The 71,791-nt window shown below is 43.4% G+C and overlaps 1 protein-coding gene and 1 long non-coding RNA gene across 4 annotated transcripts; both read left to right on the top strand.

Annotated features, from left to right (window-relative positions):
• The first annotated feature begins 12,060 nt into the window (after positions 1-12,060).
• Positions 12,061-41,767, top strand: Ly96 (lymphocyte antigen 96). Of its 3 annotated transcripts, none has more exon segments than NM_001024279.1 (5): positions 12,127-12,247; positions 17,745-17,834; positions 24,836-24,964; positions 38,020-38,072; positions 41,193-41,291. In NM_001024279.1, coding segments are annotated over 5 exon segments (483 nt in total). In that variant the 5' UTR covers positions 12,127-12,135.
• A 20,570-nt stretch (positions 41,768-62,337) lies between these two features.
• Positions 62,338-66,741, top strand: LOC148005611 (retrovirus-related Pol polyprotein-like). The gene is made up of 2 exons (XR_015620595.1): positions 62,338-62,692; positions 65,733-66,741. It is a non-coding gene; the product is annotated as a retrovirus-related Pol polyprotein-like (long non-coding RNA).
• Positions 66,742-71,791: the final 5,050 nt, after the last annotated feature.

Here is a 71,791-nt window from a genome sequence, read left to right as displayed (position 1 = left end):
TTCATTTTCATTAAATTCTAAAAAGTTTTTAATTTCTTTCTTTATTTCTTCCTTGACCAGGTTATCATTGAGTAGAGCATTGTTCATTTTCCACATATATGTGGGCATTCTTCCCTTATTGTTATTGAAGACCAATTTTAGGCTGTGGTGGTCTGATAGCACGCATGGTATTATTTCTATCTTTCTGTACCTGTTGAGGCCCGTTTTTTTGACCAATTATATGGTCAATTTTGGAGAAAGTACCATGAGGAGCTGAGAAGAAGGTATATCCTTTTGCTTTAGGATATAACGTTCTATAAATATCCGTTAAGTCAATTTGGCTCATGACTTCTCTTAGTCTGTCTACGTCTCTGTTTAATTTCTGTTTCCATGATCTGTCCATTGATGAGAGTGGGGTGTTGAAATCTCCTACTATTATTGTGTGAGGTGCAATGTGTGTTTTGAGCTTTAGTAAGGTTTCTTTTACGTATGTAGGTGCCCTTGTATTTGGGGCATAGATATTTAGGATTGAGAGTTCATCTTGGTGGATTTTTCCTTTGATGAATATGAAGTGTCCTTCCTTATCTTTTTTGATGACTTTTAGTTGGAAATTGATTTTATTTGATATTAGAATGGCTACTGCAGCTTGCTTCTTCTGACCATTTGCTTGGAAAGTTGTTTTCCAGCCTTTCACTCTGAGGTAGTGTCTGTCTTTGTCTCTGAGGTGTGTTTCCTGTAGGCAGCAGAATGCAGGGTCCTCATTGCGTATCCAGTTTGTTAATCTATGTCTTTTTATTGGGGAGTTGAGGCCATTGATATTGAGAGATATTAAGGAATAGTGATTATTGCTTCCCGTTATATTCATATTTAGATGTGAGGTTATGTTTGTGTGCTTTCATTCTCTTTGTTTTGTTGCCAAGACGATTAGTTTCTTGCTTCTTCTAGGGTATAGCTTGCCTCCTTATGTTGGGCTTTACCATTTATTATCCTTTGTAGTGCTGGATTTGTAGAAAGATATTGTGTAAATTTGGTTTTGTCATGAAATATCTTGGTTTCTCCATCAATGTTAATTGAGAGTTTTGCTGGATACAGTAACCTGGGCTGGCATTTGTGTTCTCTTAGGGTCTGTATGACATCAGTCCAGGATCTTCTGGCCTTCATAGTTCTGGCGACTAGTCTGGTGTGATTCTGATAGGTCTGCCTTTATATGTTACTTGACCTTTTTCCCTTACTGCTTTTAATATTCTTTCTTTATTTTGTGCGTTTGGTGTTTTGACAATTATGTGACGGCAGGTGTTTCTTTTCTGGTCCAATCTATTTGGAGTTCTGTAGGCTTCTTGTATGTCTATGGGTATCTCTTTTTTTAGGTTAGGGACGTTTTCTTCTATGATTTTGTTGAAGATATTTACTGGTCCTTTGAGCTGGGAGTCTTCACTCTCTTCTATACCTATTATCCTTAGGTTTGATCTTCTCATTGAGTCCTGGATTTCCTGTATGTTTTGGACCAGTAGCTTTTTCCGCTTTACATTATCTTTGACAGTTGAGTCAATGATTTCTATGGAATCTTCTGCTCCTGAGATTCTCTCTTCCATCTCTTGTATTCTGTTGGTGAAGCTTGTATCTACAGCTCCTTGTCTCTTCTTTTGGTTTTCTATATCCAGGGTCGTTTCCATGTGTTCTTTCTTGATTGCTTCTATTTCCATTTTTAATTCCTTCAACTGTTTGATTGTGTTTTCCTGGAATTCTTTCAGGGATTTTTGTGACTCCTCTCTATGGGCTTCTACTTGTTTATTTATGTTTTCCTGGAGTTCTTTCAGGGATTTTTGTGTTTCCTCTCTATGGGCTTCTACTTGTTTATTTATGTTTTCCTGGAATTCTTTCAGGCATTTTTGCGATTCCTCTCTGTAGGCTTCTACTTGTTCTCTAAAGGAGTTCTTCAAGTCTTTCTTGAAGTCCTCCAGATCATGATCAAAAATGATTTTGAAACTACATCTTGCTTTTCTGGTGTGTTTGGATATTCCATGTTTGTTTTGATGGGAGAATTGGGCTCAGATGGTGCCATGTAGTCTTGGTTTCTGTTGCTTGGGTTCCTGCGCTTGCCTCTCGCCATCAGATTATCTCTAGTGTTACTTTGTTCTGCTATTTCTGACAGTGGCTAGACTGTCCTATAAGCCTGTGTGTCAGGAGTGCTGTAGACCTGTTTTCCTCTCTTTCAGTCAGTTATGGGGACAGAGTGTTCTGCTTTCGGGCGTGTAGTTTTTCCTCTCTACAGGTCTTCAGCTGTTCCTTTGGGCCTGTGTCTTGAGTTCACCAGGCAGCTTTCTTGCAGCAGAAAAGTTGGTCTTACCTGTGGTCCCGAGGCTCAAGTTCGCTCGTGGGGTGCTGCCCACGGGCTCTCTGCAGCGGCAGCAACCAGGAAGACCTGTGCCGCCCCTTCCGGGAGCTTCAGTGCACCAGGGTTCCAGATGGTCTTTGGCTTTTTCCTCTGGCGTCCGAGATGTGTGTGCAGAGAGCAGTCTCTTCTGGTTTCCCAGGCTTGTCTGCCTCTCTGAAGGTTTAGCTCTCCCTCCCACGGGATTTGGGTGCAGAGAACTGTTTATCAGGTCTGTTTCCTTCAGGTTCCGGAGGTGTCTCAGGCAGGGGTCCTGCCGCTCCTGGGCCCTCCCCCACGGGAGCCCAGAGGCCTTATACAGTTTCCTCTTGGGCCAGGGATGTGGGCAGGGGTGGGCAGTGTTGGTGGTCTCTTCAGCTCTGCAGCCTCAGGAGTGCCCACCTGACCTGGCGGTTGGGTCTCTCTCTCCCGGGGTCTGGGAGCAGAGAGCTGCTACGGGCCGGGATCCGCGGGTGTGGGACTTCCGGTAAACACAGAACGTGCCCGGTCCTAGAGGAATTCTGCTTCCGTGTGTCCCAAGCTCACCAGGCAGCTTTCTTGCAGCAGAAAAGTTGGTCTTACCTGTGGTCCCGAGGCTCAAGTTCGCTCGTGGGGTGCTGCCCACGGGCTCTCTGCAGCGGCAGCAACCAGGAAGACCAATCCTGTTTTTCTTAAAGGGAATTATTTATGTCTTTCTTAAAGTAATGAAATGTGATTTTAAATCCAAATAAGCTTTTCCAGTGTGTTGGGATATCCAGTATTTGTCTTGGTGGGAGAACTGGGCTCTGATGATGCCAAGTCGTCTTGGTTTCTGTTGCTTATGTTCCTGCACTTGCCTCTTGCCACGTACTTATCTCTGGTGTTAGCTGGTCTTCCTGTCTCTGACAGTAGCTTGACCCTCCAGTAAGCCTGTGTGTCAGTACTTTTGGAGACTGACTTTCTTCCAGCAGGATCTGGGTACAGACAGCTGTGTTACAGGGTCAGCTCTTTGAGCAGAAAGAAACCAGTAGGACCCTGTCCCAGACTGCTCCTCCGTTCCTGTGTCCAGTGGTCTCTAGGCGTGTTCCTGGTCTCAGTTGTATCAATGCTCCTGATGACTGGCTTTCAGCTCTGGGCACAGACAGATGGAAGGGTCCTGCCCCAAACTACTCCTTGGTTCCTTTGTCCAGAGATTTTCAGGCAGGTTCTTCTTGGGCCAGGAATGTGAATAGAAGTGGTGGCCTCCCCTGAGCTCTAAGGATTGTCTGTACTTCTGAAAGTCCAGCTCTCTCCCCTATGATATTTGGGTACAGAGAGTTGTGGGACCGGGTCAGCTCCAGGTACAGTTATTTATTTATCTATTTGAACTCTGGTCTCATTTAGTCCAGACTATTTTTGAACTCACTATTACTTGAGACTAACCTTCAACCCCTAATCTTCTTCCCTCTGCCTCCCCAGTAGAGTTCAGTAGTGAACTGATATATCTAGCCTAATATAGTTTGTTTTCTTTTAGTTTTTCAAGACAGGGTTTCTCTGTGTAGCCCTGACTTTCCTGGAACTCAGTCTATAGACCAGGCTGGCCTCAAACTCACAGAGTTCCTCCTGTGCCTGCCTCGGGGCTTCCTGAGTGCTGGTATTAAAGGCATGTGTACGGCTAGTTTTAACATAGCCATGTGCTTTAAGTGTACTTTAAGTCTACAGGTGATACCTTTTTACTTTCAAGGTTTGGTTTTTCAATCTGTGCCTCTGGTTTGTACTAGACAGGTACACATATATATGCAACATGTGGTGTAGAGTCACTTTGCTCCATCAATGCAGAAAGGTGAGTCAAATGCTGCTGTGTAAACTGGAGTCACTAAGTCAAGGGATACCATGAAAGGCACCCTTTTGTATAATATGGAGCAAGTGGCACGGGGATAAGTTTGATCTTCACAGAAGCCTCATCAAAATAAATCAGGAGAAACAACTCATAATATCAGATGTATGTATGTGCCATCCCAAAACACGGGAGGCCTTGGAGTTCAGGGCCGACTAGGGCTACATAGCAACATTCAATTTCAAAAACCAAAACAAACTGAGGCCAAGGTAAAGAGGACAAGTATTCCATATACATCCTTCGTTCCCCTCCCTCTCCTCAGAGCAGGTTATCTATGAAGGAAAAGGAGGCAAATCTGTAAACAGATTAACAAAAGATACACCTCGACCTAGGGGCGAGAAGTGGAATGTTAAAGACAGGGTCTGTAGGCCGCCCTCGCTGGCCTGGACATGGCAGATCGACCTGCCTCTGCCTCCTGACACTAAAGGCATACATAGCCACCAGTCCATCTTACCTGAAGGCTCAGGTCTCACTGAACCTGGAGCTAGAATGTCTGGCCGCAGGCATCATCCCATCTTGGCCCACACTGTATCTGTGATTCTGGCTGCAAGCTGCACTCAGCTATTTTACTTTAGTGTTGGGAATTGAGTTCTGTTCCTCACACTAGGGGGACAAGAACTTTATGGACTGGGCCTTTCCTGCCAGCCCCAGTAGTCCTTTTATTTAATAATGGTTTCATTTTATTAAAGAACTTCATTTTCAGAAACAAAAATAACAAACTGGGAGCTGATGAGTTGGCTTAAAAGTTAAAATTAGGGGTTGGGGATTTAGCTCAGTGGGTTCGGTCCCCAGCTCCAAAAAAAAAGAAAAGAAAAAAAAAGATTAAAAAAAAAAAAGTTTGGTTTCCTGCATTCCAATAGCAGTACATAACTGTCACTCTGGTTCAGGGGATGTAGCATCGTCTTCTGGTGTCCAAGGACACCAGCCTCTAACACAGCTTAATGAACATGGTGTACAGACACACATGCAAGCAAAAAAACATAGAAAATAAAAATAAATAACTTTTTTAAAGATAACAAAATGGCCCTTAGGTACTGACAGCCTCAGCTTGAATAAACTGACTAAAAATACATCCATATTCTTTGGTTTGCTTGCTTTATTTTATTTATTATTATTATTATTACTATTACTATTTTTGTGATAGGATTTCACTATGTAACTTTGGCTGGGCCTGGAGTTACTATTAGACCAGGCTGGCCTGTAACTCACAAAGATCCTTCTGTCTCTGCTTTTGGTATGCTGGGGTTAAAGGTGTGAGCCATTTTTTTTTCATTGAGGGTTCACAGCCATAAAAGTAGAAGAATACAATGACCCTGCAGCCTCTGCTATTGATCACTTTTCGTTTGTTTGTTTAATATAAGCTCTCTCCTCAAATCTGTGGCTGTATTGGAACTCACTGTTTATACCAAGGTGACCTTGAGCCCACAGAGATCCACCTGCCTCAGGGATTAAAGGTGTGTAAACCACACCTCACTTAAGACAGAGAGTCTCACTAGCTCTAATTAGCCTGGAAGTCACATAGACTGGTCACCTCTGCCTCGATAGTCTGGGATTAAAGGCATGTGGCACGCCCATTTCTCCAGTGACAAATTTGTAGTTGATACTGTTTCTTCTAGTCTCAGGACACTTAGTCTATTTTATTTTAAAAGCAAAACCTAGAGTGCTTCTTAAATTTTTAATTTTGTAACTCTATTTAAGATACAGACTTATGGGTTGGAGAGATGGCTCAGTGGTTAAGAGCACTGACTACAGCACTGACTGCTCTTCCAGAGGTCCTAAGTGTTCAAATCCCAGTAACCACAGGGTGGCTCACAACCATCTGTAATGAGATCTGATGCCTCTTCTGGTGTGTCTGAAGACAGCTACAGTGTACTTATATATAATAAATAAATAAATCTTTAATTTAAAAAAAGATACAGACTTGTTTTTTGGTGTGTGTGTGTGTGTGTGTGTGTGTGTGTGTGTGTGTGTGTGTGTGTGTGAGTGTGTGTGTGTTAATGCAGTTTAGGCTGCCCTTGACCTTGTTATGTAGCAATTTCCCACCCTCTTGTTTCCAATTCCTAAGTGCTAAGATTACAGAAACATGCTATCATGTGGAGCAGTCTCTCTCTCTCTCTCTCTCTCTCTCTCTCTCTCTCTCTCTCTCTCTCTCTCTGTGTGTGTGTGTGTGTGTGTGTGTGTGTGTGTGAATGTGTGGGTGTGTTTGTATGTGTGTGAGAACCAGTCACATTCTTCTGGAGCTGGAGCTGTGAACCTTCTGATGTGGATGGGAGGTTTGGATTGGAATTCATGTCTTTGGTTTCAGACCCAGGACAAGGAACTGAGGTGCGTTTCTTTTCTTTTCTTTCCATTTTTATTAAATTGGGTATTTCTTATTTACATTTCAAATGTTATTCTCTTTCCCAGTTTCCAGGCCAACATCCCCCTAGCCTCTCCCTCTCCTCTTCTATATGGGTGTTCCCCTCCCCATTCTCCCCCCATTACCGCCCTCCCCCCAACAATCCTATTCACTGGAGGTCCAGCTTTGGCAGGACCAAAGGCTTCCCCTTCCACTGGTGCTCTTACTAGGATATTCATTGCTACCTATGAGGTCAGAGTCCATGTATAGTCTTTGGGTAGTGGCTTAGTCCCTGGAAGCTCTGGTTGGTTGGCATTGTTGTTCATATGGGGTCTCGAGCCCCTTCAAGCTCTTTCAGTCCTTTCTCTGATTCCTTCAACGGGGGTCCCGTTCTCAGTTCAGTCGTTTGCTGCTGGCATTCGCCTATGTATTTGCTGTATTCTGGCTGTGTCTCTCAGGAGTGATCTACGTCCAGCTCCTGTCAGCCTGCACTTCTTTGCTTCATCCATCTTGTCTAACTGGGTGTCTATATATGTATGGGCCACATGTGGGGCAGGCTCTGAATGGGTGTTCCTTCTGCCTCTGTTCTACACTTTGCCTCTCTATCCCCTCCTAAGGGTATTTTTGTTCCCCTTTTAAAGAAGGAGTGAAGCATCCACATTTTGGTCATCCTTCTTGAGTTTCATGTGGTCTGTGCATCTAGGGTAATTCAAGCATTTGGGCTAATAGCCACTTATCAATGAGTGCATACCATGTGTGTTTTTCTGTGATTGGGTTACCTCACTCAGGATGATATTTTCCAGATCCAACCATTTGCCTACAACTTTCATAAAGGCATTGTTTTTGATAGCTGAGTAATATTCCATTGTGTAGATGTACCACATTTTCTGTATCATTCCTCTGTTGAAGGGCATCTGGGTTCTTTCCAGCTTCTGGCTATTATAAATAAGGCTGCTATGAACATAGTGGAGTATGTGTCTTTGTTATATGTTGGGGCATCTTTTGGGTATGTGCCCAAGAGAGGTATAGCTGGATCCTCAGGCAGTTCAATGTCCAATTTTCTGAGGAACCTCCAGACTGATTTCTAGAATGGTTGTACCAGTCTGCAATCCCACCAACAATGGAGGAGTGTTCCTCTTTCTCCGCATCCTCGCCAGCATCTTCTGACTGGTGTGAGGTGGAATCTCAGGGTTGTTTTTTGTTTTTTTTTTTTTTTTTGGAGCTGGAGACTGAACCCAGGGCCTTGCGCTTGCTAGGCAAGCGTTCTACCACTGAGCTAAATCCTCAACCCCCTCAGGGTTGTTTTGATTTGCATTTTCCTTATGATTAAAGATGTTGAACATTTCTTTAGGTGTTTCTCAGCCATTCAACATTCCTCAGCTATGAATTCTTTGTTTAGCTCTGAACCCCAGTTTTTTAATAGGGTTATTTGTCTCCCTGCAGTCTAACTTTGTGAGTTCTTTGTATATTTTGGATATAAGCTCTCTATCAGTTGTAGGATTGGTAAAGATCTTTTCCCAATCTGTTGGTTGCCGTATTGTCCTAACAACTGTGTCCTTTGCCTTACAGAAGCTTTGCAGTTTTATGAGATCCCATTTGTCGATTCTTGATCTTAGAGCATAAGCCATTGGTGTTTTGTTCAGGAAATTTTCTCCAGTGCCCATGTGTTCGAGATTCTTCCCCACTTTCTGAGGTGCATTTCTTATCAAAGCAGATCTGGCCTCCAGGTTTTCTTGGTATCCCCAGTCTCTACCTGACATCCATACTCTGTCCCCAACCCTGAACTGTGCTGGCCTTCCCAAGAGGCTTTATATAATCCAGACATTTTGGTCTCCCAAATCCTGCTCTCTTTCTTTCCTTCTCCTATCTCTGCAAGCACACACAAGCCCTTTTTCTACCACCTCCTCACCTTGATGACTTCCCTGGTCTCAGTGTTTGGGCCAGTGAAACTCAGAGGAGAGCAGCTTCCCTTAATATCTGCCTTGAATTGACTCATTTCACCACTGAAGAAATAATTTATCAATGTCCCATCCAAGAGCAGTAACCTCTCTTAATCACAGAGACATTTCTTCAGTCTCTAGTAGTTAGGAACTAGTAGTAGTAATTAGTAGTATATTTTTAGAGTATATAATTTTTTATTTCTAGTTTTTATTATTTTTGAGATAATATAATTACATTTTTACCCTTTCCTTCTCCTCCCTCCAATCTCCTTATGACTCTTCCCAGCCATCCTTACTCTTATTTTACCCTCCTTTTTCTGTATTTATCTCCTTCCTCCTCCATAATTAGCACCTTCATTCCTTTCCCCCATTTCTTTGAGGAGATCATTTGCTCCCCGCTATTCCTTTATCTCTTGCTCCCCTACCAGCCACCCTGGCAATGCTCCCTTTTGACTTCCTGCTTTCTACAGCTGCTCTAGGACATGTATTCACATCAGCCTCAGAGGTAGGAGCTTCTGTTGGGAGAAAACATGTAATGTTGTACTTTCTGGGTCTGCATTACCTCATTCAATGCAGTCTTTCCTAGTTTCATCCATTTACCTTCAAAGTTCATGATGTCATTTTTCTTTACAGTTGTATTCCATAATTGAAATGACACTGGTGAGCATAGCACACATGGGTCCCTCTGCCTTGCTAAAATGTCATTGTCATCATCATTGTCATCATCATCAAAAACAACAACAGATTACATTCCTAAAACTAGCCATCACGGTCTATTCCCTTATTTGGCCACTTCCTCCTCCTGAGGCTGACCACCAAGGTCCTGCTATCTAAGTATTGAAGTCTAACAGTCAAAAGCCCCCTTTGGCTCATCTAATTAACATGCCCAATTAAAATCAAACACTTCATCCTGGGGTTGGGGATTTAGCTCAGTGGTAGAGTGCTTGCCTAGCAAGTGCAAGGGCCTGGGTTCGGTCCCCAGCTACGAGAAAAAGAAAAAAAAAAAAAAAAAACTTCATCCTAACACAGGTTTCCCCTTTTACTTTCATAAACTGCCATATTTCTGTGTGTCACATCTGTTTCCTGTATCCAGAGGCAGTCCTTTGTCCTCAGAAGCAAATACTCCCCTCCCTCTCCTTTGTCCCCTTCCCCTTCTCCCTCATCCTCTACCTCTTGTCATCTTTGTCTCTTATTTCCTGCCCTCTGTTAATCTGGGGCAAGCAAATCTCTTTTGTGCTGAGAACTTGGTCTTGTGGGACCTGAGCTGATAGTTTTTTCCTTTCAATAATGTATTTGTGTTTTTATTATCCATTCACCCTGCCTCCCAGGTACTGAGATTAAAGCCATGAGCTGCTACACCTGGCTGCTTCTCTCTTTTCACTCAATTTCAAGAGAGGGCACTCCGGTCCTCAGACTTGGCAGCCGGACCTTCTGCCTACTGAGCTACCACCTCAGCCCAAGATCTTTTTCTTCTTCAAAGTATAAAAAAAAGCGATGTGTGCCAAACTCAAGCATTCAAGAGGCAGAAGCAAGTGGATTCTGTGAATTCCAAATCAGTCTCATCTACATGGTGAGTTCTAGGCCAGCCAGAGCTATTCAGTGAGATCTTGTCTCAAAAACTGAACTAGAACAGTAGAAAAGGGACTGGACCTGTGAGATGGCTGAGTACACACGCTTGTTGCCAAGCCTGATGACTTGAATTCAGTGCCTGCAGCCCACGTGGTAGAAAAGGTCCAGCTCTTACAAGTTGTTCTCTGACCTCCACACATGTGCCACTCATCCTCAAGTATTAAAAGAACCAGTTAAAATAGGAAGATGTAGTTGTATTTAAATCCTTTCACCAATACAATATTTTCTTCTTCTGCCTTTAATGAGGCGGGCAAGCCTAGGGAATTCTTTAGTAACTTGCGGCTCTGTCTGCATTAGGTTATGCAGACTCCCACTGCCTGCTTTTCTAATAACAGTTGGCAGCCTAGCTCCTTTACCTGCATATACTATGCATCCCATCCCTACCCAAATAATGTACCTAGCAACTTGAACATCCACCTGTGTGAGGCTATACACACTCCTTCTCTGACCAGTGGAATAGGTATGCCCTCCCCTAACAACCGGCAGAATTAGTCACTTTCTCTTCTCATGTTCCGATGTATACAGAACGAAGAGTGGACAATCCCATCTGGCCTGATCTGGATTTGGGTACATGCTCAGTATGGTGAATCTTCCTATAAGTGAACTTTTAGGAAGAATCTCCTATTTACCATAGAATGCTAATGAATATTTTGGTATGTATATGATTAAAATCAGGTTCATTATGGGAATGGACATATATAGTAGGGAAAATATTATATGACATAATCTATCAATCAAAATGAAGAGCCATCAAAACTATGCCCTTAATTCAAGCACCTCCTTCCTTTAGGCCCAATGAAAAGAGGCCCCTGCAGTCACCAGGTGCCCTGGAGTATCACATCACCCATTGCTCTCACAGAATACTGTGTTCTTTTCTATTGCTTTGCTTTAAGTAAAGTTGCCTTGCTACCTTTACAGGTCTGTGTGAGCTGTTGAGTGTTACCACCAGAACAGGATTGTGGGCCACAATTCTAAGCCATTTGGCTGCTAATCCTAAACTAAGAGCCTATAAAGGATGTAACACAGCAATGTAGCCGAAGCAAGCGCATTTTCCTAAGATAGAGTAGGAACAAATCACTCACATTTTAGTACTGGGGCTCACACTTTTACCTCAAGATACTGCTCGGCTACTCAGTGGAAGAGCTCTAGAGGCTTGCACAGCACCAGCACCAATTCCCCACTACCCCTCCCCCAACTCAACACCACTGCCTCAAGCTCAGCCTTCCTTTTGAGTGTATTCTCAAGACTGGTGAGGTCCCAGCTGGAAGCTGCTGCTGACCCCGTGTGGAGGTCATCTAGCCTGTCTGTTTTGTGGTTGAACCTGTTTGTAGTTGAGTAGGGGAGCTTAGATAGCTAGATGTAGCTTTCTAGGTCAGGAGAAACCACTGTCTGAGGAGGAACTTGTGGGAGAGAGTAACATATATACAGAAAAGTAGTGTGTATCTTCTCGTTAAGTCCAAGAGGAGTCCAGCGGACTTCCTTTCTTGAGACAGGGTCCTTTAGCTCTGGCTGTCCTGGAACTCAGTATCTAGAGCAGGGTAACCTTGAACTCAGAGCTGCCTGTTAAGTGCTGGGTTTTAAAGGTGTGTGCACTATGGCTAGTGGACTTTCTTTTAAGTAAGGGTTTCCTGTAAAGCAGCTAGTTGGTCTCACTGAAAACTTGCTATGTTTTAAAGTGCTGAGGCGGGGAGGAGGTATGGGAGTGGGAGAAAGGGGATAATATTTGAAATATAAATACATAAAATATCCAATAAAAAAGACGTTAAAAATAAAAATGCTGAATACTTTAATTTACATTAAGTATTCAGAAACAATATATTCTAAGTCATTTTTTCCTTCTCTTGCCTTGCAGGAAGTGCTCAGATATTAAAACAAAGGCACAAACGATCACACATGCAAATAAAAAGAGGAAACAGTTGGATGGGAACTTCGAAATCACATGACTGGTGACTAAGTTAAATCTTCCTTACTGTTGAGTCGGATGATCTTCCTGGTGAGTTTAAAGTATCGGAGATATTAAATCATGTTGCCATTTTTTCTCTTTTCGACGCTGCTTTCTCCCATATTTACTGAATCTGAGAGGCAACAGTGGATCTGCAACTCCTCCGATGCAATTATTTCCTACAGTTACTGTGGTAAGTGGCCCAGCAACAAATAGCAGCGGAGCCAACTATTTTGAAAGTTTTTACTGACCCTGAAGCGGGAGGGCAAGCAGGAATGCCGCTCCAGCTGTGTTGCAGCTGCGGTCTGGGGTGGGGGTGGGGTGGGGTGGAGCAATGCCGATCACTTCCGGATGCGGATCTTCCTTCACCCCCGGTTGCCCCCAGATCTCTGAAGTGCTTTTACCTCTGTGGCTGTCTGGGGTTAAGCTCTCTCCACTCTGAGGCCAGTTTCAGGTTCGTCTGAGTTTTAGTAGAACTGTTTGCTTCCAGTCCCAGCCCGGACACAAACTGGTTCCTGCTGAGGAGGCTTCCTGGTGGGGTTTCAGCCCCAGCCTGTGGTCCTGTAGGGCTCTTGGAAGCATCTTTCTTCTTCATCAACCGTGTGACCATGAGCAAAGTGTTTAGACATTCTCTGCCTCCCCCCACACCCCCCCCTTTTTTTTTTTGCGAAATGAAAGTGATTCTAGAATTCACTGCATGAGTCACTTGACAAATGATTTTATTTGATTCTAAATAATGATTTTGGATTTATGCAGTAATTATTACTCTATATTGAAATCTGTTTTTAGTCTCTCTCTCTCTCTCTCTCTCTCTCTCTCTCTCTCTCTCTCTCTCTCTCTCTCTCGTTGGCCTGGAACTCACTACGTAAAGTAGGCTGGGCTGGAAATCAAAGAGATCTGCCTGTCTTTACCTCCTGGGATTAAAGGCATGCGTGCCATATGCAGTTTATTTTATTATTATTTTTTTCAGCCAGGGTATAAGTATATAGCATTGGCTGGTTGGGAACTCACAGAGATACATGTGCCTTTGCCTTTTGAGTTATGTGCTTTAATTTTTATTTATTTATTTATTTATTTATTTATTTATTTATTTATTTATTTATTTATTTATTTATTTGAGACAGAGCCTTATTCTGTAGCACAGGCTGCCTGGAACTGACTATATAGCCTACGCTGGCCTCAAACTCATGCTTCCTGTTGCCTCGACCTCCCTAGTGCTGGAGCTGCAGAGATTTTTCAGCTGAGCTAAACTCTGGTGCCATTGGATCATAGCTAATTGCCGCACTACAACGTCTCATCAAACGTTGGGATCAGAAGACGGCACAGGGCTTGAGAGTTGTTTCAGTTTCCTCTTTCTGTTGCTCACTTGGTTGGTTGTCCATTTTCTGCCCACTCTAGGAATGTGTGGATGGTTGGAAGGTGGTGCCTTCCAAAATGCCAGTTCTATGAAAAGCAATGGTCTGGAAGTGGAACAGGGAATTTATACACATACTTTGAGAACTCCTGCATTTTAAATTGGTTGTTTTGGGGGGACTTGTGAAATACTCTGACTAGGGCTAATACTCTCCATCTCTGAAGCATAAGGAGGGTCCTCAGTCTGCTTAGCTCTGTTGTCCTCTCCTTCTTGGCCCCTGCTTTGTATATATATATATATATATGTGTGTGTGTGTGTGTGTGTGTGTGTGTGTGTGTGTGTGTGTGTGTATGTGTGTGTGTGTGTGTGTGTATGTGTGTGTGTGTATGTGTGTGTGTATGTCTGTGTGTGTATGTCTGTGTGTGTGTATTGTGTGTGTGTGTGTCTGTGTGTGTGTCTGTGTGTGTGTATGTCTGTGTGTGTATGTGTGTGTGTATGTGTGTATGTGTGTGTGTGTATGTCTGTGTGTGTATGTCTGTGTGTGTGTATTGTGTGTGTGTGTGTCTGTGTGTGTGTCTGTGTGTGTGTATGTCTGTGTGTGTGTATGTGTGTGTATGTGTGTGTGTATATGTGTGTATGTGTGTGTGTATGTGTGTGTATGTGTGTGTATGTGTGTGTGCATGTGTGGATATTGTGTCTGTGTGTGCATGTGTGTATATTGTGTGTGTATGTGTGTGTTTGTGTAAGTGTGTGTGTGTATGTGTGTGTATGTGTGTGTGTATGTGTGTGTGTATGTGTGTGTATGTGTGTGTGTATGTGTGTGTATATTGTGTGTGTGTATGTGTGTGTGTATATGTGTGTGTATATGTGTGTGTGTATGTGTGTGTGCATGTGTGTGTGTGTGTGTGTGTGTGTGTGTGTGTGTGTGTTTGGGTGTATATATGTATATATGCTCATACCCTCAGAAGCCAGAAAGCCCTCCGATTCCCTGGAACTGCAATTATAGGCTTACTTTGAGCTGCCTGATGTGGGTGGTAGGAGTGGAATCTGGTCCTCTGCCAGTGCTCTTAACTACTGAGGCCCCTGTGTAGTCCCTAGCCTACCTCTTTAGGTACTACATGGTGATTATTATATGATTAATTAGTAATGCACAATAAGTATTATTCTACTTTACTCTTTTTTAAAAAAAAGAATTATTTTATGTATATAAGGACACTATAGTAGCCATGGCTGCTGGGAATTGAACTTCCGACCTCTGCAACAGCAGCCAGGGCTTTCAGCTGGTGAGCCATCTCTCCTGCCTTTGGCTTTACTCTTTTATTACACCTTAGCTGCCTTTCTTTAGGCCTAGGCAACTGTTACCTGGCTAGCCTGGCATTTTGTTACTCATATGCTGTTATTGTTGTTACTAGGCTGTTTAGTGTTCTTGGAAATCAGTCACAACTGGTTACAACTGTTTTGTATTATTAGCCACAATAAACCTGGACCAGAACCAACCACCCAGCAGCACTTCCTGTACCAGTGTTTAAGCTTTTCTAGTATTTGCCTTTTTAGGCTGCCCCTGGGATGGATCCTAACATGAGAGACACTGGCACCTATTTCCATTTTGAATAAGGATCCAATAAAGTTTAAGTTCTCAAGACCTCCCGGGACCTGATATATACTTGGCAGAAGGAGATGTGTATGTGGGTTACCGACATCCTGGTTGGCAAGTTAAGACATGAATGTTAGACAAGGCAATTCCCCTGCCACAGAATACCCCCAAGAAAGAGGAACAGGAAAAGTGTACAATAAAAACATCTTCCTAAGGAAATCCCACTGCATCCTGATTGATGGAACAGTGTGGCAGAGATGACTGTGGAGCTCAGCCCTATAGGCTCTTTACCACATGTTGCAGTAGGCTCCCAAGGCTGATCTATGGCCTTAATTGATCAGTCCTGAGTCATATGCTCAATAAACTGTTTCCATCTGACTGAAATCAGTGTTCATGTGGTTTGTGAGGTAACTCTTGGAGCCCAACATTTGTCATTGTTTGGTTGGTTATTTTTTGAGACAGATTCTCTCTATGTAGCCCTGGAATTTGGTATGTAGACTAGGCTTGCCTCAAACACACAGAGACCTGTCTGTCCCTGCCTCCTGAGTTCTGGGACAAGAGACACGGGATACCACACCTGGCATATATCTGGCTTCCTTTGTCTTTTGAAGAGACTTTCAGAGGTAGAACCTGACCCTTAACTCTGTAACATCGGGGGCTGGAGAGATGGCTCAGCAGTTAAGAGCACCGACTGCTCTTCCAGAGGTCCTGAGTTCAAATCCCAGCAACCACATGGTGGCTCACAACCATCTGTAAAGAGATCTGATGCCCTCTTCTGGTGTGTCTGTAGACAAGTACAGTGTACTTATATATTATAATAAATGAATAAATCTTAAAAAACAAAACAAAACTCTGTAACATCAATAAATCCTGTGGACCTTCCCCAGAGTCCCCTGACACCATGTTAGAAGAAATCAACAAGGGATCTCTACCCTATGACCCTGCATGTGGCCCTAACGGAGTGTTACCATCCCTCTGCATGGGAAAGCATTAATTTCTGTAGAATTAGTACTCTAGTGTTGGTGCTGATATCTAGATCAGTCCTGACTGTAAGGATGATTTCCAAAATGAAGACTAGAGAGTTCTTTAGGCAGCCATAGTTATTTTGGCTTGCTTTTACAAATCATTGGCTTGGGACCTTGGGGGACTTAAACGTGAAGCAATTGTTTTGAACTTACCTGGAATTCTGTTTTTTTTAAAAGATTTATTTATTTATTATATATAAGTACACTGTAGCTGTCTTCAGACACACCAGGAGAGGGCATCAGATCCCATTACAGATAGTTGTGAGCCACCATGTGGTTGCTGGGAATTGAACTCAGGACCTCTGGAAGAGCAGTCAGTGCTCTTAACCTCTGAATCATCTCTCCAGTACCCCGTCCTGCCTTTTTAAAAGACATTTATTTTATTTATATGAGTACATTGTGACTGTCAGACACACCAGAAAAGCATATCAGGTCCCATTACAGATGGTTGTGAGCCACCATGTGGTTGCTGGGATTTGAACTCAGGACGTCTGGAAGAGCAGTCAGTGCTCTTAACTGCTGAGCCATCTCTCCAGCCCCCTGTTGCTTGCTTTTTGAAGCACTGTAAGCCAAGCTGACCTAGAATTTACTTTGTAGTGCAGGCTAGCTCAAACTAGCATTAAAATTCATGGGGATTCTCCTAACTCAGGCCCTGGAATGCTAAGATTATAGCATATGTCACCACATCTGTCTTATACGGTAACCATTTAAGGTCCATCAAAATCCTACTTGGGTTCGGCACAGTGTTTCAGGCTTCTAATTCTAGCACACATTAGGTCTAGGTAGGAAGACTGTTGCAATTTTGAGGCCAGCCTGGTCTACATAGTGAGTGCTTAGGCCAACCTGGGCTAGAGAATAAGCTCTTGTGCCACAAAACAAAAATGAACAAATACATGGTTTGTCCTAAAGAAACTGACTGACTCACTTGAATTTGCTTACTTTTCACACATTAATTTATTTAGTGGTGCTGGGGCCTGCATTGTGCATGGCAAGGCATGCGTTTTCACATTGAGCTACATCCCTTACCCAACTTGAATTTATTTTGAATAGGCATCCACCATCTAGCAACATCTTCTACCCCAGATAGATAGATTATGTAATGCACACTCATCAGAATTCTAGGGCTGGTGAGATGGGAATTAATTATTGCTGGATCCCAGGAGAGCTGGAGGTGCTAAAAGACTATATCAGTTTCCATCTTTGCGCATGCTAAGCAGAGGGGAGAACCAGGAAATAGTGTCTACTACTGCCTTCCTTCTTCCCTGTGCAGCTAGACTGTGATATCCTATCACAGTGATAGACTGTGACAGTCCTCCAAGCTGTACAGCCTGGAGCTGGATTGGAAGGGTTAGGGCACTGGGCATGTAGGTGAACCAGACACTTGGGAAGTCACTTCCTAATAATACTCTGCTGTTGGGGTAAGGGACACTGAAGAGACAATGCCCTGAGTCTTTGTAGTGATACAGGTGAGTATAGTTTGTATGTTTACAGGTACTTTCTGGCTTTTTACACATGGAGTTTGTACTTGGGGGCATAAAACTAGGTCTTCATATTCAACTTATGCTGCAACTATCACTCTACTAGAGAGATATTTTTTAACAATCTTCAATTGTTCTCATTATACAACTTTAATAAAAGAACATCTTTTGGGCTGATATTCAGAATGCTATATCTTTGAAAGTTCTTTATATACTAACATTTTCTTTACTCCTTTTAGATCACATGAAAATCCCTATTTCAATTAGTTCTGAACCCTGTATAAGATTGAAGGGAACCAATGGATTTGTGCATGTTGAGTTCATTCCAAGTAAGTGCAAACTTTCATTTTTGTAGTCAACTATAAAGACTCTAGAAATTCAGAGTAATTCTATTCCAAATGTAGTTATGTTTGTTATCTATTGCTGTATTATAAGTTACTGCACTCTTAGTCTTAGGCCTAACACAGCACATATCTGTTGTCCTTGTGGAATGGCAGTCTGGGCGTGGCTTACCATGTCCAGGGTCCCCCATAAAGTTATGATCAAGATTGTGACCAGGTTGTAGAAGGAACTCTTCTCAGTTCACATGGTTGTCAGCAGTATTCAGTTTCTGGATCCCGGCTATTGGATACATGGCTTTATTACTTTAGCTGCTTGTTTCCTCGAAGCTGGCAAGGGTAATAAAATGAAAGAGTTATGTATTGAGCAAGGGAGGGGCACTGTCATTTTTGTTATATTCTACAACTCAATCATATGAACGGTTTTACAAGGATATAGGATAGAGATGGGAATAACTTGAGCCTGCTAATAATGGGTGGCCTTTGCCAACCATTAGCTATTTATCTGGTGAAAAATAATTGAGTTTCCATTGGAGAATCTGTATAGGAACAAGCCAGTATCTTTTTAAAATTATTTTTAATTTTTATTCCCCCCTCAACTTCCTCTCTCCCTCCCAGACCCTGTGTGCGTGTGCTCACACACATGTGCATGCTCATAGTGTGCTCATTTGAGTGTGAATGCCTGAGGAGGCCAGAAGATGGTCTTGGCTTTCTTGCAATTGGACTTACAGGTAGTTATAAGCTGCCTGGTGTGGGTTCTGGGAAGCCAACCCCAGTCTTCTTAAGAACAGCAAGCACTGTTACACACTGAATCATCTTTTACACACTCGTTACTCTTTCTTTTTTTCTTTTTTTTCTTTTTTTCGGAGCTGGGGACCGAACCCAGGGCCTTGTGTTTGCCAGGCAAGCGCTCTACCACTGAGCTAAATCCCCAACCCCACACTCTTTACTCTTTACTCTTAAAGATGACCTCTTTGGGGGATGTGGTCTTGCATGTATGTATGATACCCTCCATTCAATTTCTAGCATGAGAGGGAGGATCTTTCTAGAAAACATGTAGTGGTGATGGCATGAGAGAAGGCACTGTGTTTGCTTCATGTTCTGTCTTGTCTCCCTCTGTTTCATTACTTCTCAGCATGTGAAGGCCAATGTCGGGAGCTCTGTGAAAATACAAATGCTCACCCTCTCCCATTAGCTAGCCACTGCTGCTTGCTTCCTCTAAGCCCTGGGGCTCAGAGAATGAATTATTGTTTGTTTTTTATGGAGAGTGTTTCATTTTGTAGTGTCAGCAGTGCTGGCACTCAGTATGTAGATGGCCTCATACTCACAGATCAGCCTGCTCTACCTCCTGAGTGCTGGGTTTAAAGGCATGAACCACCACAGCTGGCTCCCAGGAAATGAATTCTAATCTTTAGCACTATGGTCTCCATCTTGGAGAATGTTTTATATTTTACAAAATACCATCATGTAAATAACAGGCTTTCATGAAAGACACATTTTTGTTATTTTACTTATGTGGACATGTATATATCTTTCTGTATGGTTGTCCTGTGTGTGGATGACTATGGAGGCCAGAGCATGTATATATCTCTCTGTGTGGTTGTCCTATGTGTGGATGACTATGGAGGCCAGAGCATAGCATTAGATTCTATGGAGCTGGAGTTACAGATAGGTGGGTGTGAGCTGCCCAATATGGATGCTGGGTACTGAACTTGGATCTTTAGAAGAGCACTCTTAACCACTGAGTTATCTCTCAAGCCCCTAATAACAATATTTTGTTATTGTTCTCCCTTTTCCTTCTGCTTTATGAGAATGGTGTCACTAGGTAGCCCAAATTACATAAATATTACTACATAGCCCAAATTAGCCTTGGACTTGTGGAAGTCTTCCTGTCTCTGCCTCCCAAGTCCTGGGTTATATGTCTATGCCCAGTATCATGTAGATAATTTAATGAAAAATTTCTTCTTCCTCAGATTGTAGACCTCTATTTTATAAGAAAAAAAAAAAAGCAGTTGAGAATTTGAGAATGAAGCTGAGTTGGTGGCACATGCCTTTAATCCCAGCTCTTGGCCAGAAGCAGGTAGACTTCTGTGAGTTCAAGACCTACTATAGACCTTGTCTATATAGTGAGTTTGAGGACAGCCAAAGCTACATAGTGAGACCCTGTCTCAGAGAGAGAGAGAGAGAGAGAGAGAGAGAGAGAGAGAGAGAGAGAGAGAGAGAGAAAATTTTACCAACTGACTGCTCGTCCAGAGGTCCTGAGTTCAATTCCTGGCGGCTCACAACCATCTGTAATGAGATCTGATGCCCTCTTCTGGTGTGTTTGAAGGCAACTACAATGTATTCATATGTGTAAAATAAACAATTCTTTTTAAAAAAATGATAAACAAGATTGGCTGTTAATTTCCTTGAATCTAATTGTAGAATATATATATATATATATTATATACTGGCCCTGTACTTGTTCAGTCAGGTTGTAGGACAACTGAAAAAAAAAATGGTAGTGGCAGTCCTAATGAGGGTAAGGAGAAGGGTCTAGAGGTTCTGTGAAGTAGTTAAGTCTTGGCTAATATATGAACCATCTGGTAAGATTCTGCCAGTTAATCAGAAAAGACAAATCTTGAGGGTAACATGAACAGGTGAAATGACATTCCAAAGCTTCTGTGGCTGCAGAGCAGAAGATGATTCAACTCTGCTTGTTCTGCTTTCTTGGCCAAGAGCAAAAGAAACAGTAGAAATTTACCTAGTTAAGGCTCTACAATTTCTCTTTTATTGTCTCCAGACTTTGGTGTGCCTCATCCTCAGCTGTTAGTAGATGATGATTTACACAGTGAGTGATCTCACTTTCAGATGGATCCTTTCCTTTTTTAAAAAAGTTGTATTTCCAGTCCCTGATGATGATGGTGGTGGTGGTGGTGGTGGTGGTGGTGGTGGTGGTGGTGGTGGTGGTGGTGGTGGTGGTGATGGTGATGGTAAGTCAGCATTCAGGGTTCTCCGAAAAAAGGAACTAAACAAATTAGACATTTTGGGGGTGGCATCGAGGGACAAATACTTGTGAGAGGAGATAGAGAAGACATGCAGAGGTTCAGATTGGAGTGCAGGTCTAATGCCTTTGAAAACCAAAAGGGGCCAACATGGAGCTCAGTTCTTGCAGTCACATGGAACAGAAACTGGAGGATTGTTTGAATTCACGAGCTTAAGGCTGGCCTGTACAATCTGGTGAGGCCATGTTTCAAACTCAAAAAGAATCATAAAAATCCACCCACCCACTTAACCTGCTAACCAACTGACTAAAAAAGAAAAGGAAAATGGAAGAGACTTAGGATGATCATCAATCCAAAATGTACCTGAGAGACACTGTCAGCTAAGTCAGTGAGGATTCTGCAGTATAAAGATTGTCTGTCATAAGTGTTTCAAGGCAGGGGCTGGAGATGTGGCAGAACAATTAAGAACACTTACTTCTCTTCAGTATAACAGAGTTCAGTTCCTAACACCTGTTTGGAACAGCCCACAGCCTCTTGTAACTCCAGCTCCAGGATATGATTTCCTCAGGTATCTGTGGGCACCTGCATGCACACATGAATACAAACACACAAACATACATACAAAGACTTAAAAATAAATCAATAAGGGCTGGAGAGATGACTCAGTGGTTAAACACATTAGCTACCCTTGCAGAGGATCTGGGATTGAGTCTCAGCATATATATGGTAACTAACAACTGTCTGCACCTCCCATTCTAGGAGATGAATGCCCTCTTTTGGCCTCTGAGGTACCAGATAGGCAAGTAGTTCACAAACATAGGAAAAGCAACAAAACATACAGAAAAATAAAATAAAATAATTTTATGCATATTCTTTTTAAAAAAACGATTTATTTATTTATTTATTTTATGTATGCGAGTACACTGTAGCTATCTTTAGAAACACCCTAGAAGAGGGCATCATATCCCATTACAGATGGTTATGAGCCACCATGTTGCTGGGAATTGAACTCAGAACCTCTGGAAGAGCAGTCAGTGCTCTTAACTGCTGAGTCATCTCTCCAGTCCCTAAAATAACTTTTTTAATTAAAAAAAAAAAAAAAGCACACATCAGGAGCTAGATGTGGTGGCTCACACTTTTAATCCCAGCACTTGGGAATCAGAGTGGGGGGAAGGGGATCTCTGAGAGTTTGAGGCCAGCCTGGTTTACATAAGAGTTCTAGGTCAGCCAGGGCTACATGGTGAGACCCTGTCTCAAAATCAGTCAGTCAGTCAGCCACTTAGAAACTTATAAGGACAGCCTGTGCCAAAGGCCTTGGGGGTGTTTGATCACTTCAGGGTAAGCTTGTCCAAGTGTAAAGCTGTAGTTGAGTGCTGAATAGATTTAAGGTTCTGCAGTGACGGGCAGTCTGTCAACTACCTCCTTACAACTATTTCTTTAGCAAGAAATTTGAGTGGTGAACCTTCACTGCTGCCACAAATATGTTAGTTATTCATTGCCATCTAATAATAAGCCATCTAATCCAGTAACAAAATAGTTATTTAGTCATTTTTAAAAAATGATATAGAAATTTTTATAATCTCTATAAAGTATGGATTCCATTCATAAAACCAGGCTCATTTTTATGGTTCTTTTTCTATGTAAATTTAATGAGAGCTATAATTATAAGCTTGAGTAAAAATTGAATAGAGATAGAAATTTTATTTTTGGTACTTCTCAGGGTTACTATTTTTTTGTATAATAGAAACAAATTGATGAACAACTCTGTGTAATAAGTCTCTTCAGTGTTATTTCTGGCAGCTCCTGGAGTTGTCTTACACAAGCTCAAAAATATTTCCTTTTGTTCCCTCATGTTGGACTCTGTGTCTCATCTTCTATTCTAATACTCAAGTTGCTGTCCTTGACCAGCTAAGTCTCAGAAGTGGCATGTCACTATAATCATTGTTGATAATGTGACTATGGTCATATCCAAGGCCAAAGGCATCTCAAGATAGAAAACACTGAAATATCAAAGTAGAACTTCCTTTCCTGGAGTCACTAAAGACTTGAATCATGCTGGGCCTCATGGAGATTGTCACACAGGACAGTAGTGCTTTAACTCTGTGTCTCATGAATTCCTCATGAAATTGGCTCTTCTACTTACACACATATACAATCCTACTTTTAGAGAGTCCATGGGACCAATATTTTATAAAAGATTAACTGGTCCCATAGTAACCTTTCCCACACCTAACCCAGGAAGCAGCAATTTGGAGAAAATATAGGCCATTTGGTGGTCTTCAGGCTTGGGTCAGTATGTGCCTCTGCTGACACTGTGGTAGTAGGGATAAAAAGGAGACTGGTAAGATTCAGTTAGAGTAGGGTTCTACTGCCAGTGAAGTGGAATAAAGTAGAAAAATCAATTATTAGATCCCAACTTATCGATTTATTTAGTGGTTTTATTTAAAGTGTTGCTTGTCCTGAGTATTGGCCAAGCATGACTTCAGTTGCTTCCTGAAACAGGATAACATGGATAGCCGAAACAATTCATTGTTGTACTTGACAATCTTCTGACTGGCACATGTGCTTTTTGCTTGCTTGCCTGCCTCCACTGCTTGTGGTTTTAAGATATGAAATGAGGATGCAAATGGGAACCAGGATTGCAGCCTTTCCCGAGCTGTCTGTCCTGGCTGCAGTCCACTGGTGACAGTTCTCTTTCATTCTCATTGGCGTCAGAGTGCTTTTTTCCAGAAAGACTCCTGTACCACCGGTATGATGTTAACGATGAGGAAATCACGTTTGAGTTTGTTGTGTGAGGGAACTGAGAAACATTTGACTAAAGGTGTAGAATAAATATATGATCATGTGGCACATAAAACCAGGGAGAATGTTCATGGTGAAAACCAAGAACTGAAGATGAACCTTGAGAAAGAAGAGTTGATGACATAAAGAGGAGTCAGAAATGTTAGAGGGAAAACAGAAAGAAGGTGGGAGAACCAGCCTCAAAGTGCTGGGAGAGGGAGCTGTCAGTTCTATCAAGCATAGCTGAGTTCAATCTGAAGACCAGAAAGTTGGTTTAGAGTGAATTAGAAGCTAACCTGATCTATGGTTGGTTTCCAGGCCAGCCAGGGGTACACAATGAGACCCTGTCTAATATATTATATACTATATACTATATATTATTTTAAAAAGATTTTATTTTTTGTATATGAGAACACTATCACTGTCTTCAGACACATCAGAAGAGGTCGTCACACCCATTATAGATGGTTGTGAGCCACCATGTGGTTGCTGAGAATTGAACTCAGGACCTCTGGAAGAGCAGCCAGGGCTCTTAACCACTGAGCCACCTCTCCAGCTCCACTTTTTATTTTGTGACATAGTCTATGTTATCAAGGATTTGCCTTGAACTTATTTATAGCACAGACAGATGTTGGACTTGTGAGCCTCCTGCCTTGCTTGTCTTATTTGTTTGTTTTTGAGCCAGGGTTTCTTTATGTAGACCAGCCTGGCCTTGAATTCAGAGATCTTCCTGCCTGTGCCTCTGGAATGCTGGAATTAAAGGCATGTGCTACCACACTTGGTCTTCAATTCTGTTCTTTAGAAAATGTCCACCCAAACTCCAAAAGGAGATAAGCTGATTATTCCCAGTCTTTTCCCGTCCTTTGAGTTTCCTGGGTAAGCTTCCCAAAACCAAAAATCTTACAGCTTTGGAAATTTTCATGATCAAATTCTGAGTAATTATTTTTTCTGTTTCCTGTGGGGTTTTTTATTTTTGTGGGGGGCAGGTATTTTACATGGCTGTCACTGTGGAACATTCAATTTTTGCTACAAAGTTGCTTTCTTAGAACTTTACTTTTATCTTTGGAATAAGGATATTAAATTAATACTTCATAGACAGCTGTGATGATCAAATGAAGCATCATAGGAAAAAAAGCACAAGGTACCCACTAAGGGTACAGTAAATACTCTGTATCAAAGAACATCTTACTGGAGGGATTTAATGAGATTTCTTTTTTTCTTTTTAAGGAGGAAACTTAAAAAAATTATATTTCAACCTGTTCATCAATATCAACTCCATAGAATTGCCGAAGCGCAAGGAAATTGTTTGCCATGGATATGATGATGATTATTCTTTTTGCAGAGCTCTGAAAGGGGGTAAGCATTTGACTTGTAGACTAGACCATGTTGACTTATAGACTAGACTATGATTCTTCATAAGGTGGTTAGGACAAGGAAACCTTGCAAACATGAAGTTTCCTTACTAATAATAATGCTTGGGTTCTCTCCAAGTATAAATATTTTACAGACGTGTGTCCACATGGTGCATCATGGATGCATTTGAAAGAACATTACATTTTCACCTTTTCATGTGAAGATTTCACATTTACTCTTGGCTACAGATTATTTTTCTAAATATTACACATATGGCTTTCAACATGCACTTGTCTAAGTTTCTCTGCATTTGTGTTGGTTTCTTTAATGATCTCTTCTCTTTATTTGAACTTGTTATTACTACCATCATTATTGGTTTTTGGGGGTAGCATATCACTTTAGCCTTGGATGGTATAAAATTCTTTATGCAGTCAAGGTTGGCTTTAAACTTCCTACTCTTCAAGCTTCCATTTCTCCTTTTCTGTTGTTGATATTTTTCAGATAGGATCTTTCAATGTGTCCAAGGCTGTTCTGGAACTCACTATGTAGACCAGGCTGCCCCAGAGCTCACATGCTTGTCTATGCTTCCAAAGTGCTTTGATTAAAGGCATGTGCCACCATATCTGGATGTACATTTTTTGTAGTAAGGCCCACCTTGGAGATTGGGTGCTTGCCTAGATGCATGCCTGAATACTCCATGACTGTGCACCCTATGCTTACCTGGTATCTGAGGAGGCTACAGGAAGGTGGTTGGATGGATCCCTTAAAGCTGGAGTTGCAGAGGCTTGTGAATCAGTGCTGGGAATTGATCCTGGGTTCTCTGAATGAGCAGCCACTGGCTGGCCTTAACTGTTGAACCCTTATAAATTTCTCTAGCACAACTATTTTACAATGATTCCACACACTCTCTGTGGGATTGTATTGACTTTCTATCAGAATTTTGTTTCATTTTCTTGATATCTAAGATGTGCTAGAAGCAACATAGCCTGCTTGACTACTTTCTCTCCATTCTTTCAAAAAGAATGTCCGTTGAACATAATCTGAGCAGGCCATGATTTTGGTCCTGAGGATGTGAAGTTGGATGGTCTTTAAAAATTCACTATGTCCTAGAAAAGACAGTTTACAGAAGAAGGCCACAAATAGAAATATGCTGTTAGTTTTGTCTATGTAGTTGTCTAATATGGGTGACAGGAAGACACATATAAATTGTCAGAGAATTATAGTCATGTTCATTCTGAGAACATCAGAGGGTAAAGAGGAGCATTCTGTGGAGAGGAAAGAAGAGATATAAGAGTAGTTTCTGTCTCTTCTCTTTGTTCTGGAGCACAATATGCTCATGAGGAATTGCTGCAGATGAGTTGACAAAAGGGGGTAGGTGAAGATGTAAGTCATACCCAGAAGGTTGGTCTGTATCTTATGGTAAGTAGGAAATAATGACCTACTGAGGTTCCCATTTTTCTAAATAAGTCGTGTCCTTATGGCAGGAGGTGGCTGTAGAGCCAACTTGCTCTGAAGAAAGAACACTCAGGAGCTTGTGAGAGACTATTAGGGATTCAAACATAGCATCCCTGGGCTCATGGTTGAGGCAGTGGAAGAGCATACAGGGAGATTTAAAGGACTGGCAGGACATCCTAAGATGTTTATTGTGGCAGTCAAAGATTAGGTAACACCAAGAACCACTTGAGGGGTAGTAAATTGACATCTCAAAGTGTATTATCTGAGATGATGTAAAACGAAGGGGCAGATTTTAAAAGGGAAAGATAAGGTGGTTTGGACATGTTGAGCTTGTGATAATTTTGGAACATTAAAATAAACATGTCCATCTGGCATCTGAGCATGTGGGCCCAGAACTTAGGACAGGTTTAAGATGTACTGATATGGGAGCTAGGGAAATGGCTCAGTGGATAAGAGCATTGACTGTTCTTCCAGAGGACCTGGGTTCAATCCCAGAACTCACATAATAGCTCACAACTGTTTGTAACTCCAATTCCAGGGTTATGGGACCCTTATACAGACATACATGCAGACAAAATACAATGTACACAAAATAAATCCGGAATAACAAAACAAAACAAAAACAAGCACAGATGGGATCAAGAGTTCCCAGAAGTTGGAGATTGAAAATGTCAAGTTCCATGCATCTAAAAGTAGCTTTCCATTCTGTTGTTACATCTTTAAATATGATATTTAGAAAATATGGCAAGTAAAAATAAAGTAAAAATTACTGTCTTACCACTTTTCACACCTTTTCTCCTTGTTCTTTAGAAAAAAAATACATTTATGTATAAATAAATGCCTATTTCAAGGCATCTGAAACTCAGTAAATCTTCTAGCTTTGTTAATGTAATCTTGGATGTAAGGATGCTACAGCTAAATGCCACAAATTGGTTGCTTAGAATAATAGAGATTTAGAGAACAGAAGTGTTTGCTGTCAGGTGCCAGGAGGGTCATGTTCCCTCAGAAGGCTCCAGGGAGGATCTATTTCTGCCCACTCTCCAAGTTTCTGGTAGCCTTAGGTGCTTCTTAATTCATAGATAGCCATTTCCTTCCTAGCTCTCCACGTTCTCTTTCTTTTGTCTGTTTCAGCATCCAGATCCCAGCCCCTACCCCCTTTTATTTTTTTATTTTATTTTTTTAACCACATTTTTCCATCTTTATTAAATTGGGTATTTCTTATTTAAATTTCAAATGTTACTCCCTTTCCCGGTTTTCCAGGCCAACATCCTTCTAACCCCTTCCCCTCCCCTTCTCTATGGGTGTTCCCCTCTCCATTCTCCCCCCATTACTGCCCTCCCCTCAACAATCCCGTTCACTTGGGGTCCAGCCATGGCAGGACCAAGGGCTTCCCCTTCCACTGGTGCTCTTACTAGGATATTCATTGCTACCTATGAGGTCAGAGTCCAGGGTCAGTCCATGTATAGTCTTTGGGTAGTGGCTTAGTCCCTGGAAGCTCTGGTTGGTTGGCATTGTTGTTCATATGGGGTCTCAAGTCCCTTCAAGCTCTTTCAGTCCTTTCTCTGATACCCTCAACAAGGGTCCCGCTCTCAGTTCATTGTTTGTTGCTGGCATTCGCCTATGTATTTACCATATTCTGGCTGTGTCTCTCAGGAGAGATCTACACCTGGTTCCTGTCAGCCTGCATTTCTTCGCTATATCCATCTTATCTAGTTTGGTGGCTGTATATGTATGGGCCACATGTGGGGCAGGCTCTGAATGGGTGTTCCTTCAGCCTCTGTTCTAAACTTTGCCTCCCTATCCCCTTCTATGGGCATTCTTGTTCCCCTTTTAAAGAAGGAGTGAAGCATTCACATTTTGGTCATCCTTTTTGGGTTTCATGTGGTCTGTGCATCTAGGGTAATTCGAGCATTTGGGCTAATATCCACTTATCAATAAGTGCATACCTTGTGTATTTTTCTGTGATGGGATTACCTCACTCAGGATGATATTATCTAGTCCCGTCCATTTGCCTATGAATTTCATAAAGTCATTGTTTTTGATAGCTGAGTAGTATTCCATTGTGTAGATGTACCACATTTTCTGTATCCGTTCCTCTGTTGAAGGACATCTGGAATCATTTCAGCTTCTGGCTATTATAAATAAGGCTGCTATGAACATAGTGGAGCATGTGTCTTTGTTATATGTTGGGGCATCTTTTGGGTATATGCCCAACAGAGGTATAGCTGGGTCCTCAGGTAGTTCAATGTCAAATTTTCTGAGGAACCTCCAGACTGATTTCTAGAATGGTTGTACCAGTCTGCAATCCCACCAACAATGGAGGAGTGTTCCTCTTTCTCCACATCCTTGCCAGCATCTGTTGTCACCTGAGTTTTTGATCTTAGCCATTCTGACTGTTGTGAGGTGCAATCTCAGGGTTGTTTTGAGTTGCATTTCCCTTATGACTAAAGATGTTGAACATTTCTTTAGGTGTTTCTCAGCCATTAATATTCCTCAGCTATGAATTCTTCATTTAGCTCTGAACCCCAGTTTTTAATAGGGTTATTTGTCTCCCTGCAGTCTAACTTCGTGAGTTCTTTGTATATTTTGGATATAAGCCCTCTATCAGTTGTAGGATTGGTAAAGCTATTTTCCCAATCTGTTGGTTGCCGTTTTTGTCCTAATGACAGTGTCCTTTGCCTTACAGAAGCTTTGCAGCTTTATGAGATCCCATTTGTCGATTCTTGATCTTAGAGCATAAGCCATTGGTATTTTGTACAGGAAAATTTCCCCAGTACCCGTGTGTTCGAGATTCTTCCCCACTTTTTCTTTTATTAGTTTGAATACATCTGGTTTGATGAGGAGGTCCTTGATCCTCTTAGACTTAAGCTTTGTACAGGGTGATAAGAATGGATCGATCTGCATTCTTCTACATGCTGACCTCCAGTTGAACTAGCACCATTTGCTGAAAATGCTATCTTTTTTCCATTGGATGGTTTTGGCTCCTTTGTCAAAAATCAAATGACCATAGGTGTGTGGGTTCATTTCTGGGTCTTCAATTCTTTCCACTGGTCTATCTGTCTGTCTCTGTACCATGCAGTTTTTTTTATCACTATTGCTCTGTAATACTGCTTGAGTTCAGGGATAGTGATTTCCCCAGAAGTCCTTTTATTGTTGAGGATAGTTTTAGCTATCCTGGGTTTTTTGTTTTTCCAGATGAATTTGGAAATTGTTCTGTCTAACTCTCTGAAGAATTGGATTGGTATTTTGATGGGGATTGCATTGAATCTGTAGATCGCTTTTGGTAAAATGGCCATTTTTACTATATTAATCCTGCCAATCCATGAGCATGGAAGATCTTTTAATCTTCTGAGGTCTTCTTCAATTTCTTTCTTCAGAGGCTTGAAGTTCTTATCATACAGATCTTTTATTTGCTTGGTTAAAGTCACACCGAGATATTTTATATTATTTGGGACTATTATGAAGGGTGTCATTTCCCTAATTTCTTTCTCGGCTTGTTTCTCTTTTGTGTAGAGGAAGGCTACTGATTTATTTGAGTTAATTTTATACCCAGCCACTTTGCTGAAGGTGTTTATCAGGTTTAGTAGTTCTCTGGTGGAACTTTTGGGATCACTTAAATATACTATCATATCATCTGCAAATAGTGATATTTTGACTTCTTTTCCAATCTGTATCCCCTTGATCTCCTTTTGTTGTCTGATTGCTCTGGCTAGAACTTCAAGAACTATATTGAATAAGTAGGGAGAGAGTGGGCAGCCTTGTCTAGTCCCTGATTTTAGTGGGATTGCTTCAAGTTTCTCTCCATTTAGTTTAATGTTAGCAACTGGTTTGCTGTATATGGCTTTTACTATGTTTAGGTATGGGCCTTGAATTCCTATTCTTTCCAGGACTTTTATCATGAAGGGGTGTTGAATTTTGTCAAATGCTTTCTCAGCATCTAATGAAATGATCATGTGGTTTTGTTCTTTCAGTTTGTTTATATAATGGATCACATTGATGGTTTTCCGTATATTAAACCATCCCTGCATGCCTGGGATAAAGCCTACTTGATCATGGTGGATGATTGTTTTGATGTGCTCTTGGATTTGGTTTGCCAGAATTTTATTATTGAGTATTTTTGTGTCGATATTCATAAGGGAAATTGGTTTGAAGTTCTCTTTCTTTTTTGGGTCTTCGTGTGGTTTAGGTATAAGAGTAATTGTGGCTTCGTAGAAGGAATTTGGTAGAGCTCCATCTGTTTCAATTTTGTGGAATAGTTTGGATAGTATTGGTATGAGGTCTTCTATGAAGGTCTGATAGAATTCTGCACTGAACCTGTCTGGACCTGGGCTCTTTTTGGTTGGGAGTCTTTTAATGACTGCTTCTATTTCTTTTTTTTTTTTTCTTTTTTTGTCTTTTCTTTCTTTCTTTCTTTCTTTCTTTCTTTCTTTCTTTCTTTCTTTCTTTCTTTCTTTCTTTTTTTTTTTTTTCGGAGCTGGGGACCGAACCCAGGGCCTTCTGCTTGCTAGGCAAGTGCTCTACCACTGAGCCAAGTCCCCAACCCCCTGCTTCTATTTCTTTAGGAGTTACGGGGTTGTTTAAATGGTTTATCTGTTCCTGATTTAACTTTGGTACCTGATATTTGTCTAGAGAATTGTCCATTTCCTCCAGATTTTCAAATTTTGTTGAATATAGGCTTTTGCAGTAGGATCTAATGATTTTTTTTTAATTTCCTCTCATTCTGTTGTCATATCTCCCTTTTCATTTCTGATTTTGTTAATTTGGCACACTCTCTGTGCCCTCTGGTTAGTGTGGCTAAGGATTCATCTATCTTGTTGATTTTCTCAAAGAACCAGCTTTGATTCTTTGTATATTCTTTTTTGTTTCTACTTGGTCTTCAGGTCTGAGTTTGATTATTTCCTGCCTTCTCCTCCTCCTGGGTTTATTTGCTTCTTTTTATTCTAGAACTTTTAGGTGTGCTGTCAAGCTGCTGATATATGCTCTCTTCTATTTCTTTCTACAGGCCCTCACAGCTATGAGTTTTCCTCTTAGCACAGCTTTAAGTGTCCCATGAGTTTGGGTATGTTGTACTATCATTTTTCATCAAATTCTAAGAAGTCTTTAATTTCTTTCTTGATTGCTTCCTTGACCTGGTTATCGTTGTACTCTTTCCTGTATATGCGGGCGTTCTTTCCTTATTGTTATTGAAGACCAGCCTTAGCCCGTGGTGGTCTGATAGGATGTATGGGATTATTTCTATCTTTCTGTATCTGTTGAGGCCTGTTCTGTGCCCAATTATATGGTCAATTCAGAGAAAGTACCATGAGATGGTGAGAAGGTATATCCTTTTGTTTTAGGATAGAATATTCTATAAATATCTGTTAAGTCCATTTGGTTCATAACTGTCCCATGCGTGACCTCTCGCCGGCAAGAAACACGCGGGGACATACGGATCCTTGCTACAGCCAAACTTTTATTAAAATCTTAAGGAGAAGCCCCGGCGCATCCACACCTGATTGGTCGCTCACCCATGATCTCATTAGGCACGCCCCGGAGTGGGAAAAGACCTGGCATGAAGGCACTCTTGCACATGCGCACACAGTTAACTTCCTGAAAGGAAGTTGGCTGGCGCGGCGGAGGCCAGCACCATCTTTTAATGGCGAAAGCTATCCTGGCCTTCCACGTGGGGTGCAGTGGAAGCCAGTGCCATCTTGTGGTGGCGAATGTTAAAGTGGCCCTTTACACATAACTTCTGTTAGTCTGTCTATGTCTCTGTTTAATATCTGTTTCCATCATCTGTCCATTGATGAGAGTGGGGTGTTGAAATCTCCTACTATTATCAAGTGAGATGCAATGTGTTCTTTGAGCTTTAGTAACGTTTCTTTTATGTATGTAGGTGCCCTTTTATTTGGAGCATTGATATTTAGGATTGACAGTTCATCTTGGTGGATTTTTTCTTTTGATGAATATGAAGTGTCCTTTCTTATCTTTTTTGATGACTTTTAGTTGAAAATTGATTTTATTCGATATTAGAATGGCTACTGCAGCTTGCTTCTTCAGACCATTTTATTTGAAAGTTGTTTTCCAGCCTTTCACTCTGAGGTAAAGTCTGTCTTTGTCTCTGAGGTGTGTTTCCTTTATGCAGCAAAATGCTGATTCCTCTTTATGTATCCAGTTTGTTAATCTGTGTCTTTTTATTCGGGAATTGAGTCCATTGATATTGAGAGATATTAAGGAATAGTGATTGTTTCTTCCTGTTATCTTCATATTTGGAGGTGAGATTATGTTTGTGTGCTTCTCTTCCCTTTGTTTTGGTGCAAAAGAATTAGTTTCTTTCTTTTTCTAGGATGCAGCTTGCCTCCTTGTGTTGGGCTTTACCATTTATTATCCGTTGTAGGGCTGGATTTGTAGAAAGATATTGTGTAAATTTGGTTTTGTCATGGAATATCTTGATTTCTCCATCTATGTTAATTGAGAATTTTGCTGGATACAGTAACCTGGGCTGGCATTTGTGTTCTCTTAGGGTCTGTATGACATCTGTCCAGGATCTTCTGGTTTTCATAGTCTCTGGTGAGAAGTCTGGTGTAATTCTTATAGGTCTGCTTTTATATGTCACTTGACCTTTTCCCCTTACTGCTTTTAATATTCTTTCTTTGTTTTCTGCATTTGGTGTTTTGACTATTATGTAATGGGAGGAATTAATTTTCTGGTCCAATCTATTTGGTGTTCTGTTTCTCTTATATATTTACGGGCATCTCTTTCTTTAGGTTAGGGAAGTTTTCTTCTATGATTTTGTTGAATATATTTACTGACCCTTTAAGTTGGGAGTCTTCACTCTCTTCTATACTTATTATCCTTAGGTTTGATCTTCTCCTTGTGTCCTGGATTTCCTGTATGTTTTGGGCTAGTAGCTTTTTCCATTTTCCATTATCTTTGACAGTTGTGTTGATGTTTTTTATGGCATCTTCTGCTCCTGACATTCTCTCTTCTATCTGTTGTATTCTGTTGGTGATGCTTGTATCTACGTCTCCTTGTCTCTTCCTTTGGTTTTCTATATCCAGGGTTGTCTCCCTTTGTGGTTTCTTTATTGTTTCTATTTCCATTTTTAACTTCTGGATGGTTTTGTTCATTTCCCTCTCCCGTGTTGTTGTTTTTCCAGTATTTCTTTAAGGGATTTTTGTGTTTTCTCTTTAAGGGCTATTTACTTGTGTAAAGAAATATAGGTATTTCTTTAAGGGAGTTATTTATGACCTTCTTAAAGTCCTCTATTATCATGATCAAATATGATTTTAAATCTAGATCTTGCTTTTCAGTGTTTGCTTTGGTGAGAGAATTGGGCTCTGATGATGCCACGTAGTCTTGGTTTCTGTTGCTTGGGTTCCTGTGCTTGCCTCTTGCCATCAGGTTGTCTCTTGTATTACCTTGTCTTGCTGTTTCTGACAGTGACTTAACCATCCTGTATGCCTGTGTGTCAGGACTGCTGTATACCTGTTATCCAGTTTTCTTTCAGTCAGTTATGGGTACAGTGTGTTCTGCTCTCAGGTGAGTACTCGTTTCTGTCAGCTGACTTTCAGCTGTCCCTGTGGGCGGGAACCAGAAGGGCCTGCCTCTACTTTTCCTAGGTCCCTGTGTGGGGGTGGGGGTGGGGTGGGTGTTGGAGGGGCAAAGATGGCACAAAGCATTTTCCTCTTGAGTTAGGAATGTGGGCAGAGAGTAGTCTCCTCTGGTTTCCCAGGAGTGTCTGCCCCTCTGAAGGTCTAGCTCTCCCCACCACCAGATTTGGGTGCAGGGAGCTATTTGACCAGTTCAGTTCAGATCTGGGCGCAGTCTGGACCGCAGGGCTTCTGCAGCTTGACTGCTCCTATCTTGCTGTGCTCAGAGGCACTATGCAGTTTCCTCTTGGTCCAGGGATGTGGGCAGAGGTGTCAGAAGTGGCAGTCTCTCCTGCCCTGCTGTCTCAGGATTTCCCACACTTCTGGGTGATCAGCTCTCTCTCCCACTTGGGAGCAGTGAACTGTGGGTTGGAATTAGGTTTGGGGCCAATTAGAAACTGGAAGTGTCCGGTCCCAGAGGAATTTTGCCTTTGTGTGTCCTGAGTCCACCAGGCAGGTCACTTGGAGCAGAAAAGTTGGTCTTACCTCTGGTCTCAGGCCTGAAGTGGCTCCTTGGGGCTGGCTTTCAGCTCTCCGTGAGGGCAACAACCAGAAGGGCCCTGCCCCTTACTGCTTCTGGGTCCCTGTGCTCAGGGGACTCAGATGGCGCTAGCTATTTTCCTCTAGAGTCAGGAATGTCCCCTACCCCCTTTTAAAATAAGGACCACCCTATGAGTTTTGGGCCCACCTCAGTAACCTCGTATTAACTTGAGTTGTGGAATATCTTTCTCTGGATAAGGTTAAACTCATCATTTCTTGGAATTAAAATGATCACATAACTTTTTGGGAGATGTTATTCAGTTTATGGTATCATCTGAGACTTGATTCCTAATTTCTGCAGTGTTGCCAAGAGAGCGGATCTGGGACCATGGGTAATTTGTGTGGAACCTTTTAGAAGAATACAGAGGGATCAAAGAAGGGCTTCTGTTTTTCTTTCTCTGGCACAGCTTGGATATTTTCTGGCTTCTTCAGTGAACTTAGAGGCCTCTAGCTAATTCTCTATCAACACAGAGAGGGCCAGGACAGCTCTGTCCAAGACAGACAGACCCAGGTCTGGCAGACAGGAGAGGCTAAGACTCTTGCCTGACTTGCTAAGTGCTCCTGTAGTCCACGGGACAAAAACCTCCCAATTTCCTTCTCAAGCTCTCAGGTCTCAGCCACTTCCTCTCTTCTTTCCTTGACAAATGTGCTAGAGTTGCCTTGCCAATGACACTTCGTGCACAGAAATGCTTTATGGTTGGAGCTTAGTAGTTTGTAATTGTATTCTTGAAATGCCTAATAAATTTCCCAGAGAGTTTTGTAAGTAAAACTTGAGGAGATGATGATGTGTGTGTCTACCTTCCCCTCTGGGTGGGTTCTTTGTTTCTCACTGTCTACATGTCTGCTGGCACTTGGGGACTTGCACTAACACTTCCCTTCTCATTTCCATGTACCACCGCCTGTCACTTTCTGCTGCTGGTGGTTTCTGGGCACAGGGATGGTCAGAATCAGGGATGGATGCTCTGCAGTGTCAGGAGTGGGGCATGCCCAACCTACTGGAGCTGGCAACCTTGTGGGAGAGAACCTTCTCCCTAAAAAGAGGGTGGTGTGTGTGGCAACCCCTTGACAGGAACCTGGTGGAAGACATGTTCAACATTGCTGGTCTAACACTATCTACACCATCTTAATCTTCACTCTGTCTTTACTTTACCACTGTACTCTTTTCTTTTTTCTTTTTCTTTCTTTCTTTTTTTTTTTTTTGGTTCTCTTTTTCGGAGCTGGGGACCGAACCCAGGGCCTTGTGCTTCCTAGGCAAGCGCTTCTTTTTCTTTTTCTTTTTCTTTTTCCTTTTTTTTTTTTTTTTTTTTTTTTTTTTGAGGCAGGATCTTACAATGTAGCCCCAACTGGCCTGGAGCTCAAGCTGGCCTCAAACTAACAGAGATCCACCTACCTCTGCTCCTGATTGCTTTTAACAAAGGTCTTTGCTATCACACCCAGCTACCATTATATACTGTATGCTTTTTTACATATTTATGCTCTGAATAAATTAACTGTTTTTGAGAAGGGATAATCTTGTGCTAACCATTGTCTCCTTATTTCATGGTATAAAGTGGGCTTTAAGTTAATATTCTTCAAATGTTATTAAAATTCTTTTTTAATTTTTCCTTAAAAAATTCTTCTTAGATTTTATTTAAATTTCAAGTTTTAATTACATTAATTTAAAATTAAGAGCACTTGTCTTAGTTAGGGTTTTATTGCTGTGAACAGATACCATGAGCAATGTAAGTTTTATAAATGACAACATTTAGTTGGGGTTGACTTACATGTTCAGTCCATTATCATCAAGATGGGAACATGGCAGCAACCAGGCAGGCATGGTGCAGGAGGAGCTGAGTTCTACATCTTCAGCTGAAGGAAGCCAGGAACAGACTGAGCATCCTCAGGCAGCTAGGAGGAGGGTCTCCAAGCCTACCCCACAGTGACACACTTCCTCCAACAAGGCCACCCCTTCTAATAGGGCCACTCCCTGGGCCAAGCATATGCCAACCATCACAAGCACTGAGGACCCAGGTTCTGCACCCACCCATCTGTTCCAGGAATCAGATATTGTCTTGTCTGGCACCAGACATGCACAAGTACACATGTAAATACATGTAGGCAAAACACTCATACACATAGAAATTTTAAAAGTTAGTCTTAAAAAAATTAAACTACATTGGTCTTTAGTGAAAGATCTAAGAAAGTAACCCAAAATGTATTATATTTTATTTATTATTATAAATATATAAGTTTCCTAAAGCTTGAGACATTTCAGCTAGTTATGGTCTTCATGCCTAATGTACTAAGAATGGAAGGTTGAGAATTCGAGGCTAGCTTGGGCTACACAGGAAAATCCTGCCTCAAAACAAAACTAAGAAAAACAATTAAGTTGGTGAGATGTCCCATTAGGTAAAAATGCTTGCCACCTTGCAGAACCTGATGGCTTGAGTTCCATTTCTGGAACCTACATGGCAGAGGGAGAGAGGTGGCTACCGTCAGTTGTCTTATGAACCCACTTTTATGGCATGCTGTGCCACACACAATTTTGCCTTTTAAAGGTCACTATTTCTTTTGTTTGACATTTAAACATTTATACTTCTCTGCCAAGTTCACTATAGTTTTTTTTAAAGATTTGTTTTATGTATATAAATTATACTGTAGCTGTCTTCAGACACATCAGAAGAGGGCATCAGGTCCCATTACAGATGGTTGTGAGCCACCATGTGGCTGCTGGGAATTAAATTCAGGACCTCTGGAAGAGCAGTTGGCATTCTTAACCACTGAGCCATCTCTCCAGCCATCCCCCCACCCCCCACCTTGAGTTCACTATTTTATTGTCTGGTATTTCCTGTTCATCTGCATCTATGCTGGGTAACTTGTGCAGGGTCAGTCTCATGGCTGCTTATTGAAATAAAGGCTGAATTCTTAGGCTTCTTGATGGTAGGATTGTAAAGAGGAAGTGTTCTGTCTGCATTTGAACCTTCTCATGGGGGATATAGTTCAGGTGGGATTATGCCAGGCATGTATGAGGCCTCAGGGTCAATCCTCAGTGTTACTGAAAAGAAACAAAGCAAAAAGAAACATTTTTCCTACCTCTAGGGAAATCCTATCTGTTATATCCACCTACAGGGGCAGCACTATCTCTAAAAGTTCGGCATGCACATATAATCTAGTTTGATGCATATTTTCTTCAATTTCCTGAGACAGATCTTAAAAACTCGGCTGCTCTAGGAGGTGAGATATGGGCTGGTATAGGGAGAGGTGCTGGCATATCTGAATGTCAGGGTGGGGCACGGAGGGTGGGATAGGAGGCGAGTAGGTTGAGTATAGGGGTCATTTCTCTATAATTTTTCTCAGAAATGCTTCTGATATTAGTAAGGACATTCCAGAAAACTAAACTCTGTATTTTAAAACATCATGTAAATGACTAACAATGTTGGTATTTGCTTTCAGAGGCTGTCAACACAGCAATACCATTTTCCTTCGACGGAATACTATTTCCTAAGGTATTATTCAAGCAATATTGTGTGCTTTCTTAACCTTTTGCATGTTGTAACATGTTGCTTGTAACATGTTGTAACAGAAACACAGGTTTCTATAAACAGACACTATGACCATGGGAACATTTATAAAGGAAGATTTCCATTGGGGCTGGCTTACAGGTTCAGAGGTTTAGTTCATAATCATCATAGCACAGTAGCACACAGGCAGAGAAGTGCTGGAGAAGAAGCCAATAGTTTTACAATCTCTCTGATTGGAGGAGCAGGGAGAGTGACATTGGGCCTGGCTTGAGTATTTTAAACCTCAAAGCCTGCCTCCTTCCTGACATACTTTCTCCAACAAAGCCACAGCTTCTAATAGTGCTACTCCCTGGTGACCAAGCTTTCTATGAGTCTTTGGGGGCCATTCTTATTCAACCCACCACGTGTGTCAAGATTGAAAACTGGCAATTCAGCACTTTAAAGAATAGCCATTCAATTGACATTGAACATGTTCAAGGTCATGTGGCCACAGTCAAGAATAGTTATTTAAATTAAGATACTTAACATAATAAGAATGCTCACCGGTAACCAACTGATAGTCTCATATGAGTTCATTAGCCAAGGACCATGGGTAAGCCAACCTCATTAGTTAATAGTTAATACTTAAATAGTTAATACACTATTTGTGTATTATGCTAATATGTTGTATAATTGATTAGAATAAAAATCTCATAGATTTAGGGACTAGAAAGATGTCCCAATGGTTAAGAGCACTTATTGCTTTCTAAGAGGACCTGAGTTCATTTCCCAGCTCACATAGTAGTGCTTCACAACTGTAACTATAGATCCAGGGATCTGATGCCTTCTTTTGACCTCTTGGGTCACTAAATACACATGGGACACATGCATACACAGATGCAGGCAAAATACTCATAAGTATAAAATAAAGATAAACAAATCTTTTTAAAAAGAGCACATAAATTATAGGCTTACTTTTGTTTAAGATTTGTTTTCTTGTTCACTTTGCTTGGGCATTGTCTTAGTTAGGGTTTTGCTGCTGTGAACAGACACCATGACCAAGGCAACTCTTTTTTTTTTTTTTAATTTATTTATTTATTATATATACTGTCGCTATTTTCAGACACACTAGAAGAGGGCATCAGATCTCATTACAGATGGTTGTGAGGCACCATGTGGTTGCTGGGATTTGAACTCAGGACCTCAATAAGAGCACTGACTGCTGCTCTTCCAGTCAGTGCTCTTAATCACTGAGCCATCTCTCCAGCCCCCAAGGCAACTCTTATAAGGACAATATTTAGTTGGGACTGGCTTACAGGTTCAGAAGTTCAGTCCATTATCATCAAGGGAGAAGCATTGCAGTGTCCATGCAGACATAGTGCAGACAGAACTGAGAGTTCTACATCTTCATCTGAAGGCTGCTAGTGTAAGACTGACTTCCAGGCAGCTAGGATGGGGGTCTTATGCACATACCCGCAGTGACACACCTATTCCAACAAAGTCACACCTCCTAACAGTGCCACTCTCTGTGCCAAGCATATACAGACATTTATGCTTTTATAAAAGTAACTATACGGGGCTGGAGAGATGGCTCAGCGGTTAAGAGCTCTGACTGCTCTTCCAGAGGTCCTGAGTTCAATACCCAGCAACCACATGGTGGCTCACAACCACCTGTAACAGATTCTGTTGTATCTCAAGACAGCTACAATGTACTCATATACATTAAATAAAATATTAAAAAAAAAAAGAACTAAAAGTAACTATGGCCTCAAAGAGTACCTTTTTGTTTTCTCAAGACCGAGTCTTACTACTATGTTTGAGGCTAGCCTTGAATTCCCAGTAATCCTCCTGCCTAAACTTCTTGTTTGCTGGGATTACAAGCTGAAGCACCATGTTTGGTGATGATTTTGCTTTTGTTTTTCACTTCTGGTGAATTTTAAAAAATTTTTAATTGATGGGTGTTGTGGTACATGGCTTTGATCCTAGGAACTTAGGATCTCTGAGTTCAAGGTCAGACTGGTCTACAGAGAATTTTAGGATAGCCAGGGCTACACAAAGAAATGTGGTCTTAAAAAGTACATTAAAAATTACTTTCCTTCATTTAAGTGTGTGGGGTGTGTGCTTGTGTGCTCTCGCATGCAGATGCACAGAAGAGATTTTCCCTATTATTCTTATCCATATTCCATTGAGACAAGTTTTTTCCTTCCTTGCTCCATCCTTTCCTCCCTTCCTTCTTTTTTCCTTCCTTCCTTTCTTCTTCTCTCCCTCTCTTCCTCCCCTCTTCCTTTTGCCACTCCCTTTCTTTCTTTTTGTTTCTTAGCTTTTCAAGACAGGGTTTCTCTTGTGCATCCCTGGAACTAAATCTGTAGACCACACAGAGCTTGAACTCACAGAGGTCTACCTGCCTCTGGTTCAGGCCAAGAGACTGGATTTCTTACTGAGTCTGGAGTTAGGTTCATGGCCAGCCCCAATACTGTTTTCTGCGTGGGGAAGTGTTAGGGTCCATAGACATTTATGTTGACTTTGGGGATTTGTACAGGGAGCATCTTTCCCCTCTCCACCATCTCCCTTAGACCCTTGTTGGCTATTTTAAAGAGATTATAAACATCCTTGTTTTCTTTTTTAAAAAAATTTATTTATTTACTTATTTATTTATTTACTATATGCAAGTACACTGTAGCTGTCTTCAGACACACCAGAAGAGGGCATCAGATCTCATTAAGGTGGTTATGATCCACCATGTGGTTGCTGGGAATTGAACTCAGGACCTCTGAAAGAGCAGTCAGTGCGCTTAACCACTGAGTCATCTGTCCAGCCTAATGTCCTTGTTTTCTAATAGGGGGAAAAATGGATTCTCTGTTCACTGAGTTAAAAGTATACAGAGACAAGTATGATGTCTGTGCCTAAAGGTGCTTACTTCCAAATCTTCCCTCCAACATGAAGCGAGTTCTGTTGCTGCAATTCACAGGGCAGGAGAACAGACTTAACTCCCATAAATTGTCCTCTGCCCTCTACTTGAACGATGTGGCATGCTTAGGTGTGCGCGCAAAAAGAAAGAAAAGAAAAATATGAAAAATATTCACCTAACATTTAGTATTTTCTTGTCTTTATTATTTCTCATTTTAGGGCCATCACAGATGTGTTGCAGAAGCCATTGCTGGGGATACAGAGGAAAAGCTGTTTTGTTTGAATTTCACCATCATTCACCACCATAATGTTAATTAGATGCATTGAGTCTCTCTCTCTCTCTCATATATATATATATATATATATATATATATATATATATATATATCAATCAAAAGCAGTGTTCTGTTTTTTGTTTAAAATTTTTCCCATTTATCATTCATTTTAGTATGTGTGAGAGCCCTGGTTGGCCTGGAACTTGGATTACCTGCCTTTGCCTTCCAAGTGATGGAATTAAAAGTGTGTACCAGGATTCCCAGTGGCAGCCTCTCTTCCTCCCTCCTCTTGCTCCTCTTCCTGCTCCTCTTCCTCTTTTTCCTTCTCTTTGAGTCAGGTTTTCACTGTGTAGCTCAAGATGGTCTTGTATTTCTTACACTAATGCCTTAGCCTCTTGGGTGCTGAGATTACAAATCACAATTGTTGCTTGTATTTCAAAGATCTTGGTGTCTATTTTAAGCAGGTATTGGGAAATGTAAAAATACAGATCTAACATTAAAGATTGTTTTGCGTTATAATTATTTATTTATGTTTTTCAGTGTTGGGAATTGAATAAATGGCTTCATAGATGCTAAGCATGCATTCTACCACTGAGTTACATTCTATGCCCTATTTTGATAACTTACAAGTTTATATGAGCATTACTTTTATAAACTGAGATAGATTATATTAAGTACAGAGTAAATTTATTATTACTGGTTTTTAAAAAATACTAATATCATAGAATATGTAAATATGTATATGTAAACATATAATATGTAAAATATGTATATGGAAATATCAAAGTAGACAGAGTTCCAAAGCCAGCTATTTGTGACTATGTGGGGGAGGGGTGTCTTGCTGACCTTGAAAGAAATGCCCCTTCCCTGTATATTCACTTTATATCCCGATTGTTGCCCCCTTCCTGGTCTCCAACTCACACAGTCCCAACCCCTCTGCTTTTCCTCTGAGAGGGTCCCCCCCCCCCCATAATTCCCCCCTGGCACATCAAGTCTTTGCAGAGCTAGGTACATCTTCTCCCACTGAGGCAGACAAGGCAGATTTTTATACTATGGATTGCTAGAAACAGACAGCATAAGGTACCACTCAGAACCACACCCTGGCGACGGAAGAAGAGAGAATGTTTATTTGTTTTATGAGAGAAGGAATAGGAAGGCCGGGTAAGCAGATTTTCCACTGACAGTTGGAATAACTTCATTAGGCTCCCAGGCACCCCTTAGTTGTCCTTGACTGGGAGTGGTTATGGAGTAAATAGTGGTTTAGCGAATGAATACCCTGTAGAGGTGGTGGCTTTGGCTAGTTTACACAAGAAAGCTGAGTTCACCAATGAGCCATTCACTGTCCCTAGGACTGGCTAATCCTGGAAGGGGGATTTCTTTCAGAGTCAGCAAGACACCCTTCCCCCACATAGTCACAAACAGCTGGCTTTGGGACTCTGTCTTCTTTGATGGAAATGTTGAATAGCTGGAGGGACAGCTTCCTAGTCCAGAGCTTGTCTTAGTTAGGGTTTTACTGCTGTGAACAGGCACCATGATCAGCACAACTCTTTTAAGGACAACATTTCATTGGAGCTGGCTTACAGGTCCAGAAGTTCAGTCCATTATCACCCAGGTGGGAGCATGGCAGTGTCCAGGCAGGCATGGTGCAGGAGGAGCTGAGGGTTCTACCTCTTCATCTGAATTTAGGCAGCCAGGAGAAGACTGACTTCCCAGCAGCTAAGATGAGTCTTAAAGCCCACACTCACAGTGACACACCTACTACAATAAGGCCACACCTTCTCCAACAAGGCCACCTAATAGTGCCACTCCCTGGGCCAAGCATATACAAACCATCACAGAGCTCTTGAATGTGAGGAGTTTGCTGGCTTGATTTTTAAACCCAGAGGATTTGAGACTTAAGAGATTTTCAGCATACACAGGCAAAACATCCATACCTATAAAATAAACTAAACAAAACCAACCAGACACTTTCAGGGCTAGGGACCTAGAGCTTAAATTAGTTAAGTCAGACCCCCTGAACTTCTTGCACTTGTGCAGGTAATTCTCAATGTTTTTTTTTTCTTTTGAGGTTTGGACTATTGCTATGTATTATAGTGCTAAATTTTGTACCCAAAGGCCTTTGAGTGACTTCTCATGTTTATAAGCTTTTGTTGTGCAAACCTTGTTCCTTGATTTAAAAGTATTGGTTAAATAAGACCGGCTGTAGCCAATGACTGGAGGGATTAGAGGTGGGTGGGTTTGGAGTGGCCTGGTTGGAGGAGAGACGGGTTGGGTGGTTTAGCTCAGCTATTCCTGCTCAGACTCCTCTCAAAGCTGACTGATTCGATCTGACTCCGTTCTCTCTGCTTCTCCTGAACTTCTCTGCTTGACTCCACACTAACTCTAGCAATATGTTCTAATCTCCTGGCTCCTTCATTCTCTGGCTCATTCTGTTTTTACCTGTGTCTAACTTGTTCTCTCTTCAACCTGTCTCTGTAAAACTGTCCTGGTAAAACTGCCTCCTCTCTCCTTTTTGCGCTTTCTCTGTGCTCTCTTAAATAGCTTCCTCTGTCTTCCCTTTCACATGAGGGTTTGAGTTCTGTCAAATCTTTCTCTGATTTGTCACTTTGTTTGCCACATTGTTGTGCTCCAGGAGTTGCCTCACAATCCACATGAACACAGATCTCATTCAGATGGGAATAGTTTACTGAGGCATAGGACCTGGGCATAGGATCCAGAACTAATCAATCAGGACCATGGTCCAGATTCGGGAACTGAACCATGACTCTAAGCTAAAGTCCTACACGGCTTTTAAGCCTGAGAACTACAAACATCTGTGCCAAATTGTTCCACCAATCAGGATTTAGGGATAGAAGATTTCCTTAGGAATGTCTGTCTTTGTTGTACACTTATCTTGTACTCCATTTGTTGGAGTATTCAACTGTGGCAGAGGGTTTGCTTTGTCTAATATTCATGTCTTAATTTGTCTACCAGGATGGGACTTGTCTAACATTCGTGTCTTAACTTCCCAACCAGGATGTCAGTTACCCATGTACATGCCTCTTTCTGCCAAATAGGATGTCAGTTTCCAGGGAGGTCTTGGGAACTTAAACTTTACTTGACCATTACTCAAAATGGAAGTTATATTCCAAATAATTTCTTATATTGTTATAGGTGTCTCTCTTATGTTGGGGTCCCTCTCAGGGGCAGTTTATACCCTAAAAGCTTATACGTAGGTACAGGAAGTGCTACTGAGTGGTTGGTTCAAGCCCAATCTTATTGTAGCTAATTATACAAAGTGGTTCTACTGATTTCTATTGTGATTGGTATCCAAAGGCACAGAACATAACAATGCGTAGTCAACTTGATGTTAGAAAGTTTCCTAGTAATAGCAGAAACATGGGAAAGTTTCTTTATAATGACAGGCTAGCCAGGTAACAGTTACCTAGGCCTTAACAACTCAATTAAACATCACATTTAAACATGAGTGCTTTGTTCTACAAACTAACTTCATTGTTTGGGATTAAAGGTGGGTGCTAAGGGTGTATCTGAACTTCAGCCAGAGTAATTAAAGTGTGTACTAAGGGCTGAGCCACAACTCAACTGGAAAGTTTTTTTTCAGTATATAACACAATCTTGGGGTTCACAGTGTAATTAAATATCCTGCAACAGTCTGGCCATCTAGATCTGAAGAGTCAGCTTGATTATCAGGAGACTAGCATGAATGAAACCTTTCAGTTAGTGGGACAGTTAATGTTTGTCAGCTGGAGCTGAGAAATTAGCAGTGATTAAGAAGAGACCAGCATAGCTGGATGGTAGTTGTTCACAACTTTAATCCCAGTGTTTGGGAGGCAGAGGCAGAAGGACCTCTATGAGTTTGAGGCCAGCCTGGTCTACAGATTGAGATCAGGAAAGCCAAAGCTAAACAGAGAAACCATGTCTCAAAACAAACAAACAAACAAACAAACAAACAAACAAAAGAGGAAGAGATCAGCATCACTGAGCTGAAATCTTCTGAGAAGTGTTTCCTGAAGGCACACAGAAGCTATGTTTCAAAGGCAGCTGAGGTTATGCCTTGTGCTGGCAGTGGAAGTTGGTAGTATAAGAGTCACTCAGGTCATACTGGTTTTGAAGATATGAATGGATCATGGAAAGCAGCTAAGACTAGGCACTGTGAGAGTCCAGTAGAGTCTATTGATGAAGATGCAGCCTTAGTGGAAGCTATTGGTAAAGTGCAGCCCAGCTGCCTACAGCATTTTAAAGATGCCAGTACCATGGGGTGACCACCAAGATCAGTACCAGCAGAGTAGAGACAGCCAGAGCTCAGAAGACACGTTGTGTGTATTGCAGAGAGCTGGAGAAATGATTTAAGCTCCTTGAAGGAGCCCAGAAGATTGTGAGTGAATCCAAAATAACTGGACATTGAATTGTTTACACTGACGGATATTGGTTTTGCTTTGTTCAGGTTGCTACTGTGCCCTGGTTCTTCCTTCTTGAAGGAAGGAGCTCACAGTTGAGAGGTTTTGAACTTTTAAATGGGGATCTTGGATATTTTAAAAAGACTGAATTTTTAATGCATTTGAAATTGTAAAGACTGTGGAAATTTTACAATTACTTATGTTTTTAATGTGAGATCTTGAGTATGAATAAGAAAATGTTGTGATGTGTTTGTGTGTCAAATTGACAGTGGGTTAACTGTTCTGGACAATTTTATGTCAAGTTAACACACGCTAAAGTCTAATTTTAAGACACATACATATCCCTGTCTGGCTTAGCTCCATGTCTCCACGCTTCTTTACCTTCCCTTTCTGTAATGGGTATTGATCTTTCTGAACTCCACGTTAGTGTCATTTGATTATTTATTTATTTATTTATTTATTTATTTATTTATTTATTTATTTATTTCATGTGAGTACACTGTCACTGTCTTCAGACACACCAGGAGAGGGCATCAGATCCCATTACAGATGGTTGTGAGCCACCATGTGGTTGCTGGGAATTGAACTCAGGACCTTGGAAGAGCAGTCAGTGCTCTTAACCACTGAGCCATCTCTCCAGCCCTGATTATTTATTATTAGACTAAATTCTCTGAGCCCGTTTGCTCACCTCTGTTGACAAGATACCAGGAGCCAACCCAGACTGGCATTTGCTCTGAACCTACATTTATTGTATAAATGAGTATTTTTTCTTATAAAAGATTTAAGTTATGTGCACATCATTATTTGACTAATACTTAGTGGTTACCTACTGTATGTCCATCTGTATTAAGCATTGATGTTATAACACTGAACAACAGAAAACATAATAAAATAAATCTTTGTTATTGATTGATGTTGGTCATAGGTGGCACAGTAGAGAGAGAAGCTCACCAAGACTCATTTTCTAAAGGAGGGGTTTAGCCTTCTTATAAAGACCGATACTTAGCTAGCTCAATCCAGTTACTTTATTCAAACACCATACAAGGTTAATTGGGACTGTAATGGGTATTGATCTTTCTAGGGTCCCAACTACCAAAGTTAACTTTCCCTTTTCTGCTCATGAAAGCAGACAACACACACACAAATTTCAGTCCCTTTTGGCCATGGTTAGCCATAATCAAAAGTAAGAACTCCAGGTTTGCCAGGAGTGTCTTAGGACTGAGGTGGTGTAGCTGCAAGCTCTCAAGTAGCACCATGTACAGATTCTCTAGAGAGACAATATTTCCACAAGGTTCAAACAATCTCATAACTATTTCTTAGCCTCTATTGATTGACCCAAAACACAGCAAAGGCTCTGCTGAAATATTTCACTCAAAGCCAGACACAAAGGCTTTACTATACATTTCTCTTAGAGCCAGACATAAAGACTTTACTATATGTATTAGTAGACTTTGTCTTCATAGAACCTATATTTTCATGGAGAAAAGTGACAGTATCTAATAAGTAAGCATGCCATGTACTTGTCACACTTACAGAGATTCGAGACATGGCAGTGAGAAAGGAGGTGACATTTGTATTTTTATTTAGGGTGACCTGAAAGGCCTCATTCAGAAGGTGGAATTTCAAAGAGTGGGTAAGCAAGGCATGTGCTTTTTTGTTGGCAAAGGCATTGCAGGTTGAGAGAACAGTTGGGGTCAATGTCCTGGGGTTAGAGTGTACATGGTGATCCTGCAGAAGAGGGAGATGCTCATGAGGCAAGAGGAGGCCAGAGGTATGTAGGGAGTGGGTAGCTACATGCTGGAGTTTGATAAGCCATCCTTAGGACTTGGGATGCTGCTTTAAAAGAGATGGAAAACCCTAGAAGTTTTTGTAGGGGATGCCATCACTCACACTTTAAAAAGGCATGGTCTGACATCCATCTTCGGACATGGAGAGGAGTTGCATGAGTTTTGGCAGCAGTTTGGGTAGGGAAGGAAGGAGGAAGTTGAGAGACTTGAAGTAATCCAGACATTCAGTGGAGGAGGTGTTAGAGTGATGTATGCTGGGTTTATTCTGAAGATAGAACCAACAGCAAAAGCACTTCTGCTACTGATTGGATGGAAGATATGAAAAAGAAAAGCTGAGATATTTAGTCACATCTGTTTGAGCAAATGAAAGGATGAAATTGTTGTTGCTTGAAGTGGAGAAGTCAGGGGGTAACAGGTTTTAGGAGGGAAGAATCATGAGCTTGCATTTGGAAATTTGAAAATATATTTTAGGCATCTAAGTGGAGACTTTGGTGTAGGGAGCCATATTGGATTTGGGCCTGGCCATTTTGTGACTATAGCTCAAAGTGGCTACGTGACTCTTGGCCACACATACTCCTCTAAGAGCCTCTCCCATGAATTTATGGCACAGGAAGATAACATTCACGGGATGCTTCAGCCTAAGCAAAAATCAGTTATCTCCTCAGTCTACACCCGGTGTCTCCACCACCTGACCTCATTGCCTGACCTCTTTGCCTCCAGCTATCACTGCCTATATCCTCATCTCCCCCTCCCCTGTGTTTCACAAAGGACACTCCCCCTACCTGAAAGCCTTAAAAGCTGTAACGTTCATCCCAATAAACGAGACCTTGACAACAGAATCTTGCTTGGTTTCCTTCTTCTCTTCACCCCCATTTTGGCCCACAGGTAGAAAGCCTCTTCGGGACCCTGAATAACTGGGTCCCCGCTGGTGGGGACACTTTGGAAAGACAAAGAGTACCTGAGTCTGAAGTTCAAGAATGAGTTCTAGACTGAAGACAAACATTTGGATGTTGTCAACAGAGGAAATGAATATATACAGAGAAAGCAAGAGGTCCCAGGACCAAAGTCTAGAGTACTCTGATGCTTAGAAGGAGCTGCCAAAACTGAGCTGGAAGCATCACCTGTTGTTTCAAATCTGTAACCTCAGGTAATCTGTAGACTGTGTTAGGGTTTAAATCTTGGTCCGTGCCAGGACAGAACACACCAAGTCAACATGATTCCATGTGGAGAGGTTTAATGAGAGAAGAGTAGAGGAGGGGAGAGGGGAATGGGCATGGGTATGTGGAGGAAAAGTGGGGGGAGGAGGATAGGGAGAGAAGGGACAGGGACAGAGAGGGCACAAGAGCAGAAAAGAACAAAGAGCAAGAGGGAGAGGAGGGGGCAAGCAGCTCCTTATATAGTGTCAGGCACAGTTAGCTGTTGCCAGGCAACTGTGGGGCAGGGCATACCTGGCTGTTCCCAGGTAGTTGTGCAGGTGGAGCGTAGAAGAATACCAACAAGCTGAGTGAAGTAGGAGGATCTCAAGTTCAGACTGTCTATGCAACTTGAAGGAACCATTTCAAAATAATAGGCATGGGTCTTGAGAAATAGCTCAATGGTTAGGAAGAGAGTGTCCTGCTCTTCCAGAAGACCAGAGTTTGGTTCCTAGTACCCATTTCAGGTAGCTTACAAATTATAGACTTCCTATAACTCTGGCTCCAGATCCACAGGATCAGGCTCCATACATATACACATTATTAAAAATAAAACAGAATCAGATATCTGTGGCATGAACCTAGGGCAGTGGAAACTCCCAGGAATCTATAAGGGTGACCCCAGCTAAGACTTCTAGCAATTGGGGGATATGAAGTCTGAACTGACCATCTCCTGTAGCCAGGCAAGATTTCCATCGGAGAGATTGGGGCACTAACCCAGCCATAAAGCTTTGTTTGATCCACAGTTTGTCTTGCCAACAAGGTGTGTTGAGATAAACATGGGGCAGACATTGAAGGAATGGCCAATTAATGACTGGTCCAGCTTGAGACCCAGGCTGTCAGATCCTCCTAGGTTTGACCCCTGCTGAGCCCGGCTGATGCATGTGGAACCGACACACCTGGGCCACACGTGGGCGGTGGTCAATTCGCTCCTGCCTTTTGCTTTCTCGTCCTTTGTCCTTGAGATTTAGGCTGGTCTTCTCGGATTTCTCCCTAATTAATTCAGGTCACGTAGTCGGTCTTTTGTTACAGAAGTCAGGAGCCAGGGTTTCCTACTGTGCTTCCCAGATATTTTCTACCTGGGGAACTTGGGTATATAAGTGGTGAATTGTAGTGCCATATTGGATTTGGGCCTGGCCGCTTTGTAACTGCATGGCCACAGTTAAGAAGTCATGGGATTGTTGGACAGAGGCCTCTCCCATGTATTTAAGGCACAGAAAGAAAAGACCAAGTAGTAACACCCCAGTGTCTCCACTGCATGACCTCTGCTGAGCCGGCTGATGCATGTGGAACCGACACACCTGGACCACACCTGGGTGGTGGTCAATTTACTTCTGCCTTTTGCTTCCTCAGCCTTTATCCTTGAGATTTAGGCTGGTCTTCTTGGATTTCTCCCTAATTAATTCAGGTCTCCTAGTCCTTTTGTTACAGAAGTCATAAGCCAGGTAGTCAGGAGCCAGGGTTTCCCACTGTGCTTCCCAGTTATTTTCTACCTGGAGACTTGGGTATATAAGTGGTGAATAAAGCTACAGGAGTCTCTCACTCTCTTCCTCACTCTCACTCTTCTTCCTCACTCTCACTCTTCCGCTCTTCCTTCCACTCTTTCTCTCTCTCTCTCTCTCTCTCTCTCTCTCTCTCTCTCTCTCTCTCTCTCTTTCTTTCTTTCTCTCTCTCTCTCTCCCTCTCTTCCTCTCCTGGCTTGACATGATAACCTGTGTGTGTGTATGTGTGTTTCTTTCATCCTGTAGGCTTTCGCCCGATTCTCGGTACCGTGTCGGTGCTGGCGCCGACAGTGAATAAAGCTAAAGGAGTCTCTCTTCCTCTTCTGGCTTGACACGAACAACCTGTGTGTGTGTGTTTCTTCAATCCCACAGGCTTTCGCCCAATTCTCGGTACCGTGTCGGTGAGGGCATGGGGCACCGACACCATGGCATGAGAGGGAGCCTGCCATGACACTGCTAATGATATTCTGCTATACTTGCAGTTAGGAGCCTAGCACAACTGCTATCTGAGAGACTTCACCCAGAAATTGATGAAAGCATATGCAGAGACTCACAGCTAAAAATTAGGCAGAACCTGAAGAATCCTTCAGAAGAGGGGGAAGGAAGGGTTGAAGGAGCTAGAGGAGTCAAGGACACAAGAAAACCTACAGAATCAACCAACTTGCCTGAACTACCAACCAGGGATCCAGAAAGTGAAGGAGCCAGAGGGGTCAAGAACACCACAAGAAAACCTACAGAATCAAGCAACCTGGGATAATAGGGGCTCACAGAGACTAAACTGTCAACCAGAGGCATGCATAACACTGACTTGAACCCTGCACATCTGTAACATACATTCAGCTTGCTCTTTATATGGGACTTCTAACAGCAGGAACAGGGTCTGTGACTCCATTGCCTGCCTTTGGATCTCATTTTCTTAACTGGGCTGTTTTGTCTAGCCTCAATAGAAGATGTACCTAGTCTTACTGCAACTTAATATACCAGGCAGGTTGCTCTCCATGCAAGACTTCCCCTTCTCTGAAGAGAAATGGAGGAACAGAGAGGAGGGAAAGAAACTGCTGTTGGGATGTAAAATAAAATAAATAATAAAAGTTAAAAACACTCTCTTGCTCTCTTGCCTTCTTGCTCTCACTCTGTTCTCTTGCCCTTTCTTCTCTCCCTATTCCCTTCTCGATTCTCTCCATGTGCTCATGACTGGCCTCTACTTTTCTACTCTCTCTCTCTGCCTTCCCTGTCTCTACTACCCTCTCAACTCCCTCCCCAAGCCCTGAGTAAACTCTATTCTATACAGTTGGCACCCGAGCCACCATGGTACCAAGAACCAGGTGTAGGCCTTTGAGGTTTAACAAAAAAAACAAAAAAACAAAAAAAAAAAACAAAACAAAACAAAAACAACAACAACAACAAAACCCAAAAACAAAAAACCAAAACAAAACACAAAACCCAAAAACTCAGGTCATTCATCTTATGAGAATGCCAAATCTTTTACTAGATTCACTGAATATATAACCCAAGTTTACTGGGTGGAGAAATCCAGGAAGCACAGTGGAAAAACAGGCTTATGCCCTCAGGAACAAAAAAAGAGGAACAGGGGTTGGGGATTTAGCTCAGTGGTAGAGCACTTGCCTAGGAAGCGCAAGGCCCTGGGTTCGGTCCCCAGCTCCGAAAAAAAAAAAGAACCAAAAAAAAAAAAAAAAAAAGAGGAACAAAAAACAGGAACCCATTTAACAGTGTTATCACCCAGGTGTGCCTCTCAGGGCAAACAGAAAGGTAAGAGCGTTCCCGTTCCTTTGTTAGGAACAAAAGGCTTCCACATGCATCAGCAAGGCTCAGCAGGGGTTAAACACTGACGGGGGGGGGGGGGTTGTCCAGGAGGGTCTGACACTATACTGAAAAAAAAAAGTTAAAAACAACAACAAAAAAATCTAAAATCTTGAGACACACAGAGACACAGAGGCACACCTGCCTCCATACAACACAGTGCAGAAGGAAGACGATATCCAGAGATCTGCCTGCAGTCATGCCATGTTTCATGGTTAGATAAGGGCTCCAAGATACCTGTCTGCTACCACTAGGCATAGTCAGGCTATAGACACAGAGTAGTCGGTCTGCCACCGTACCACAGAGGAAGTCACCTAGAGGCCTGTCAGCCATGTGGCCCACCCACATTGAGAGCCACTGCAATGTGCAAATATGTGGTGGACAGATGGGAGAGAAAGAGAAGTAGAGCAGCTTGAGCATTTTGGAGAGAGATGGAACTGGAGAGGAGAGGGTGGAGAGGAACAGCCTGTTGTGAGTAGCCAGTGCTGCCACTTACCAGAGGCAGCATGCCACACTACAGTGGAGTGCCTTACCTAGGCAGTACAGTGGAGCTGGTCCTGGTGGCAGGGTGCTGGTGAGCCAGTCTCCAAAATCTGATCCCACCACTTACCTGCTGTGAGCTTGCCTGGGCTTGGATACTACTACCCTCTCTTCCTACTTGTGGCAGTTGGGAGAGCTGCCCCACCCCAGGGTCTTGAAAGAGTGGGCCCCAGCCTTAACTGGGCAGTATAGTAGTGCTGACTTGTAGAGAGCCATATTGGATTTGGGCCTGGCCACTTGGTACCTGGCCACAGTTAAGATTACTGCCATAAAGTCATGGGATTGTTGGACAGAGGCCTCTCCCATGTATTTACGGCACAGGAAGAAAAGACGAAGTAGTAAACACCCAGTGTCTCCACTGCATGACCTCTGCTGAGCCCGGCTGATGCATGTGGAACTGACACACCTGGACCACACCTGGGTGGTGGTCAATTTACTTCTGCCTTTTGCTTCCTCAGCCTTTATCCTTGAGATTTAGGCTGGTCTTCTTGGATTTCTCCCTAATTAATTCAGGTCTCTTAGTCGGTTTTTTGTCACCGAAGTCACGAGCCAAGGTTTCCTACTGTGCTTCCCAGATATTTTCTACCTGGAGACTTGGGTATATAAGTGGTGAATAAAGCTACAGGAGTCTCTCCTCCTTCCTCTCTCTCTCTGACTCTCTTCTGCTCTTCCTCTCTCTCTCTCTCTCTCTCTCTCTCTCTCTCTCTCTCTCTCTCTCTCTCTCTCTTTTCCCCTCTCCCCCTCTCTTCCTCTTTTGGCTTGACACGATAACCTGTATGTGTGTGTGTGTGTTTCTTTCATCCCACAGGCTTTCGCCTGATTCTCGGTACCATGTCGGTGCAGGCGCTGACACTGACTCTGGTGATTTAGGTGCCATTGAGCCTGCCTGGAGGGGCATGAGAGCGGATGAGCTGAGGCTGCCTCCTACTGATGGCAGGGTTGGTTGACCTAGCTGAAGCAGTGCTGGAGAGCTTGCCTTGGTGCAGCTAAGGGAGAGCCAGTGCTTTGACCAACTCAATTACATAGGCCCAGATCCAGAGCTTTGATATACATAAATCTACATAATCTATTGAAGGATCCTAGGGGCTTTTGCCAGTCACACACTTTGGGCCAAGGTAGGCCAGGTTCCATTCTCCACCCACAATTCTCAGGAGTAGCAGGGACATTCTTGAAAAACTGCAGAATGTACTGGCTGATAGTCACCTGACTCTCTGGTCCCAGATAGAGTTTGAATGCGTGTCATATGCTTGCTAGCCAATAGATTCAAAGGTCAATATGCTTAGCCAATAAATTTAAACTGAAACCTTGCTGATGTAACCTGTATTCCTAAAAAGTAGAAAAACTGCTTGTTATAGCCATTTGGGGTCACCTTCTAGTCACTCTCCTTGAGGGACTAATAAACCTCTTGCATTTGCATCGAACTCCGTACTCGTGTCTCACTTGGGGGTGTCTCCTGGTAGTTAAGACTCACTTTGAACCTTACATTTTGTGTGCTTTGCATCCATCGGCAGTTTGGTGTCTCACTGGGGTCAGTACCACTGACCAAGGGTCGGGGTCTTACACTGTGAACTGTTGGAACTAGTGAATGAGTCTGTTCTGCTGACTCAAAGCTGTAGGATCTCCAAGACATAGGGCAAACACAGGATAACTGGAAGAAGTCCTGGTAGGGATCCAATATTGATGGTGTCACAGAAGCCATAGGCCTAGAACCAAACTGATGAACATTTGCAAGTGAAGATGTAGGTGTATACCATGGGACACATTGTAACACTGTATAGCTTCCACAATGAGACTTCTTTATATGCTTCATTCATTTGTTGTAAGACGCCATAGTGGCCCTACCTCAGGAGTGCAACCCACAGAGCACAGATTGACAAAATGACCACTGCATTAGCATGAGGGTATAAGGTTTTTAATCCATATATATGGGGTTGTTCATCCACGCAGGGAGAGGCAAGCCTGAACCCAAAAAGCACACAACTTTTATTCATTACAGAGGGCAGACTTCAGCAACAGGGTCAGCTGGCCTATTCTCGTTGTGGTACACAGGACAAAGGATCTGGTCAGGTATTGGCTGGTCTACTCAAGGGGCTGTTCTTGGCTCAGTTGGTCACTTTCTTCATCCAGTCCTACACCTGGCCTTGGCGAATCACTGGGAAAGAGCTAAGTTGGCACATCCCTTAGAGGGGGAGGTGAACTGGGTGGTCGGGCAGGGTCAGGATGGCATCTTGCAGTTATTCTCGGAATTTACCACAGGGAGGGGTGGGGGGTCTTTTGAGAACAGTTGTTTTGTTTGTCTTAACTTTAGCTCAGTCAGAATAGCCTTGTCTTCTGACTCAATATCTTGATTACCAAAACTTTATCATATCACTGGGCATCCTGATGTCAGATGTATCTCTCAGAAAGGTCACAAGTTTGTCATAGGCATCCTGACCACCAGATGTATTTCTCAAAACCTTGTTTTTACAGCTTCGTTTTTCACATCTATGAAACTTTATTTCTTCATTCCCCCATTTTTCTTTTATCATGGTTTTAATCTTAGAATCGTAACTCAATCTCATCACTAGTGATGGTCTCATATAGTTGCTTTAACAACATGTTCTCTAATAAACAATAAATCAGAGTTGTGAACCAAGGGAAGAATTGAATCAGGTTTCAAACCAACTTTTGTCTTGAACTCTCTCTCTTTTTAAAAACTTTGTTCTAATCTTTCTCTAATCTTAGCTAAATTGTCTTTAATTATTCCTGAGTGATCTATATAATAACAACATTTTTCTTTTAATGGAGTACACAGGCCTCCTTCTTTAAGGAATAACAATAGGTCCAATCCTCTCTTATTCTGAAGAATTATCTCTGAGAGGAAGGTCAGGGATTCTTGGAGGTCAGCTAAAGTCTTTTCTATTCTTTCTATATCTAAGTCAATGACAGTTCTCAATTCTCCAAAGGCATTGTGTTGCAGGAAAATAGTAGATGTCCCTGTAGCTGCCCCTGCAGCACCTAAACTCAGCCCTAAGATAATTGCCAGAGTAATTTCCAACTCTTTTGTGTCTTACTAAGTCTGTAGCATCAGGATCCTAATAGTTCAGTACTCCCTCATAAGGATGGCGTAAAATCTAGGCACTATCTGAACTAACACACAAAAGTCATGATTGCCTTTTAGAACTTCTAAACTTATACAGGTTGTGATTCTTGAGGCACAGGCCCAAGAAGTGTTAGGAGTACTAACATATGCAATGCCTTCATAGTAAGGGGATGTCACATCATTTGCAATAGAAATCAAGCCTACCTCCACACTTGTGATGGGAATCCTACATTGATGGAACCCAGGGGAAACATAAAATTCTTGTTTTCAAAGCACACTCCTCATGTAAGCATTACAGCAACACTCCCCCCCCCCCCCCCAGCCACGTCTCTGATGTATCCACTTATCTGATGTGCAAGTCTAGGGAGCTTTTAAAGATCTGAGTGTCCCTCTAGGTCCCAGCCCCCAGCCCCAACAGCTAGTACGAGGCTGGTGAGGGCTGACACTTGACGGCTGTCAGGGTGGTCAACAGCACCAGGTACGGTCCTTTCCAGTGAGGCTCATGTGTCTGGGCCTAGTGTTGTTGTACATAGATGGAGTCTTGGACCTGGAACTGGTGAGATGTCTCAGGAGTCCCTGAGGTAGGCTGCTGCCAGCTGTGACCAGACTTCTTTCTGTATCATCTGTAGGCCTTTTAGTCTGGCATACAAATCATTATTACTGTGACATGTTGGTTCAATAACATGTCACAGTAATAATGTTCTAATGCAATCAGAGGAGCTGGGACCCCACATAAGATTTCAAAAGGGGTAAGACTGAATCTGGAAGGGGTATTTCTTGCTCTGAAGAGAGCAAGAGGGAAGGAACACCTCCCAGTCTATGCCAGTCTCCATGGTCAATTTGGTCAGGGCCTCTTTTAGAGTTCTATTCATTCTCTCTACCTGTCCTGAGCTTTGAGGTCTATAGATGCAAAGCAATTTCCAATCGACCTCTAAATAACTGGCCACACCCTGGCTTACCTTGGCAACAAAAGCGGGGCCATTGTCTGACCCAATTGCCTTGGGCACTCCAAACCTCGGAAGGATTTCTTCCAGTATCTTCTTGATGTCTCTTGCTTGGTGGGAAAGCTTCTACCCATCTTGAAAAGGTATCTACAAAGAGATAGGAGATACTAGTAACCATATTTTCCTGGTTTTATCTCAATGAAGTCCACTTTCCAGTAGGCCCTGGGCCGATCCTCATGGAGCCTCCTGTTAGAGTCAACTTTCCTGAAAACTTTTACCTTTTGGCATGGTACACATTGGTGCATTATCTGCTCCATGAGATACTTGAGACCCGGGACACAATATTTAGTTTTTGAAAACACCTGGATGAGTTTGTGTCAACGAGGGGTGCAGAGTACCTGGAAGAGAATGGGGGACAAGAGACATGAAGAAGGACACCAAGACAAGAATCTGATCAAGATGACAATTTTATTTTTCCCCAAGGCTGAATTCATACCATAACAGGGGTAACAGAGGGAGGGGGGAAGTAAGAAACATTTATGCAGGCCAAGGACTCAATATTCGTGTGGTCAGGGAATCAGCTGATGTTGACAGGATGTCAGAAAGTTCACAGGTTTGTCATATCTATTAGTCAGCAGGATGTTGGTTTTTCAGAAAGGTTATAGGTCATCACATTGGGTATCTTGACGAATCATATTATTATTCATTTTGACCACCAGATTTGTATTAGTCTTCTGCAGCTGGCTGGGGATTTTCCATAAACCCAGTCATACTTAATGCTAACCATAATAATAACATCAATAATGGAGGGTTTCAAGGGCATTGCTCCCAACAAGTTTGCTCACTCCTAAGTGAGTCTGTTGATGCATTTGCTTTATCATGGCCTCTGCCTGTTTTGTGACAGGATCTTCTTTCCTGTTGAGGTGTATCAGAGTTCCTTCCTTGGCCTGGCTGGGTCATGGAGGGCCCTTAACAGAGCCAGAATCTCTTCTTTGTTTTTAATCTCCTTGTTCCCAGATGTCAATAGGCCCCTCTGCTGGTGGGCTGTGGCAAAGGCACATCTGCTTTCCTTACAGATGTTAAACCTCTTTCTTTTTACCAGATTAAGGACTTTGGTGAGGGTAATGAACTCTGCCCTCTCAGTAGAGGTACCTTCTGATAGGGTCTAAGCCCAAATGAATCTGTTTCCATGTACCACTGCTGTCCCAGCCCATCTTTTTCCTTCCTCTAAGAAGCTGCTCCCATCTGTGAACCAGGTGGTATCTTCCCCTTCTAGTGGCTGGTCAGTCAGATCTTTATGCTACCCCTGTGCTTTAGCGGGCACCTGCTGACAGTCATGAAAGGAGGGGGTCTTGGTCGAAGTCCGGGAGCAGGTTGCAGGGTTCAAACTCATAGGGGCAGTCTGGAATCACAAGGAACAAATGGGATACCCGGCCCATGCCAAGGTCCACTGTTCTTCGGGTAGTTCGTGAATATTGTTTGTTGCTGGTAGCCCCCTGTACCCAAGGTCTTTTGCTGGACACTAGACCATTTGGGCATAGGAGCACAGAGTGTTGGGCCCCCATACTCACAAAAAAAAATCTGGGTGGGCTTCCCCTTTATCTTTGTGCATAGCCAGCACTCTAGGACTGAGAGGCTTGCCTTTGGGGCTACTGGAGAGGCCCTTCTTCTTTTTCCTGGGGCAGTCCCTGACCCAGTGTCCTTTTTCCTTACAATAGGCACACTGATCTTTTAGCCAGGAATTCTCTTCTGTTGACAGGTATTTGTCTTCTTAGGTTCTTAACTATTGTGGTAAGTGTAAGTTCCTCTCCTGTCTTTTATTTCTCTTTTGCTCTCTAGCTTCCTCTTCTTTTTGTCTCTTTTCTTCCCTAGCTTTCTGCTCTTTTGCATTCTTTCCTCTTTCTCTTCCTCAGTCTCTCCATTATGGTATCTCCTACATCTTCCTCTACATCTACTAGATGTTGTCCACTTATGTGCACAGACCCTGAACCACACTTCAACCTTACTTTCTCTGTAACTTGTGCTAACTCTCTGTACAACTTAGCTTAACTCCTCAAATTTCTGCAACTTCCTCTTCATATCTTTAGCTGACTGATCTATGAAGGCCACAGTAACAGTGGCTTTGTATTCTTCTGCTGTAGGGTCATAGGGCATGAACTGATGGAAAGCCTCCATCAAACATTCCAAGAATGCTGAGGGGGATTCTGTCTGACCCTGGACTGTTTCCCTTACTTTAGCCAAATTGGTAGGGTGTTTTCCAGTCCCTCAGAAACCCACCATTGGAGCTCGGCTATAGACCTTGCGCTCCCTACCTTCAGGTGTATTGAAGTGAACATGCAGGAGTGAGGGCCTTCCATCAGGGTCTGGAACATCCTTTCTGGCCTCTAGTAGGATTCTGTATTTTCTTGGTGGTAAAGAGGACCTGTAACAGCTACTAATAGGCATCTCAAGTGGGCTGGTGAGAAAAAAAGAAGAGAGTCTAGAAAATAGAGGTCCGCCAAAGAGGACAAATAGCATTCAGTCACACAGCTAAACGAGGAAGCTTTCTTGGGATGAAATGGTCTTGTGCCTGTGAAACAGAAAGGTGAGCAAAGGGGCAGCCTGTCTGTTACTGACTGTCTCTCTGGACTTAGATTTTCCCTTAAGGAGTACCTCCCTTTAGTGTCAGCTTGGTGGCTTCATCTCTCAAGGGACCCAGCCTCCAAACGATACTAGACTTCCAGTAAGAACTAATAAAGGATGGAGAGATGGTTAGGACCTGGGTGCTAGATGCCAAGTGGCTGAGAAAAGAATTGTATGGCTCATCAACTCCCTGCAGCACCCTTGTGAACACGGAAGAAAAGCCAGATTTAGGGGTGTGTGATCCGATTGATGCCTTGGGTATCAGAGAGTAAGCTATAGTCAGAGATAACTGGTTTGCCTGGGGCTATCAGGACTTTTTCTGCTGCCATTCCTGAGGCAGGAGTCAAAGTTGAACTGGGCTTCCTGCCTCTTACATCCAATAAAGAGATTGCTAACACTGGAGTACTAACCTTTAGTAGAACCATAGCCCTTCTTGTGCCTCTGAATACCAGGACTGCAGTAGCAGTCCTTTATCAAGCTATCTCACTGGGTTAGAGGCCCATGGAAAAGAAAACATTGATCCTGACATTGGCCACAGTCTTCAGTTGGAGAAGGCTGAAGAGCCCGTGACAAGACTTTCTCCTGATATCATCCTAGGGTAAACACAGCCAAAGCCTTTTCTGAATTCTGACTGGCAAAACAAAATTCTTCGCAGTTTGCTGTAGATTTTTTCTGGAACTACTTTAGGGGCTTCCCTGCCCCCCAACCTGGGGCATTCCTGACCACAGGGGCAGGAACTGACTGCTTCGGGGATAGGATCAGAGGTACTCTCTATGTTAATGATGACTTAACAGGGAAGGTGACTTAATGTTGGAGACTGACTCCTCTCTTGGAACAGAACCAACAGATAAGGGGGAGGGAGGTAGACACCCTCAAAGAACATTCTCTTAATGAACACTCTCTTGTGAGCAAGTGTTGAAGGTCTGGCCACTGAAGGCAGTGACTGGAATTTTTTTCAGGGCCAAAGGTCTCATAATAGTCTTTAAAACAATCCCTAACTCTGCGCTATCTTTTTGCTGTCACAGGGTCATCCCCAGCCGGCCTCATCACCTTGAAACTCCTCTCACGCCCGCTAGGCCTGAGCTTTGCCACTGCCCACACACAGCCTGTAGCTTGCTTGGTAGTGGGCCCATGGGCCTGCCATTCTTAGCCCTACATTGCCCTACTTTGTGCTGTTCCTTCCTTAGCTTGGAATGTCTAAGCAACAGGGAGATCCTTTCTTCAGGATCCAAGGCAAAGCTTTCAGGTTCTTGTTAATGGCTGCTTCAGACAGGGTCACTAGATAACCTGGAGTTCTTCATACACGTGTGATGAACTGTTGACAGCAGCTAAATTGGGCAAGGGGATCAAAGGGAGGGGCATCTCTCCTTGGGGAGGAGGCTCAAAAGAGAAAGTCAAAACTACCTGGCAGAAAACAATTTCTCTCTGAAAGACCCCAGCTTAGCAGCAGTAACGCCATTTTGCAAGGCTGTACTTAAGATGACTGGTTCAGGGAAAGGTTAGAACACTGAGTACACAGCGGCTGCCAAGCAGGATGTGTTTGGTTGAAGGCCTGGCAACAGGACACTTCGGTTGAGCACCTGACAATGAAAAAAAGCCCCGGGAGAGGTCCCACACCCTGGTGGGGGGCCTAGTCAGTCGTTATGTTCCAAGAAGGTAGCTAAGAAACTTGCCCCTGGGCTGAACCCTTGGGGGGCCGAGTCAGCCGTTATGTTTCAGGAAGGTAGCTAGGAAACTTGCCCCCGAGCTAAACCCTTGCCATATTAGAATCCACCAATTATATCCCTGTAACCATGCATCTGCTTCTGTATGCTTGCTTCTGCTCCCCAGAATCCTATAAAAAGCCCATCCTTGGTTCCGTGGGGCGCGCCAGTCCCCCGAGTGACTGAAGCGCCCGCAGGTGCCTGTGCCTGTGTATCCCGACAATAAACCAAATCCTCTTGCTGATTGCATCCTGTGGTGTCTCGGTCTGGTCTTTGGAGTTGGAGGGTCTCCATCCTGAGGGAAAGTTCTCCCTGAGAGCTTTTCATTTGGTGCGTTGGCCGGGAAAGGAGATCCTCCACCCAGGGACCACCGACCACCCACTGGGAGGTAAGCCGGCCGGCGTCTGTCTGATTCTGTCTCGTTCTGCCCTATTCTGTCTGTTCTGTGAGCGCTCAGCTGGGTCTGTTCTGTGGGCGCTCAGCCGGGTCTGTTCTGTGGGCGCTCAGCCGGGTCTGTTCTGTGGGCGCTCAGCCGGGTCTGTTCTGTGAGCGCTCAGCCGGGTCTGTTCTGTGAGCGCTCAGCCAGGTCTGTTCTGTGAGCACTCAGCCAGGTCTGTTCTGTGAGCGCTCAGCCAGGTTGTTTGGAATTTGGGCGGGACGAAGAAGGAGCTGACGAGCTCGGACTTCTCGCCCCGCAGCCCTGGAAGACGTTCCAAGGGTGTTAGGGCCCGACTTTTCGGGGCCTAATCTGGGACTCTGGTTAGAGGAGAAAGATCCGGACTAACGGCACCTCTGTCTGTATTTTTGGCTTTCAGAGGGCCCCGGACCTTTGCCACCTCCATCTGACTTTTTGCTTTCAGTTTGGTACCAAAGCCGTGCAGCACGCCTGTCTGTTGTTTGTTTGACTGTTGGTGTTGTTTGTTTTCTCTGTGTTCTAATCTTCCTTAGAACTAACATGGGACAGTCCCTAACAACGCCCCTAAGTCTCACTCTTGATCATTAGAAAGACGTCCACGACCGGGCACACAACCAGTCCGTCGAGGTTAAAAAAAAGGAAAATGGCAGACTCTCTGCACATCCGAGTGGCCCACTTTCGGAGCGGGATGGCCAGTGAATGGCACATTTAATAAGATCATTATTTTACAGGTTAAAGATCGGGTCGTCCACGGATATCCTGACCAGGTTCCTTATATTATCACTTGAGAGAGTCTCGCCTTAAACCCCCCCCCCCCCCGGGCGGAACCCTTCGTGGACCCGAATTGGCCTCCCCTCAACCCCCAGCCTGTCCCCTCGGCCCTGCCCGGTCTGCCGGCCACGTCTTCCTCTCTCTACCTTTGTGAAATCAGAGCCTTCTAAGAAACATGTCCTCCCAGCAGACCCAAACTCCCCTCTCATAGATCTTCTCTCTGACAGGCCCGGCTGAAACGGAGGAGGCAGAGCCGCCGGCCAGATCAGTTGCCGGGCCACAGTCTGATAAGGGTTTCTCCCCTGTCGCAGGGAGATTGCACAATAAGCGCGAGGTGATGCCAGATTCAACCTCCCAGGCTTTCCCACTTAGACAGGGAACCGGTGGCCAGACCCAATACTGGCCGTTTTCAGCAGCTGACATTTACAATTGGAAACAACACAACCCTTCTTTCTCCAAAGATCCGGTGGCACTCACCGACCTAATAGAATCTGTTTTACTTACCCACCAGCCTACTTGGGATGACTGCCAACAGCTCTTACAGGCCCTCTTAACCTCAGAAAAAAAACAAAGAGTGTTCCTAGAGGCCAGAAAGCATGTTCTGGGAGATGATGGGCGTCCCACCCAGCTGCCTGAGGACCAAACTGGGATTTTAATACAGCTGAAGGTAAGGGACACCTATGCCTTTATCGCCAGTTGCTTCTAGCGGGTCTCCGAGGGGCTATACGACGCCCTACTAATTTGGCTCAGGTAAAACAGGTATTACAGGAAGCAGGGGAAACTCCCTCCGCCTTTCTAGAGAGACTTAAGGAGGCCTACCGTATGTACACTCCCTATGACCCAGATGACCCAGGACAAATGACGAGTGTCTCTATGTCCTTCATCTGGCAGGATTAAGTTACAGAGGTTAAAAAATTTGCAGGGCTATACATTACAGGATTTACTTAAAGAAGCTGAAAAGATTTTTAATAAGAGAGAGAATTGAGTCAAATCTTGGCCGCCGTAGTTCAGGGCCAAAAAAGGAAGGGAGATAGGGGGAGGGGGAGCTCGAAAGGGGCTGAAGCTGGATAAAGATCAATGTGCCTATTACAAAGAGAAAGGACACTGGGCCAGAGAGTGCCCCAAGAAGCCTGGCGGACCCCGAAAGCCTCGACCACGAACCTCCCTCTTGGCTCTAGATAAAGATTAGGGAGGTCAGGGCCAGGAGCCCCCCCTGAGCCCAGGGTAATGCTTAAAGTTGGGGGGCAGCCGGTTACTTTCCTGGTAGACACAGGAGCCCAGCATTCAGTCCTCACCCAAGCTTCAGGACAACTCAGCGACCGGACGGCCTGGGTACAAACAGCTACTGGTGAGAAACAATACCGATGGACTACGGACCGCCGGGTTCAGCTGGCTACCGGTAAGGTGACCCATTCCTTCTTACATGTTCCGGACTGCCCGTACCCTCTGCTGGGCCATGATCTGCTCACCAAACTAAAAGCACAAATTCATTTTGAGAAAGGAGGGGCCCGAATAACTGGCCCCCACGGAACTCCCCTTCAAGTTCTATGAATATAGACTATATGAACTGGGACAGGACAAGCCACAATCCCTAGAAATAGACACTTGGGTCACGAATTTTCCACTGGCTTGGACAGAGACTGGTGGGTTGGGGTTGGCGCTCCAACAGCCCCCCTTAATTATACAGTTAAAGGCCACTACAACTCCAGTCTCCATAAAACAATACCCCCTGTCACATGAAGCTTATCAAGGTATAAGGCCTCACATTACGAGGCTTCTAGATCAAGGCATCCTAGTCCCCTGCCGGTCGCCTTGGAATACGCCTCTTCTGCCTGTTAAGAAACCCGGCACTGGAGATTATAGGCCAATACAAGACTTGAGAAAGGTCAACAAGAGGATAGAAGATATTCATCCGACTGTTCCAAACCCTTACAATTTGCTCAGTAACTGTTCATCGATGAGAAACAGGGGTATGCTAAAGGGGTCCTAACACAAAGGTTGGGACCCTGGAAACGCCCTGTGGCCTACCTGTCTAAGAAATTGGACCCTGTGGCCTCCGGCTGGCCACCGTGCCTAAGGATGGTGGCTGCTATTGCTGTCCTGATCAAGGATGCTGAAAAATTGACTTTGGGACAGACACTCACCATCCTAGCACCCCACGCAGTGGAGGCCTTAGTAAAACAGCCCCCAGACCGCTGGCTCTCTAATTCTCACACCAAGCCTTGTTACTGGATGCAGAACGGGTTCAGTTTGGGCCCGTAGTCACCCTCAATCCTGCCACCTTGCTTCCTCTAACAGAGGAGGCAAAACAGCATGACTGCCTACAAATCCTCGCAGAAGTCCATGGAACCAGGCCGGACCTATCGGACCAGCCTCTTCAGAATGCTGACCACACATGGTACACGGATGACAACAGCTTCTTGGCAGAGGGAGAGCGAAAGGCTGGAGCTGCGGTCACTACGGAGGACAAAGTGATTTGGGCGAAAGCCCTGCCTGCTGGTACCTCCACACAACGGGCTGAACTCATCGCCTTGACTCAGGCGTTCAAGATGACAAAAGGTAAGAGGCTAAATATATATACAGACAGCCGTTATGCCTTTGCCACGGCACACATCCACGGAGAGATCTACCGGAGGCGGGGGCTGCTCACATCTGAGGGTAAAGATATTAAAAATAAGATTAAAATTCTGGCCCTCTTAGAAGCCCTATTCTTGCCCAAAAGACTGAGTATTATATATTGTCCAGGACACCAGAAAGGGCACGACCCAGAGGCACGAAGAAACCGGCTGGCCGATGCCACGGCGCGAGAAGCGGCCATGAACAAACAAATCTTGCCCTTAAATAGCCTAGACCAACCCACGCCCCCACCAGTGGGACAAACCAGTTGGGTTTATGCCCATGAGGACATAGAGCTCCTAGAAAAAAATGGGGGCCATCTACCACCCTCAACTAAAGCAGTGGGTCTACAAAGGAAAGACAGTTATGACTTTTAAATTGATCTCCTTTTTACATAAATTAACCCATTTGGGGTTTAAGAAGATGAAAACCTTACTAGATCGGGAAGAGATAAATCTGTGTTTTTTTGAATCGGGACAAAGCGATACAAAAGGTGACTGAGAGTTACAAAGCATGCGCTCAGGTTAACCCGGAAAGGACCATGATTGGACAAGGAGTTCGTCCTAGGGGACACCGTCCCGACATCCATTGAGAAATTGATTTTACTGAAATTAAACCAGGTATATATGGATACAAGTATCTCCTAGTGTTTGTAGACACCTTCTCAGGATGGGTCGAAGCCTTCCCCACAAAACACGAGACTACAAAGATGGTCACCAAGAAGCTCCTCGAGGAAATCTTTCCCAGGTATGACATGCCTCAAGCGTTGGGGTCGGACAACGGGCCCGCTTTCGTCTCCCAAGTAAGTCAGTTGGTGGCCAAATTGCTGGGGATTGATTGGAAATTACATTGTGCCTATAGACCCCAGAGTTCAGGTCAGGTAGAACACATAAATAGAACAATTAAGGAGACTTTATCCAAACTTACGCTTGCAACTGGCTCAAAGGATTGGGTGGCCCTCCTTCCCTTAGTTCTATATCGGGCCTGGAATACCCCGGGGCCCATGGTCTAACTCCTTTTGAAATAATATATAGAGCACCACCCCCATTTGTCCATTTCTTTGATTCAAACATTGCTGATTTTGCTGACAGCCCTTCTCTGAGGGCCCATTTACAGGCCCTACAGATTGTGCAGAGAGACGTCTGGAGACCTTTGGCCGCTGCTTACCAGGACAAGCTTGAACATCCGGTGGTGCCACACCCGTTCCAGATTGGAGACACCGTGTGGGTGCACAGACACCAGACCAAGAATCTCGAGCCACGGTGGAAAGGACCCTACACCGTCCTCCTGACTACCCCGACCGCCCTAAAGGTAGATGGAGTCGAGGCTTAGATCCACGCACCACACGTCAAGGCAGTCCGGTCTGAGGAATTGACTAATCACAACACTATACCCCAGACATGGAGAGTTCAGCGCACTCCAAACCCCTTAAAGTTAAAACTCCTAAGTGGCTCCTCCTAGTCCTTTTGTGGCCTAGAGTCAGTGGGAAAATAAGCCCCCACCAGACAGAAATTTCTTGACCAAGTCGAGTGAAAGATTTCACTCAAAGTTAGCAAAAAAAAAAATGGGGGAATGAAAGACCCCAGCTTAGCAGCAGTAACGCCATTTTGCAAGGCTGTACTTAAGATGACTGGTTCAGGGAAAGGTTAGAACACTGAGTACACAGCGGCTGCCAAGCAGTATGTGTTTGGTTGAAGGCCTGGCAACAGGACGACTTCGGTTGAGCACCTGACAATGAAAAAAAAGCCCCGGGAGAGGTCCCACACCCTGGTGGGGGGCCAAGTCAGTCGTTATGTTCCAAGAAGGTAGCTAAGAAACTTGCCCCCGGGCTGAACCCTTGGGGGGCCGAGTCAGCCGTTATGTTTCAGGAGGGTAGCTAGGAAACTTGCCCCCGGGCTAAACCCTTGCCATATTAGAATCCACCAATTATATCCCTGTAACCATGCATCTGCTTCTGTATGCTTGCTTCTGCTCCCCAAAATCCTATAAAAGCCCATCCTTGGTTCCGTGGGGCGCGCCAGTCCCCCGAGTGACTGAAGTGCCCGCAGGTGCCTGTGCCTGTGTATCCCGACAATAAACCAAATCCTCTTGCTGATTGCATCCTGTGGTGTCTCGGTCTGGTCTTTGGAGTTAGAGGATCTCCATCCCGAGGGAAAGTTCTCCCTGAGAGCTTTTCATCTCAAGCAAATTATTTCCAAGTTATGCGCCAAGAGGACCAAGTAAAACTCTTTGAAAAACAAAACAAACAGTTCCATGATTTCAAACACAGTCATCAGTCCAAGTCCAAAGGTGAAACAAAAGCCAAAAAGATCCTTGACAGTACCACAGAAAACAAACAAGACAAATAAGACTAAGACAAGGCATCCTATACGAAATTTCCACAAAGGCCTGATACCTTTCAGTACCTGGCCCAAACTGCAGCTTAACCCTGGCTGCTTCCAGGATGAGGTAGACCATATGATCCCACCTCCCAATGGGATTCCAGAGTGTCCTCTAGATAGAGTTCCTTCTCCTCCTAGAACTGTGGTCTGTGACAACTAGCACGTCTGCCTGTCACAGCCTTAAGTCCCTCATAGGACCCACAGTGACCACTGAGGGGACTCTAACCCCTCTCTGGGGGGGACTCGAACCTCCCTCTAAAGGGACTTGAACCCCTCAGACAGCAGACGTGGAAAACACAAGACAACATGAAACAAAAACGAGACAACATGACACAGAGATGAAATAGAAAGTAACACAGAACACAGAACACAGATTTGCTTGAACTTACCTCTGATCTCTTCACCAATTGTGGTCTGAGGGGAGTATAGTTCCCGGCCAATGAACCAAAATGTTGTAAGACCCCGTCGTGGCCTTACCTCAGGAGTGCAACCCACAGAGCACAGATTGACAAAGTGACCGCTGCAATAGCATGAGGGTATAAGGTTTTTAATCCATGTACATGGGGTTGCTCATCCACGCAGGGAGAGGCAAGCCCGAATCCAAAAAGCACACAACTTTTAATCATTACAATGGGCAGACTTCAGCAACAGGGTTAGCTGGCTTATTCTCATTGGTGGCACACAGGGCAAAAGATCTGGTCAGGTATTGGCTGGCCTACTCAAGGGGCTATTCTTGGCTCAGTTGGTCACTTTCCTCATCCAGCTCTACCTGGCCTTGGTGAATCACTCGGAAAGGGCTAAGTTGGCACATCCCTTAGGGGTTTGTGTGAACTGGGTAGTCCGGCAGGGTCAGGATGACATCTTTCAGTTATTCTCGGAATTTACCACAGGGAGGGGTAGGGGGGGTCTTTTGAGAACAGTTATTTTTCTTTTGTCTTAACTTTAGCTAAGTCAGAATAGCCTTGTCTTCTGACTCAATATCTTGATCACCAAAACTTTATCATATCACTGGGCATCCTGACGTCAGATGTATCTCTCAGAAAGGTCACGAGTTTGTCATAGGCATCCTGACCATCAGACGTATTTCTCAAAACCTTGTTTTTGCAGTTTTATTTTTCACATCTATGAAACTTTATTACTTCACATTCATTCCTTCATTCATTCACTTATTGCCAAGGACCTGCTTGGAGAAGGATTCTGAGGAAGGGTGTCTGGGAACAGTGAAAACAAAGAACTGGAAGTCAAATTATGGGTTACTATCTGGTGGCTTGTGTTCTGCTTGAGACAGCTCTCCAGGCTGCTTTCTCTCTGCTCTGCTTTCTCTGGAGATCTCAAACAGCTCTCCCTCTCTATGCTCTACCTGAACCAGTTCTTCTGCAATTCTTGCTATTCTAAAAAAAAAAAAAAAAAACATCTCTGGAGAGCTCATCTCTTGAAGATCATCATCCCAGTCTTTTTTTACTTATCAATCCAGTCATTCATTCCAGGCTCCCTTATTATCTTATGAATCAGCATCCTGTGAACCCAGCCCTTAATTCTTTGGAGACAGCAGACACACATTTTCTTTTAACATAGCAAAAGAATCCAGAGATCTGTCTGCCTCTGTTAAGCACATATGATAAGTTAGCTGGGTGAGACCCAGCCCTGAAATTACCATTTCTATCCTGCCTAGGCCTAATCTTGCTCTGTCCCAGGTTGACCCTGAACTCAGAAATCTGCCTCCCTTTGAAAACATAAACAAGTTTAGCTGGGTAGATTTCCTGTAAAGTCATCACTCCCTAAATCTCTTTATGTCCTTCCTTAGTATCTTTCTGACAAGTTGGCTCACAGCACAGCTGCTTTTGTTCCTTCATATTGGTGAAGTCCCTCATATTATTCAGATTTATTGCATCTTTATATTTTGCATAATTGAGAAATTATATGTTTTCAAACTCTTGCATTTTTAGTTCTTTCCCACAACCTTAAGGGCTGTCTTGAAGGTCCCAGCATTTACCATTTTGCTGAGACATTAGCCACACCTTTGCCTCCTGGCTTTGTGCTGTTGAAAGATCCTAGCTCGAGTCTCAAGATGGCACGCCCCAGGAAACACCGATCCCGGATGAGCCCCCAAATGAAAGTGAAAGACCCTCAGAGAGGATCTTCCCTCAGGAAGGAGACCCTCGAACCCAATGACCAGTCCGAGTCCACAGGCTGCAATCTGCAAGAGGATTTTTATTGATCAAGAAGCACAGGTATCTGTGGGCGCCCGAGTCAATTCGGAAGACTGGCACGCCTAGCAGAACCAGGGATGGGCTTTTTATAGGGTTCTGGGAAGCAGAAGCAAGCATACAGAAGCAGATGCATGGTTACAGGGGTCAGCCCAGGGGCAAGTTCTCTAGCTGTCTTCCTGGAACATAACGGCTGACTCGGCCTCCCACCTGGGTGTGGGTCCTCTCCCGCCTCTCCGGGGCTTTCCACATTCTTCTTTCTCATTGTCAGGTGCTCAACCGAAATCATCCTGTCGCCAGGCTCTCCACACATATCCTGCGTGGCCTGTGTACTCAGTGTTCTGACCTTTCCCTGAACCAGTCATCCTAAGTACAGCCTTGCAAAATGGCGTTATTGCTGCTAAGCTGGGGTCTTTCAAAAGAACCTAGCTCGAGTCTCAGGATGGCATGCCCCAGGAAACACTGATCCCGGACGAGCCCCCAAATGAAAGATCCCCGAAGAGAGACCCTTACTCAAGTCTTGGGAAATCGCGGACCCCAGACACAGAGAGACCATTTTGGATGTAATAAGCAAAGGTGAGGTTTACTACGGAGATCTATTACGGGGATCTCTGGGCCAACACGTATCCCGCGCAGGAGACAGAGGTGTCGACCCCGAAACTCAAAAGTCAGTGGTTTATATAAGGAAGGCTAGGGGATTTGGTGCGGTTACACACAATTGGCTAATTTCTGGCGTGGCTATAAGTGATTGGCTCATTTAAACATGGCAGTGAGATTACAGCACAGCAGGAGAGTATGTATTGACTGGAGCGTACAGGATTTTAGAAGCTAGGGGCTTATCAGGGTTTGAAGGACATCTGGTTAAGGTGTGACTCTGAGTAAGCTGGGGGAGGTGCCCTTCTGCCAGATGGTTTGAGTCAGTCCTGACATTGAGTCAGTCCTGCATTCCTTTTCTTTATCTTTATGGTCTGTTAGTCCTAGCGGCGGGGCGGGGCTGCCTGGACTTGCTTTTCACAGTGTTTAGACCTGAGTCTGTGAATTTTGAAACTTACTCTTTTAACTTCATATTTTTAAACCTTAAATCTGTATAATTTTCCTTTCACTGTCTCTGATTATCGTGGAGTCATTACTATTAATAGGGAGGACATTCCTTAAAAGAGTAATATAAAAATATGTACATCATTATACAAACAAGTCTTATGTCCACAGCAGCCTTTGACACTTGTGGATGCCCATGCTAGCTGGCCCTACTCCAGAGGCAGAAACCATGTCATTCTACCCCTACCAAGGTCATTCCAGACTTGACAATATGTTATAAAAGTTTCCTTCCCTCAAAAGGTCCTCCACAAACCTCATTTAAGATTCTCCCTGGTATTAAGAATTCCCTGAGGGCTGGGTGTAGTAGCACATGCCTTAAGTCCATCGCTCAGGAGGCAGAGGCAGGCAGAATATTGTGAGTTTTGAAACCAGCTTATTCTATAGAGAGACTTCCAGGACAGCCAGAGCTACATGTTAAGACCCTGTCTCAAAAAACCAAAAGGTGGTCTCAAAAAGAAAAAGAGTCTCTGCCCTATGTTCAATGCATCAGTTAGACCTGGATTCAGCAGGACAGTCAGTGTGAGACTTTCCTCAGGGACTGTGGTGGTCTAGGTTTGGCATATGACAAGCACTAGCTCATCAAAAGAGAAGGGCAAAAATTACTAGTCTGTGATATCAGAGGTGAACCAGGAGGCTTGATGTCCTTTTTGTGCTCACACATATCAGACTACCACAACAAAACTAGCCTCTGGGCAACTCTGATGTTGTATGTACATAAGGGAATGGTGAATCCAAAGGAATGTGAACATCGTTAAATCTCTTGAATCAGTACAGCCTGCACCCTGGCATACTCTGAAATTACCATTTGATGGCACCCATGCTGCCATGGTACTGAGAACCGGGTGTAGACCTGTGAGACTTATGGGACACAATGAAAGCTGTGCTAAGAGGAAAACTCATAGCACTGAGTGCCTGCAGAAAGAAACAGAAAGAGCATATGTCAGCAGCTTGACAGCACACCTAAAAGCTCTAGAACAAAAAGAAGCAAATACACCCAGGAGGAGTAGAAGGCAGGAAATAATCAAACTCAGAGCTGAAATCAACCAAGTAGAAACAAAAAGGACCATGCAAAGAAGCAACAGAACCAAAAGTTGGTTCTTTGAGAAAATCAACAAGATAGATAAACCCTTAGCCAGACTAACGAGAGGACACAGAGAGTGTATCCAAATTAACAAAATCAGAAATGAAAAGGGAGACATAACTACAGATTCAGAGGAAATTCAAAAAATCATCAGATCTTACTACAAAAGCCTATATTCAACAAAACTTGAAAATCTGCAGGAAATGGACAATTTCCTAGACAGATACCAGGTACCGAAGTTAAACCAGGAACAGATAAACCAGTTAAACAACCCCATAACTCCTAAGGAAATAGAAGCAGTCATTAAAGGTCTCCCAACCAAAAAGAGCCCAGGTCCAGACGGGTTTAGTGCAGAATTCTATCAGACCTTCATAGAAGACCTC

The sequence above is a fragment of the Rattus norvegicus genome, chromosome 5 (assembly GCF_021556685.1).
Source record: "Rattus norvegicus strain SHRSP/BbbUtx chromosome 5, alternate assembly SHRSP_T2T, whole genome shotgun sequence".
Taxonomy (NCBI): Eukaryota; Metazoa; Chordata; class Mammalia; order Rodentia; family Muridae; genus Rattus; species Rattus norvegicus.
Note: the sequence above shows the minus strand (reverse complement) of the source record. Positions and strands in the feature narration are given on the sequence as shown.

What these genes read in the sequence shown, in the direction of transcription:
- Ly96 (XM_087550344.1), top strand. Translation starts at nt 12,136, where the DNA reads ATGTTGCCATTTTTTCTCTTTTCGACGCTGCTTTCTCCCATATTTACT. An exon ending in TATTTCCTACAGTTACTGTG is followed by an intron (nt 12,248 to 17,744) that starts GTAAGTGGCCCA and finishes TACTCCTTTTAG; the next exon opens with ATCACATGAAAATCCCTATT. An exon ending in GCATGTTGAGTTCATTCCAA is followed by an intron (nt 17,835 to 24,835) that starts GTAAGTGCAAAC and finishes TTTCTTTTTAAG; the next exon opens with GAGGAAACTTAAAAAAATTA.